Genomic DNA, 72,089 nt, shown 5'->3' with positions numbered 1-72,089 from the left:
TCTGAAGCAGAAGAACAAATCCGTGAGCTGGAAGATAAAATAGTGGAAATAACTTCTGAAGAGCAGAATAAAGTAAAAAGAATGAAAAGAACTGAGGATAGTCTCAGAGACCTCTGGGACAATATCAAACACACCAACATTTGAATTATACAGGTCCCAGAAGAAGAAGAGAAAAATAAAGGGTATGAGAAAATTTTTGAAGAGACTATAGTTGAAAATTTCCACAACATGGAAAAGGAAATGATTTCAAGTCCAACAGGCACAAAGAGTTCCATACAGGATAAACCCAAGGAGAAACATGCCAAGACACATACTAATGAAACTAACAAAGACTAAACACAAAGAAAGAATATTAATAGCATCAAGGGAGAAGCAACAAGTACCACACAAGGGAAATCCCATATGCTTAACAGCTGGTCTTCCAGCAGAAACTCTGCAGGCTAGAGGGGAATGGCAGGATATATTTAAAGTACTGAAAGGGAAAAAATATACAGCCAAGATTACAGTAACTGGCAAGGATCTCATTCAAAATTGATGGAGAAATAAAAAGTTTTTCAGACAAGCAAAAGTTAAGAGAATTCAGTACCACCAAACCAACTTTACAATAAATGTTAAAGGGACTTATATAGTCAAGAAATACAAGAGAAGAAAAAAGATCTATAAAACCAACCCCAAACAATTAAGAAAATGGCAATAGGCTTTTGGATTGCAGCCATTCTGACTGGTGTGAGATGGTACCTCATAGTGGTTTTGATTTGCATTTCTCTGATAATGAGTGATGTTGAGCATCTTTTCATGTGTTTGTTAGCCATCTGTATGTCTTCTTTGGAGAGATGTCTATTTAATTCTTTGCCCCACTTTTTGATTGGGTCATTTATTTTTCTGGAGTTGAGCTGTAGGAGTTGCTTGTATATGTTTGAGATTAGTTGTTTGTCAGTTGCTTCATTTGCTATTATTTTCTCCCATTCTGAAGGTTGTCTTTTCACCTTGCTAATAGTTTCCTTTGATGTGCAGAAGCTTTTAAGGTTTATTAGGTCCCATTTGTTTATTTTTGCTTTTATTTCCAATATTCTGGGAGGTGGGTCATAGAGGATCCTGCTGTGATGTATGTCGGAGAGTGTTTTGCCTATGTTCTCTGCTGGGGACCAGCCCCGGCTGATCCAGGGTATTCGAAGGAGAGACGGCCTAGGCGACTATTTATATGCTAATTAGAGTTAGAGAACAATAGAATGAGGATAGCTCAGTAGGAAAATTCAGTGGAGAAAAGAAGCTGAGTAGCTTGGTTTACGCGGGAGACCAATAAAACTTCAAGACAAGAAGTTTGCACCACTTACGTAGGCCGCAGGCGCCCTCTCGAATAGCGGAAGGTGCCTCACCCTAGACACCTTCTCGAGTGGGTCTTAGAAGCCCAGGCATAATTAGTAAGCGTGGTGGGTTCCACGCTCCAGATGGAGACTCAGCTGGAAGTTAAAGGGAAGAATGACATGGGGAGACCAAGCGCTGGTGAACAAGGCCCGTAGCTTTATTTTTAACAGGGGCTTTTATACCCTAAGTTACACATAGAGGATAATAGGGGATGCAAAGTCAGCAGTCTTTGATTCTTATCAAAAACCAAGGTTTCTTTCCTGCAAATTTATCGTATACAAATGGTTTAGGTGATTTACATCATCTTCTGGCCAGAAGGCCTACTAACATTTTATGACTCTTGACAAGGACTTATCAACAAAGACTTATTTTCTCTAAGAGTAATTATTTTAAGGTTTGGCACCATCTTCCAAAGATAAAATTGCATTCCTATAGGGCGGATGTGTAATGGGTTTACAACAAAGAAAAGAATTTATTACCTTAAGGGTCTAAAGTTACTAACACCAAGGCCACTACTTATTTTTTTCTATATACCAACTATTAATTAATACACATTCAAGGATACAATTCAGGGGATGTGAAAACTTGGCAACAAGCATTGACTCATCAATGAAATCCTTTAGTAGTTTATTCTGACAGTTTTTAACTCTCTGAGAGGCTCTAAGCTATTTGAATATCTTAAGCTTCCCGTGCCCCTCGAGGCTGGGAGACTGTAAACAATCGTATGCATAGCTGCAGGAGTCCGGGTAAACTTGTCAGGCGAGTTAGAGAGCCATCTGAGGGGTTTGGATTTAAACACTCCTAATTGCCCAGGAACTTTATTAATTGGAGCTGTAAGTTAACTCTTTGACAGAGAGAGAGTGAGACGGTGGTAGGGGACAGCCCTTAGTAAAGTCAGAGGTGAGAGCACAAAGCAATAAAGTAGGCAGACTCTGGTTTTTTGGGGGGAAATGCTCGAGAATATCCGGGCGGACTCCTGAGGCTCGATCCCGCCTTTGCGTATGCCGAGCCTCCTTCCTCATGACCTTTGTCATGAGCAGAATGCCTCACCGGCTCCCCGCAGTTCTCCTCTAGGAGTTTTATAGTTTCTGGTCTTACGTTTAGATCTTTAATCCATTTTGAGCTTATTTTTGTGTATGGTGTTAGAAAGTGTTCTAGTTTCATTCTTTTACAAGTGGTGGAGAGGGTGTGGAGAAAAGGGAACCCTCTTACACTGTTGGTGGGAATGCAAACTAGTACAGCCACTATGGAGAACAGTGTAGAGATTCCTTAAAAAACTGGAAATAGAACTGCCTTATGATCCAGCAATCCCACTGCTGGGCATACACACTGAGGAAACCAGAATTGAAAGAGACACGTGTACCCCAATGTTCATCGCAGCACTGTTTATAATAGCCAGGACATGGAAGCAACCTAGATGTCCATCAGCAGAGGAATGGATAAGAAAGCTGTGGTACATATACACAATGGAGTATTACTCAGCCATTAAAAAGAATACATTTGAATCAGTTCTAATGAGGTGGATGAAACTGGAGCCTATTATACAGAGTGAAGTAAGCCAGAAGGAAAAACACCAATACAGTATACTAACGCATATATATGGAATTTAGAAAGATGGTAACAATAACCCTGTGTACGAGGCAGCAAAAGAGACACTGATGTATAGAACAGTCTTATGGACTCTGTGGGAGAGGGAGAGGGTGGGAAGATTTGGGAGAATAGCACTGAAACATGTATAATATCATGTATGAAACGAGATGCCAGTCCAGGTTCGATGCACGATACTGGATGCTTGGGGCTAGTGCACTGGGACGACCCAGAGGGATGGTATGGGGAGGGAGGAGGGAGGAGGGTTCAGGATGGGGAACACATGTATACCTGTGGTGGATTCATTTTGATATTTGGCAAAACTAATACAATTATGTAAAGTTTAAAAATAAAATAAAATTAAAAAAATATAAAATAAAAAAAATGGCAATAGGAACATATATATCAATAATTACTTTAAATGTAAATGGATTAAGTGCTCCAACCAAAAGACACAGACTGGCGGAATGGATACAAAAACAAGACTCATATATATGCTGTCTACAAGAAACCCACTTTAGACCAAAAGACACATATAGACTGAAAGTGAGAGGATGGAAAAACATACTCCATGCAAATGGGAAGCAAAAGAAAGCTGCAGTAGTAATCCTCATATCAGACAAAATAGATCTTAAAATAAAGAATTTACAAGAGATAAGGAAGGACACTACATAATGATCAAGGGCTCAATCCAAGAGGAAGACATAAGAATTGTAAATATCTATGCACCCAACATAGGAGCCCCTCAATACATTAGACCAACACTAACAGACATAAAATGAGAAACTGACAGTAACACAATAATAGTAGGAGACTTTAACACCCCACTCACACCAATGGACAGATCATCAAAACAGAAAATTAAAAAGGAAACATACATCTTAAATGATACATTAGATGAGATGGATCTCATTGATATCTTCAGGACATTCCATCGAAATGCAGAAGAATATACCTTCTCAAGTGCACATGGAACATTCTTCAGGATAGACCATATCTTGGGTCACAAATCAAACTCCAGTAAATTTAAGAAAATGAAATTGTATCAAGTATCTTCTCCTACCACAATGCTATGAGACTAGGTATCAACTACAAGAAAAAAAAAAACTGTAAGAAATATTGTAAAGTAAAAAAATATATATATTAAAAAAAGAAATAAACACATGGAGATTAAACAACACGTTCCTAAATAACCAACAGGCTACTGAAGAAATCAAAAGGGAAATAAGAAAATTTCTAGAAACAAATGACAATGAAAACATGACAACTCAAAACCTATGGGATGCAGCAAGAGCAGTTCTACGAGGGAAGTTTAAAGCAATACAATCCTACTTCAAGAAACAAGAAAAACATCAAATAGACAACCTAAGTTTATACCTAAAACAACTGGAAAAAGAACAAAAAAACCCAAAATTAGTAGAAGGAGAGAAATCATAAAGATCCAAGCAGATATAAATGAAAAAGAAATGAAAGAAACAATAGTAAAGATTAATAAAACTAAAAGCTGGTTCTTTGAGAAGATAAACAAAATTGACAAACCTTTAGCCAGACTCATCAAGAAAAAAAGAGATAAGAATCAAATCAACAAAATTAGATCAAAAAGGAGACGTTACAACAGACAATGCAGAAATACAAAGGATTATTAGAGACTATTATGAACAACTATATGGCAATAAAATGGATTACCTGGAAGAAATGGACAGATTCTTAGAAAAGTTTAATCTTCCAAGACTGAAACAGGAAGAAACAGAAATTATGAACAACCTGATTACAAGCACTGAAATTGAAGCTGTGATCAAAAATCTAGCCCAAAACAAAAGCCCAGGACCAGATGGCTTCTCAGGAGAATTCTATCAAACATTTAGAGAAGCCTATGCTTCTAAAAGTCTTTCAGAAAATTGCAGAGGAAGGAACACTTCCAAACTCATTCTATGAGGCCACCATCACCCTGATACCAAAACCAAAGACAATGCAAGAAAAGAAAACTACAGGCCAATAGCACTGATGAACATAGACGCAAAAATCCTCAACACAATTTTAGCAAACAGAATTCAGCAACACATCAAAATGCTGATACACCAAGATCAAATTAGGTTTATTCCAGGAATGCAAAGATTCTTCAATATATGCAAATCAATCAATGTGATATATCATGTTAAAAATTGAAAGATAAAAACCATATGATAATCTCAATAGATTCAGAAAAATCCTTTGACAAAATTCAGCACCCATTTATGATTAAAACTTCAAAAAATGGGCATAGAAGGAACCTACCTCAACATAGTTAAGGCCATATTTGATAAGCCTATAGAAAACACTATTCTCAATGGTGAAAAAGTGAAAGCATTCCCCTTAAGATCAGGAACAAGACAAGAGTGTCCACTTTTGCCACTATTATTCAACATAGTTCTGGCAGTCCTAGCTACAGCAATCAGAGAAGAAAAAGAAATAAAAGGAATCAGATCAGAAATGAAGTAGTAAAGCACTGTTTGCAGATGACATGATACTGTACATAGAAAACCCTAAAGATAGTATCAGAAAATTACTAGAACTAATCAGTGAATTTAGCAAAGTTGCAGGATACAAAATCAATACAAAGAAATCATTTAAGTTTCTATATGCTAACAATGAAAAATCAGGAAGAGAAATTAAGGAATCAAACCCATTCACTGTTGCAACAAAAAGAATTAAATACCTAGGAATAAACTTACCTAAGGAAACAAAATAACTTACACAGAAAATTATAAGACACTAATGACATCAAAGATGAGATAAACAGATGGAGATATTCCATGTTCCTGGGTAGGAAGAATCAATATTGTGAAAATGACTATACTACCAAATGCAATCTACAGATTCAATGTGATCCCTATCAAATTACCAATGGCATTTTTCACAGAACTAGAACAAAAAATTTCCCATTTCATATGGAAACACAAAAGACCCCAAATAGCCAAAGAACTCTTGAGAAACAAAAATGGAGTGGAGGAATCAACCTTCCTGACTTTAGATAATACTACAAAGTTACAGTCATCAAGACAGTATGGTACTGGCACAAAAACAGAAATATAGACCCATGGAACAAGAGAGAAAGCCCAAAAATAAACCCATGCACCCATGCGTACCTTATTTTTGACAAAGGAGACAAGAATATACAATGGGGCAAAGATAACTTCTTCAATAAATGGTGCTGGAAAACTGGACGGCTATATGTAAAAGAATGAAATTAGAACACTTGCTAACACTATACACAAAGATAAACTCAAAATGGATTAAAGACCTAAATGTAAGACTAGAAACTATAAAACAATTAGAGGAAAACATAGGTATAACACTCGATGACACAGATCAAAGAAAAATTCTCTATGACCCACCTCCTAGAGTAATGGAAAGAAAAACAAAAGTAAACAAGTGGGACCTGATTAAACTTAAAAGCTTTTGCACAGCCAAGGAAACTATAAGCAAGGTTAAAAGACAACCCTCAGAATGGGAGAAAATAATAGCAAATGAAACGACTGACAAAGGATTTATTTCCAAAATATACAAGCAGCTCATACAACTCAATGCCAGATAAACAAACAACCCAATCAAAAGGTGGGGAAAAGACATCTCTCCAAAGAAGACATACAGATGGCTAACAAACACATGAAAAGATGCTCAGCATCGCTCATTATTAAAGAAATGCAAATCAAAACTACAGTGAGATATCACCTCACACCAGCCAGAAGGGCCATCAGTAAAGCATCTACAAACAATAACTACTGGAGAGAGGGTGTGCAGAAAAGGGAACACTCTTGCATTGTTGATGGGAATGTAAATTGATACAGCCACTATGGAAGATGGCATGGAGATTCCTTAAAAAACTAGTAATAAACCACCATATAACCCAGCATCCCAGTCTTAGGCATATACCCTGAGGAAGCCGGGGTTGAAAAAGACACATGTATCCCATTATTCTTGGCAGCACTATTTACAGTAGCTAGAACATGGAAGCAACCTAGATGTCCATTGACAGATGAATGGATAAAGAAGTAGTGGTACATATACACAATGGAATATTACTCAGCCATAAAAAGAACACATTTGAGGAAGTTCTGATGAGGTGGATGAACCTAGAACCTATTATACAGAGTGAAGTAAGTCAGAAAGAGAAAGATAAATGTCATATTCTAACACATTTATATGAAATCTAGAAAAATGGTACTGAATAATTTATTTACAGGGCAGCAATGGAGAAACAGACATAGAGAATTGACTTATGGACATGGGGAGAGGGGAGGAGAGGGTGAGATGTGTGGAAACAGTAACATGGAAACTTACATTACCATATGTAAAATAGATAGTCAATGGGAATTTGCTGTATGGTTTAGGAAACTCAAATAGGGGCTCCATATCAATCTAGAGTGGTGGGATGGGGCAGGAGATGGGAGGGAGGTTCAAAAAGGAGGGGATATATGTATACTTATGGCTGATTCATGTTGAGGTTTTACAAACAACAACAACATTTTGTAAAGAAATTATCCTTCAATAAAAAAAATTAAAAAAAAATAAAAGAAAAGGACGAGGAATCAGAAAATAAGAGCACTTGAGTAGAAATTAAAAAAAAAAAGCAGAGACATTACTTTGCTGACAAAGGTCCATCCAGTCAAAGCTGTGGTTTTCTATAGATGTGAGAATTGGATGATAAAGAAAGCTTAGTGCCAAAGAATTGATGCTTTTGAACTGTGGTGTTGGAGATGACTCTTGAGAGTCCCTTGGACTGAAAGGAGATCCAGCCAGTCAACTCTAAAGGAAATCAGTCGTGAATATTCATTAGAAAAACTGATGCTGAAGTTGAAACTCTAATACTTTGGTTACCTGATATGAAGAACTGACTGAGTAGAAAAGACCCCAACAGTGGGAAAGACTGAAGGCAGGAGGAGAAGGGGACAACAGAGGATGAGATGGTTGGATGGCATCGCTGACTCGATGGACATGAGTTTGAGCAGACTCTGGGAGTTGGTGATGGACAGGAAAGCCTGGTGTGCTGCAGCCCATGGGGTTGCACTGCATGGGGTCAGACACGGCTAAGAGACTGAACTGAACTGATCGTATGGATATTTGATTGCTACAACAGCAGAACTGATTGGTTGCAACAGAGATCTTATAATCCACAAATCCAAAACTATTTATAATCTGGCCCTTTGTAGAAAAAGTTTGCCAACACCTGCTCTAGTTGGCTAAACATAAAGTCAAGAGCACCCTTCAACATATGGAACAAAGCATGAAAACAGTATTTGTGAATTAGAATGTGTAAGTAACCACAGATCTGAAAGCTAATTGCTGCTTTTTACTCATTGCTGAAAAACTGAAATACCAAAGCAGAACAAGTGAAAAGGTAGATCTGGGATACAAACAGATAAAGAAGCATGATGTGAACAAATGTACTGATTATACAGGGCAGAATAGCTTGAAAACTGTTGTATACTCATCGTGAGAAAACAACCATATCATTATACAAAATGTCTGATTTGTGCTCTTATTTGGGAATGGAAAAGTAAGGGCTGATATAATCTTTGATTTATATAACTTTAATATTTAATATAAAAGTTCCTCTTTCTTTTCAGAGAAGTGTGTCAGTGAGAACAAAATAGACCCACCATCTGTGTGGGAAGGTCCGTTCACACTGAGTGTGAACACTCAGTGATGTATAATAATGATGGGAAGAAATTTTCACATGTTGAGGTGTAGGAAATCACTCTGGCTTATGCATGATTTAAGTGGAACTTTAGGCAAACCAAAACAGCCTGTTTGAAGCCTGTGAAACATGCATGGTACATTTGCTTGAACCATTAAAGAGAAAATCAAAACAGAGTAACTATGGATCAGGCATTCAAAATGCACATGGGTGATCATTGTGGATATAGTTTCAGGCACATTCCTGTAATACTAACAACTTGAATTTTGTGAATTGTATCAAACTCAAGGATATCAGCAGCTATTTTCCATACAATATCTTCTATGCTAATGCTAAGTCACTTTAGTTGCGTCTGACTCTGTGCAACCCCATAGATGGCAGCCCACCAGGCTCCCCCGTCCCTGGGATTCTCCAGGCAAGAACACTGGAGCGGGTTGCCATTTCCTTCTCCAATGCATGAAAGTGAAAAGTGAAAATGAAGTCGTTCAGTCGTGTCCGACTCCTAGCCACCCCATGGACTGCAGCCTACCAGGCTCCTCCGTCCATGGGATTTTCCAGGCAAGAGTACTGGAGTGGGGTGCCATTGCAGCTACCAACTGCAGCCTCATAGTCTCAAGTTGTCTCCTTGTAACTCTGCAACCATTTTGGACCCCAATCAACCCTTGCTAAGCAAGCATCTTACTTCTTGCCAGTTACAACCCTAAATTATGACAAAAATTTAGTTTATTTTGCAGTTTTTAAAAGGCTTTATAAGCCTCCCCTATTTGTAATTCATGGAACACAACTCAAGTGTTTTTTGAATTGGTTTTTTTGGAAAATGTTTTTGAATTCAAGTGTATCTTCTGGGCTATAATCTTCATTTAGGACAATTAAACTAGATTCTATTCCTGTCACAGACTGTTCACTGATTATTTTTGTCCCCAGTATTACGATGGTCCCTGTTTTGGTTCAAGATGGTGGCTTGCGGGTTTTGGACTCCCCTCCTTCTGTGGACATATTCTGTCTACAGCTACATGTGGAACAACTTCCTCCGAAAACAGCCTAAAAACTGGCTGAGGAACTCCTATGTGTCAGGCCAAGGGGAGAAAAGCCACCAGACAGCAGGTAGGAGAGGCTGGGGCACAATCTGGCCATAAATCCCCTCCCCTACCACCGGCACAGCGACGCACACTGTCAGGAGGGAACTCAAAACCCAGAACTTATGTCTAAGGAGCAAAGGGTTTGAACCTCACACCAGGCACCACTATATTTTAAGCTCTGCAGCACCTGAATGGCACACTTCCAACATGTCTAGTTTTGCAAACCACAGAGCCATTTCCATAGAACACCTGAGAATCGACCCTTAAAGAGCACCAGCATGAACTCACCTGCCCAGGTCTCAGCTCAGAAGCAGCAGATCCAGGGCCACCCAGAAGGTGCAATAGAAGCTCATTCGCGTTGTGCTTGTCCTGAAGGGTGGCCTGAGGGTCAGGCAGCTGGTCTGACAGGGGTGTGCAGGCCTGTGGGGTGTCCTCCTGGAGCAAGACTGGCGGCGTCATCTTCATCTCTGGCTGCGCTCCAGAAGCCGCGATTTCCCCGGGAGCTTTCACCGGATGCTGCTGTCTCTGCGGCTGCTGCCCAAGGGTCACCACTAGATCACCTGGGTCTAAGGGCCGAGGGCCTTGTGTTCCTGGGTTTCGCAGGATCTTTAACAACTGGAGAGACAGTTCTTGACTGGCTGGCTACCACCTTCAGGGAACTGGACAGACAGAGGACTGACAAACCCTAGTCTTTCTGTGATGATCTTGTCCTGGAGTTTCAGCCTTAGGGGAAGCTTCAGGTTTGGTTCCTGGGGGCGGCTGTGATGGACTTGCCTTCCAGAAACCTAGGCGAATGCAGGGTGTCTTTCTGGAGGTTATACACCCATCTGGAACCCCCGTTTTTGCAACTGACACCTCTAGATTGCTTGGCTCTGGTGGACAGTGGGACTTATGCTGTGGCCCTTCAGGCCTGTATCCATTTGCATACTTCACTCTCCTGGTCTTCAGACTTAACATCATTACAGGATTACTCTGGCTGCTGCACCGTAAAAACACTTCAGAGTTTCAAGGATGGAATTAGGAAGATGATTATAAGCTATTACAGTAAGCCAGACAAAAGATGATGGTGACTTAGATCAAGCTTATAAACATAGAGGTAGTGAGAGCTGCTTATAGTCTGGATATACTGACACGATGCATAGTGAAGTGTCCAGCACTGCTAATAACCCTGTCTATTTGGAGATTGTGAAATAGTGAAATTTTTATATAAAAGTAAACAAAAGACTCAATCTCCAAAATTATGAAAATTGGTGATAGAGATACATTTAGTCACCAAATTTAATAAGGACTCTTGAATAAAGAGGCACTGGAAACTTCAAGGAGGGAATCTGAGGGAGGAAAAGACATAATCCTTAAAGCTACAGAACTCAATATCACAAATAGGGATACATGCTGAAAATGTTATAAATACCCAGTAGTAATTTGTTTGACATATGATATATATCATAAGGCATATACTGGCCACTTATACTACAATAAATGGCAAATAGTGTAAGGAAATCATGCTTTTTTGGAGTTATATGCATTTATTCTGCCAAGACATCTAGAGCTATAGTAGAAACGTGTACTTAACTGAAGACCCCAGAGGTGAACAGTGTAATATTACAGTCAAGTATCAGTTGTACTTCTGTTTAAGAAATGTAAAGTTACTGATCCCTAGCCTCTCTTTATAGGTATATAGCCAGGGTGAATTAAACAGTCAGAAATATGTAGCTCTGAAAGTACAGTTATATTTTGTATAATTGTCAACACTATTCCCAAGCAACTCTGCTGCCACTGAAATCTATAAATTATCAGAAACTTCACCAAAAAGAAATTGCAAATGATTCCCAGTTCCACCCATGACCAACAGATAAAGAATTCCTATACATACTCAGAGTTTCATAGGACTGAGTGAGAAGGTCAAAGCACTTAAAACAGTATTTGGATGATTCCATGGATGTTCGAATTAAAGACACATAAAGAACCATGACATTTCATCAATACTCTCCAAAAGCTGAAAGAATATATCTAAAATATAAGAGAAAGCACACTGGAGTGTCAACAAATTAGATAATATAATCAAAGGAAATATAACAATAAGGGATCTGTACTTTGGATACACAAGCAAATTAGTGCAAATGTCATGCAGTAATAAAGACCCGCGTAGCCAAAAGTAAATAAATAATATCATTAAAGTTTCAGTGACTTTTTAACATTTGCTCTCTCTTTGAAATCATTTGTTTCAAAGATTTACATAGATTTGGTCTTCTAGAAGAGATTTTCATGCATTTGAAGGTTGTAGTTGAAGAAAATAGGATGAGTGTCCTACTAATAAACCCATAGAAATAAACCAGTAACTATATAAAGTGAATTTCTGGTCCAGCCCACATGATACATCAGTGAATATTCAAATAATCAAAGACATACTTTTGAGAATTCAACATCTCCCTAGTTTGTCTATGCCCGTGCTTTATCAATTTGACTTCTCTGCTTCCAAAGGAACTTTCTAGTTCTTTATTTTCAGCTTAGGTCCACTTGTCTGTTACTCTGTGAAAGTAAGATACAGATGTTGTCAAGGACTGTTCTATATGTATCCCTACTGTCCTTGAAGTAAGCAACAAAATTAACTTGTCCCTTCCTTTCTACTTTCCCCTTAAGATCAATTTTCATATCCCTGGGTTCCTAAATATGTTATTTTTCTCTCAACCTTATCTACATCTATTTGACAAACCGATGACCAAAATTAGGGAGAAAGAAACAAGTAAATTCCCAACATGCATAGAACATAGCAAAAGGATTAATTTCCCTTTAATACCATTAGAGCAGTTTTTCTATAATCACAGTTGAAAACAACAATAGATTAGTAATGAGACATGCAGATAGGGCCAAGTTTGTTCTCAGGAAGAGAATTTACCAGTCTGTCCTTCTCCAAATTCTGTGTGCACCATTTGGTTTTAGTCCTAAGAAATACCATAGAGAACCACTTTCTAGAGGATTTATTCCTTTTTTTTTTTTTGGTTTGCTTTGAATTTTTTTTTTCTAATTTTATTTTATTTTTAAACTTTACATAATTGTATTAGTTTTGCCAAATATCAAAATGAATCCGCCACAGGTATACATGTGTTCCCCATCCTGAACCCTCCTCCCTCCTCCCTCCCCATACCATCCCTCTGGGTCGTCCCAGTGCACCAGCCCCAAGCATCCAGTATCGTGCATCGAACCTGGACTGGCAACTCGTATCTTACATGATATTTTACATGTTTCAATGCCATTCTCCCAAATCTTCCCACCCTCTCCCTCTCCCACAGAGTCCATAAGACTGTTCTATACATCAGTGTCTCTTTTGCTGTCTCGTACACCGGGTTATTGTTACCATCTTTCTAAATTCCATATATATGCGTTAGTATACTGTATTTATGTTTTTCCTTCTGGCTTACTTCACTCTGTATAATAGGCTCCAGTTTCATCCACCTCATTAGAACTGATTCAAATGTATTCTTTTTAATGGCTGAGTAATACTCCATTGTGTATATGTACCACAGCTTTCTTATCCATTCATCTGCTGATGGACATCTAGGTTGCTTCCATGTCCTGGCTATTATAAACAGTGCTGCGATGAACATTGGGGTACACGTGTCTCTTTCCCTTCTGGTTTCCTTAGTGTGTATGCCCAGCAGTGGGATTGCTGGATCATAAATATACAAGCAACTCCTACAGCTCAACTCCAGATTTATTCCTTTTTTAACTTCCCTGTAAATACAGAAATTGAACAACATAAGTGGTCTTAACTTCTAACTTCTGTGGGTTATTAATTTCCATTTTACTCCTATCAGAAAGATTAATGAGATAAAAAGTAACTAAACTCTGTTCTAATTTATCACTTGAACCCCCAAGTGCCTTGCCTCTGCTAAAGACACTGTGTTGTGCTGACCCTGACTTTCTATTATGGCTTTGATTTTACTCTGGAAGCCCAAGACATGTCCATGACCAGATAAAAGTCAAAGTCAGTTATTTGCCTTTGTCCATAATCTATAGCCCCTTATTTATTCTCTAATACGATTTGTTCCTTCTTTCCTACATTATAGACTATTTAACCACAACCAAAAAATTATTTGATATCTGTAAATGAAGATTCTGTCACTAAGACTATTTTTCTGAAACTGAATTTAATAGATCAAGTTCAATTTTTTCTTCTTGTTATCTGGACTGGATATTTTTAGAGCATCATCTCTGGGAATTTTATCTGTCAATTCTTACTCACTCACTGGTGGTTTAAAAGGAGGTAGAAATGAGTGGAGTGTGAAGACATTTAATCAAAATCTATGGAGTGTGAAGACATTTAATAAAAATCATCTGGATTTCACCATAAATTTCAATCAATCTAAGCATCCACAATGCTGAATAAGCAAGAGAAAATACTCCAACCTCCTTCACATTAAAAAATGGCATCAGAAAGAATAATAGGTTCATATTGGGTGGTCAAAGGACTTGGGGCCTAAAGGATGGGGAAGAGTCAGCAAGGGAGACGGTGATGCATTGACAGTATTTCTTAACAGAAGAAAGTCCTAGATTCAGGCGAGAGCTGTGTCTCTTCTACTCTTCAAAACCTGCTCAAAGTTCTCCAGTTCCACAGTCCTACCAGGATTGATTCCCAGCAATGTATTGATTATTCCATGTCTTTCTGGCACCTTTAGGATCTTCATTCAAAAGAACTTAGTAAGAAAGTGTGCATAAAAATAAAATCAATGAAAGATATACCTAAAAAAGGAATGATTCCTTTGAAAATGCTCTTTTCAAAAGGGAATCTTCCAGTACATATGAAACAATGTTCAGCATAAATGTTGATATGAATTAGTGATGATATTTATTAAAATACAGGAAACAATTTTCATAATTCACTTTGAAATGTATTAAAAATGTATTGATAAATGGCTAGATGCATGGCAAAACATCTGTTTACCTGTTTTATTGAGATGCAATTGACATATAACATTGTATATATTTTTAATGTGTATACATATCACATTTGTTTAAGGTATACACCATGGCAAATAGATGGGGAAACAATGGAAACAGTGTCAGACTTTATTTTCTTGGGCTCCAGAATCACTGCAGATGGTGACTGCAGCCATGAAATTCAAAGACATTTGCTCCTTGGAAGAAAAGCTATGACCAACCTAGACAGCATATTAAAAAGCAGAGACATTACTTTGCCATCAAAGATTCATCTAGTCAAAGCTATGGTTTTTCCAGTAGTCATGTATGGATGTGAGAGTTGAACTGTAAAGAAAGCTGAGCGCCAAAGAACTGATTTTGAACTGTGGTGTTGGAGAAGACTCTTGAGAGTCCCTTGGACTCCAAGGAGATCCAACCAGTCCATCCTAAAGGAAATCAGTCCTGAATATTCATTGGGAGGACTGATGTTGAAGCTGACCTCCAATCCTTTGGCCATGTGATGTGAAGAACTGACTCACTGGAAAAGCCCCTGATGCTGGGAAAGATTGCAGGCAGGAGGAGAAGGGGATAACAAGGGATGAGATGGTTGGATTGTATCACAGACTCAATAGACATGAGTCTGAGCAAGCTTCAGGAGTTGGTGATGGACAGGAAAGCCTGGCATGCTGCATGGGGTTGCAAAGAGTTGGACACAACTGAGCGACTGAACTGAACTGAACTGATACAACATCATTTGACATATGTATATATTGCAAAATGGTTATCACATAAATTTAATTAAATCCATCACTTTCCCCATAAGCAATAGTTCCCAACTAAAATAATATTTTGTCCCTTAAACTACTGTCTGGCTTTGTTTTTTTCTTTCCTAAAAAGAGTTCTATTTTTGAAATAAATTTAGTTATTTTGGTCATTAAATGGCTGATTGAAACTGTATTAGAAGTGTTATAGCCAAAAAAAAATTAGCAGCGCAAGGTAATAAGATATATATTTGTTTTTATTTGTCAGTGGGAAAAAAGAATAAATTTGTCCTATGATAAAATGTATACTTATTCCAAAATCAGAAAGAGGACAGATTTGTCTGAAAAGACAAAACAGAATGGAGATTGAAAGTTGTAAAAAGTTCAAGAAATCAATTCTTTTTGCCTTGATTTTTAAAAAATATATATGAATATGAATAAATTCATATGTCAGTTCAGTTCAGTTGCTTAGTTGTGTTCGATTCTTTGAGATCCCATGGACTGCAGCACCCCAGGCCTCCCCTGTCCATCACCAATTCCCGGAGTTTTTTCAAACTCATGTCCATTGAGTTAGTGATGCCATCCAACCATCTCATCCTCTGTCGTCCCCTCCTCCTCCTGCCTTCAATCTTTCCCAGCATCAGGGTCTTGTCAAATGAGTCAGCTCTTCACATCAGGTGGCCAAAGGATTGGAATTCAGCTTCAGTGTCAGTCCTTCCAAAGAATATTCAGGACTGAAATCCTTTAGGATGGACTGGTTGGATCTCCTTTCAGCCCAAGGGATTCTCAAGCATCTTCTCCAACACCACAGTTCAAAAGCATCAATTCTTCGGCGCTCAGCTTTCTTTATAGTCCAGCTCTCACATCCATACATGACTACTGGAAAAACCATAGCTTTGACTAGATGGACCTTTGTTGGCAAAGTAATGTCTCTGCTTTTTAATATGCTGTCAGGTTGCTCATAACTTTTCTTCCAAGGAGTAAGTGTCTTTTAATTTCATGGATGCAGTCACCATCTGCAGTCATTTTGGAGTCCAAAAAAAAAATAAAAGTCTGTCACTGTTTCCCCATCTATTTGCTATGAAGTCATTGGACCAGATGCCATGATCTTAGTTTTCTGAATGTTGAGATTTAAGCCAACTATGAATAAATACAAATATGTGAATATAAATACATATAAATGATATAGTAAATATTTTGGCAAAGTTTATATAGCTCAGATTTGATGGGTTTATATTTTAAAATTTAGTAATGCTTTGCCACCACATACTATATTGAAGGAAGACAAAAATTTGGTTTTCCCTGTTAGGATGACATAACAAATTTATTTTTGTGTATTTGTGTTGTTCTTGACTAAAAGCAGTAAATGTTGTCCTTTATGTAGGCGTAATATTCCTAGTTGGCATAGATGCTTTAGCTCATATGAATAACTTTTTGTGGCTTATGCTGACTCTATATGTTCCATTACTTAAAAATATAGTTAATTGCCTATGAAAGAGCTAAAGTTCCTTCTTTTATTTATTTTAAATCTGGTTTCACACTTATTAAGAGGTAACCTACAGTCATTCTTGTTTTCAGATACCTACACTACCTGCACTACTGATGTGGATTGACTTTTGTCCACCAGACATCTTGAAATCTTAAGCCTCAATATCTGTGGATGTGATCATACTTGGAAATAGGTATTTTAGATGTAGTGAAGTTCAAGTTCAGTCATCTTAAACTAGGGGGACTGGGAAAAACTTCTCCCTGTTCTGAAGGCCTTAAAGAAACCTTCCCTGGTAGGTATTTCTAAGAATTACTTCATATTCTTATTCCTTAGGAATTTAGACTCAAGATTATTATAATCTTTGGCTTACAAATACCTTATCTGTAGCTATCAAAAGTGATTTTTTCTCCCTCCTAATCAAAATAAGTTGATGACAGAGGATGAGATATGGCTGGATGACATCACTGACTTGATGGGCACGAGACTGAGTGAACTCCAGGAGTTGGTGATGGACAGGGAGGCCTGGCATGCTGTGTTTCATGGGGTTGCAAAGAGTCGGACATGACTGAGTGACTGAACTGAACTGAATCAAAAGACAAAGTGAATTCAATATAAGTATATAATCAAGTCAAGGTAGGACAAACAATAGCTTTTCTCTGAGTTTGACCATCAACAGTGATCATCAGTAATCACTAAGGGCTCTTATAATACATTCATCACTCAAGAGATCTCTTGTTATTTACTAGCTGTTGGCATACTCTCCTCATTGCCATCTTCATTTCTTGATTTCTGAATGTGTAAATAACAGGATTCAGGAAAGGAGTAAGAACTGCATCAAAGAATGCCAGAAACTTATCCAGATGTGTGGAGGGAAATGGCCATACATAGAAAAATATCAAAGGACCAAAGAACAAGACTACTACAGTGATGTGAGCTGAAAGTGTGGACAGAGCCTTGGATGAACCACCTGAAGAGTGTTTCTGAACAGTGAGAATGATGACAATATAGGAAATGATCAGAATGAAGAAGGAGCCAACAGAGATGAATCCACTGTTGGCTGTGACCATGAATTCTAGCTGGTATGTGTCTATACAGGCAAGTTTGATGAACCGAGGAAGGTCACAGTAAAAGCTGTCCAACACATTAGGGCCACAGAAGGGTAAGTTTACAACAAAAGCCAGTTGAACCATGGAGTGCATAAGGACAATCATCCAGGCAGACACTAAAAAGAAAACACACATTCTTGGGCTCATGATAGTCAGATAGTGGAGAGGCTTACATATGGCAATGTATCTGTCAAAAGCCATGGCAATGAGCAGCACCATCTCCACACCACCAATGACATGGATGAAGAAGATTTGAGCAATGCAGCCACTAAAGGAGATGACTTTATGTTTTCTGAAAAAATCATAAATCATCTTGGGGGAACTGACAGAAGAAACTCATGTCAATGAAGGAGAGGTTGGCCAATAGAAAGTACATGGGGGAGTGAAAGTGAGGGTCAGAAGTCACAGTGAGGATAATGAGGGAATTTCCCATTATGCTTGCCATGAAAAATATGGAGGAGAACACAAAGAGAAGAAGCTGTATTTCCCAGGAGTTGGTGATTCCCAGGAACACAAACTCTAACACCACAGAGTGATTTGCTCCATACATTTGCTTTGTACACTTTGCTACCTGAAGGAAGTTAAGAAATGAAAATTTAAAATATAATAATTATTTTAATGAATTAGAAGAGAGGTTAAAGTTATGAATGGCTATTTCTACTTTAGCATTAAAATGACCTTCCAGCCTTTGCAGTGTGATCACACACAAAAATTGGTGGCTCTCATGTGCTGTTGTTTTTCTATCATCAAGTTTTCTCTGCATTTAACATCCTCTACTTCCATTCAGGGTGGATGGCATTATATTATGCATGAGGTACAAAATGGTTAGCAAGAGTAACAGGAATTCAAGCCCAAACCTTTTGAGTTTAAAACCAATATGATCTAGTCACATATAACTGGAGTTCTGGCTCCAGTCACATAGAACTGATCAGTATTGTGATCCCTTCCAAGCCTATGAACTTTCCTCTGGCCACACCTGTGGGAATATATTCATCTTCAGTATTAAATGTTTACCACATCTACAATGTTTTGCTTTATTATTACTAGCATTTATTTTATTATAGTTTTATTATAGTGGGTTGATTGCTATTCTAAATCACCAAGTAGACTCTAAGATTTTTGAATGCAGAGATTTGACTCATTCCTATTTGGACTCCCTGAAGCAAATAAAAAGTAATCCACACAGAGAAGTGTAGATCCATGAACTGTCTGTTACCGGTTTGTATATTAGGTACAGGGTTTGTGAGTGAGTACTTAAAAACTTTTCTAGCAGTTTGATGTACAGTGATCCCAAGTTGCTGATTTTGTTTTTCACAAAAGTAATAGCCCATGAAAGACTAGAAATTAAAGGAAAAATCTTATCCTAAAACACAGATACTTTGAGAAACACTGCTTTAGGTTACTTAGCACATGATCTGAAAATCTCAAAACTATGAAATGCATAATGCAGTGGAAATGATTGTATACAAATCTGCATATAAGGATTAATCATATTATCCTGTAATTATTTACTCTGATTTAAGGCCTCCTAGGTGGTTCTAAAGAACCCGCCTGCCAATGCAGGAGACATAAAGAGATGTGGGTTCGATCCCTGGGTCAGAAGATCCCCTAGAGGAAGGCATGGCAACCCACTCCAGTGTTCTTGCCTGGCGAATCCCTTGGAGAGAGGAGCCTGGCAGGCTACAGTCCATGGAGTCACAAAGAGTCAGACATGACTGAAGTGACTTAGCACGCAGGCATGCATGTCTTAGCAAGAGGAATGTGAGTGTTGGATTTAGGTTACAAGATTTATACTAATGTCCAACCACTGACAACTTGATGTTAGACAAGTTGCTTAAACTCTTTGAGCCTCAGTTTATCTATGAAATTGTAAATGGTAAAATAACTGATACATCTTAATCATATGGCTATATTAAGTATTCAGTAAACATCATGTTTCCTTCTCTATATTTCACTTGCCCATCAGTCTAATTCTCTATTTCAGTTGCCCTTAAAGCTCTCAACATGTGAGAAATAATAAATAAATATGGAAATAAAATACTGTTGACCAGCAGGGAGTATCAGACTTTCATATCAGAAAATATATTTCAGTAAAGAACTGTGATGAATACAATATCACATTTTCTCAGTGGTAGATTTAAACTATCTTGTGTACACTTAATTGATTTGCTCTCAAAGTGCAAGAAAGTGAAAGTGTTAGTTGCTCAGTGGTGTCTGACTCTTTGTGACCCCATGAACTATAGCCCATCAGGATCCTCTATCTATGGGATTTCCCAGACAAGAATACTGGAGCGGGTTGCTATTTCCTTCTTCAGGAGATCTTCCTGACCCAGGGATCAAAATCCAGGTCTCTTGCATTGCAGGCAGATTCTTTACCATCCACAAGTATAATTTGTCATTTGTTCAATTTCTCCTTACCAACGAGGCTGCAAGCTCCGTAGAGTTAAGGATCACATCTGTCTTCTTCAATCCAATGTAGCAAAAATTTAGATCACAAATAAATATGTGCTGAAAGAGTGAATAAAATGTATTTGCTTGTATTAGAGACTGACCATGTGAAGGAAAAAGGAAAGGTCAAGAGTGTGTGGAATTCAAAAAACTGAAAAATTTTAAAGAAAACCAAAAGTAGGAATAGGACTAAAAGGAATCTTCAGTATAGTCAGAAGTACTGAAATCAATGAGGTCAGCTTTGGGACCTACAGATAAAATCAATATCCATAATTTAGAAATTTTGAAGTCATTATAAATTAATAAATACATATCCAAATATGTTAAATAACCTGACCCAAACCATAAATTTACTTAGAGTTTATATTAAAATCCCAATCAACTGACTCCAAGATCTTGTCTGTGTCCAATTCCCTATTTTCTTTTCATTGCTCATGACTATCTGAATAAAAACATGTGATAGGGTAATGGTAGAAACTGTTGGGGAAAATAAGCCCCTCTCATGGCTGATGACTGCCATTTACTAACATACTGGTAGCTGCTACCTTGGTGATCATGATTATTCATCCGTGACAATGAACTGTTATCTAATTTATGTACCTCAGTGTCTTGGAAAACGTGGCAGCTTGCTGAAACATTTGTTTGTACTGTATTTGTTCAAGCAAATGCTTTATTTGGAACAGAAGTCTTTTTGGATGGACTGACAATATAAAATTCCAGTTTAATCAGTTCTACTCAATCTTTCTTTCTTCGTAGGTTTGTAAAACCCCTGAACGGGGTCTAAGATGAGCTGACTACTTAAAAGACTCCATAAAGTTGCCTGTATCCCAGTTCTACCTCCTTTATGAAATCACTCTTGATTCCTCCAGTTCAGTTCAGTTCAGTCGCTCAGTCGTGTCCGACTCTTTGCGACCCCATGAATCGCAGCACGCCAGGCCTCCCTGTCCATCACCAACCCCCGGAGTTCACCCAGACTCACGTCCATCAAGTCAGTGATGCCATCCAGCCATCTCATCCTCTGCCGTCCCCTTCTCCTCCTGCCCCAACCCCTCCCAGAATCAGAGTCTTTTCCAATGAGTCAACTCTTCGCATGAGGTGGCCAAAGTACTGGAGTTTCAGCTTCAACATCAGTCCTTCCAAAGAAATCCCAGGGCCGATCTCCTTCAGAATGGACTGGTTGGATCTCCTTGCAGTCCAAGGGACTCTCAACCTGAGTAGTTTTCTGATTCCAGTCTTTCATTTAACCTCTCTGAATGGAGTATAAGACAATTTTACCTTTCATATTTCTTTATAAGCTTGGAAGAGTGCTAGAGAACGTAACAGGTCATCAGTAAAAAGCTTGAGTGCCCGATTCAAGTCAAAGTACATTGAGGTCAATCACCAACCTCAGCGTCGATGCAGGGAATCTAGATTTCTTCTAGGACTTATTAAAAATAGGCTGTGTGTATGACTACATCATTCAAATCTGTCTCTACTTAAGCTTTTACAAAATCTTACAGCAGTTATTCCTATTACTGTTAAAAGCTTCATAGGATAATGAAATGAATATAGGCTTCAGTATCTGAAAAACCACATTTCACATTCTGTCACTTAATTACCTGTTGAATATGGTAACATTGGAGAAGGCAATGGCAACCCACTCCAGTGTTCTTGCCTGGAGAATCCCAGGGACCGGGAAGCCTGGTGGGCTGCCGTCTATGGGGTCGCACAGAGTTGGACACGACTGAAGCGACTTAGCAGCAGCAGCATGGTAACATACCTTTTACCTCTGGGCCCTTTTCACATCTGTAAAATGGAGAAAATGAATATTTTACTGAACTGAGAGTAAGAGATAATATTTGTCACCCAATCCAGTTAATTCTTCCTCTTTAATGTTCCTGCTGCTGCTGCTGCTAAGTCGCTTCAGTCCTGTCCAACTCTGTGCGACCCCCTAGACGGCAGCCCACCAGGCTCCCCCGCCCCTGGGATTCTCCAGGCAAGAACACTGGAGTGGGTTGCCATTGCCTTCTCCAATGCATGAAAGTGAAAAGTGAAAGCTAAGTCGCTCAGTTGTGTCTGACTCTTAGCGACCCCATGGACTGCAGCCCACCAGGCTCCTCTGCCCATGGGACTTTCCAGGCAAGAGTACTGGAGTGGGGTGCTGGAAGTCAAATACAAGTAACTTACTATGTATTAATACAATGTAATAAATTATTTAGGAAGGAAACAGAATGAACTAGATTTTTTGTCATGAAAAAAATCTCAAAAATATATGTTGACTGAGAAACATCAAATTATAAAAGAATGTATATAAAGTAACAATATTTATAAATGTCAAAAACACTTGGTGATTTAAATAATATTAAATATAAATATTTAAATAAGTAGCAAAAAATATTTAGGTTTGCACAAAGACTATCCAAACACTTCAGAATTGTTATTCAATTTGGGGAAGGAAAGATAGGAATCTGATAGGTGAATGGTTTCAATTTTATTTGTAATGGATTTATTACCAAAAAGTCTGATAAACATGACAAATGTTCATTATTAAATATTGACGTTAAATATACAGTACTGTTCATACAGTTTTGAGTACCTTTTAAATGGATAAACTATGTCATAGTTATTTTCTAACTGAAAGCATCTGCCATATATCTGCTCCTTTCCCTTCTCAATGCCCCTACTTTCATCAGTTCATACTACACCTACTGAGAGAGTTTATTAGGACCCTTTCCTTCAAGTGTTTTTGCTATTTCAACAAAAATCCAACAATTCTCAAAACATAACTAGTCATAGTTCAATAGTTTAATATGTCTCTTTTTGTTTGTTTCCAGATGACTTTCAAAGTTCCACTAGAGCATTCAAACCTTTTGGAATCTTGTTTTTATAATCTCATTTTCTATTTCTTTTTCTTACTTCCTTTCTTGCACCTCACAATCTGACATCACCTGTTTATTATCTGACAATGCTACAGACTACATGCCTTTAAATATACTGGTTCTTCTTCCCCAGTGCCCCTTTCACCATTCCACCATCTCCACCCACTACTCTTCTCTCTGTTTATACCTCAGCATAAACACATGCTATAACGTTTAGACTTCCTTTCCTACCATCTCTTCACAGTCTGAGCAGATTTATACCTTCTTTGTCCATGTTCCTATTCACTTTATTCATGCCCGAAAGCATCATTTACCATGTTACATTATAGGTAGTTATATACATAAGTGGATTGAGGGGAGGAGTTGCGTTTATCCTTTTTTGTAACCTCAAGTTCTAACAGATGCTTAGAATAAAAAAGGAAGAAGACACTAGAAACATTGCCCCATCAAATATAAGCTAAAAGTTTCAGTAATATAGAAATTAATACCTAAATATAAAGAAGGAAACATGGGAAAATCAGATTGCAACTAATATAGTAACAGATATAGTAAATTATGTATTTGTGATATAACAATTCAACAAATAGGGGAATCAACAGGGTGACTGAAAAACAGAAAAGGGGAACCAACAGGTGATTGAAAAACAGGAAAGTATGGATGATTATGTAAGAAGATGAATAAAAAGACTTGAGAGGAGCTCTGAAGAAGCAAAAAAACCTCAAACCCCGCCCCGCCCTGAAAACCTATCCCAGAAAATAGAGATTATACAAGTGAAGAAGAATTAAGGAAAAAGAAATAAACTACGTCAAAAATGAAGAGAAACTAAGAAAAGTATGTGTAAAATGATAAAGAACAGAAAGAAGTTTCACTTTAAGTAAGAGGTTGTTTATGGATTCTTATTTTCATTACATTCTGGGTACACTTTTCAGAAACTCTATAATCATTAACAACTTTGAGTATGTTCTAAAGCACTGTGTCTTGAAAGATTTTTTCCATAAGCTTTTATCAGTTATACACTCCTAGATGTGAATTTATTTGCTTTTTTGCTCTCCAACATCCTTCAGCTACCTGAGAATGAAGAATTTGAAAGAATGAGCTCAAAGGGGAGGAGCTACAATATGAAACCTAATAGAATAATACTGATTGCTCTTAGTTACACTGAAATGAGTACTGGAAAAAGAAAGTTAGAGATGTCAAAAATAAATTTTCCCTAGATATACTAACAAGAAAAGAAATATAAAACCAAATATTAGAAAATATAGAAACCCACAGTCTGATGTGTGAAATTCACATATCAAAGTTTTAAATCCGCCTGAGGCATAGTCAGGATTCTATTTATGTCCCAAGAGGTAGTCATAGATAGGATTCTAGATGGAGATACCAGGGTATGATGTTTATTTACCTGAAAGTCATTGAATGTCTATAATCAAACTTCTGGTTGATTAGGTTCTGAAACCACCATTGTTGTGCTCAGAAAAGAGGTTTTAAAATTGTTTTTCTCAGACGCATTAATTATAATTATCTAATTAAATATACATATTATCAAATAAAAGGTCCAGATGTTTTCCTTTTATTGTGATTAATCCTTTTTCTTCACCCATATAGAATTGATTATCTTCCGGAAACAGATTCCTAAACATTTTATCTTCTATAGATAAAGGAAATATTGGTATTTAGGATTCCAAATAATAGAATTATCAAAATGAAAGGGACCTACATACATCTCATAGTTTTGAAACTCTAAACCATCCTCAATCTCAAAATATTGAGAGGCTAGAACCTGCCTCAGCTAAACTGGACTGCATTTTGTCCTTCAAATTGTCATAAAATCCTTCTTCACATGTAAGTAAAAGTTTGCTTCCCCTATTTTAAGACCTCCCCTTTTTTACTTTTTATAACTGTATGCAATATAAATAATTTTCAGTGTCTGTTTTATTAACTTTTTATGTACATAAACTCAACAACCTAAGTCACCCTTTAGCTTTCTGTTTTCAAGATTCAAAAACTAAACCCCTTTTATATTCCTTTTAGGAGGAAATATATCTTTCACTTCTGGAAAAAAATATCACATTTGTCAACTTTATCTAAACTCTTCTGCACTCTAGTTATTGTTTATAGGTAAAATTAATAAAAAACACTGTAAAATTGTACAGCCTATAAGAATTCAGGAGAATCAATTGATCTGGTAGTTTTCATTTTTTGGGGTAAGTTTTGCACATCATATTTTAAGTTAGAATTTACACTGGAAACAATTTACTCGGATTTGAGTTTTCAGGTGTGTCTTCTTTTCAAGCATCTATAAGACTTCCTTCTTGAAAATTTTACAAGTATCTAGTAAATTTCCTTTCATTACCACTGAGAATCAGTTTATACTTTATCTCTTTTCAGAAACTAATGAGATTATAAGAACCCATGTTTTCTCAGATTTATGTCATCAGTTTTTCTTACCTGTTTATCAAATTGCAGAAGATGAGGATCTTTCATATAATCATCACTGGCAACAGAATGCTGACTCCCAAAATTATAAAGCCAGTTGACTTTTCCTAATATCTTTCACATTACTCTAACACTGTGTGAATCTGGTTAAACTAAAGGTCTATTTACCTTTTCCAAATGCCAATAAACTTTTCACAGTTATTCTCCGCTACTAGTCGGTTTGTTACTCCGGATGTTACCTTGCTTTAGGATAACACTCATTCAGTCCTCTCCATAGCAGTTTCAACAATAGAATCATGTCTGACACTAGAGTCACTCTGCTTATTGTTAAATTTATCCATATTCTTCTATTTCACCTGTATAAGAGAAAAACATTTTCATGAAGTCTTAGATTTTCCTGTGTTTTCTAACAAAAAGTGCCATAAATCTTGCCATTGTGGAAATAAAGGTAATTAACAGCTCTAGAGGACAGTGATCATGGAGAAGGCAATGGCACCCCACTCCAGTACTCTTGTCTGGAAAATCCCATGAACGGAGGAGCCTGGTGGGCTACAGTCCTTGGGGTCGCTAGGAGTTGGACACGACTGAGTGACTTCACTTTCACTTTTCACTTTCATGCATTGGAGAAGGAAGTGGCAACCCACTCCAGTGTTCTTGCCTGGAGAATCCCAGGGACGGCAGAGCCTGGTGGGCTGCCTTCTATGGGGTTGCACAGAGTCGAACACAAATGAAGCGACTTAGCAGCAGCAGCAGCAGCAGAGGACAGTGATCAAGTGATTGCCTAGATAGGAATTTAGAAGGACTTCATGAATCAAGGGACTTTACCTCTAGGGACCTATTTGGTTTGACCAGAACAAAGGTCCAAAAGACTCATAATACTCATAATAAGATACTAGACAAGAAGAAACAACATATTTGTGAACATAGAAGGATAGCACACATTGTACTCATGATTTGTTACCTTGATGTATAACTTTTAAATATTTCAGTACATGGTTAATGGACTTCCATTTTCACACTTGATCTTGTTTCCACAATTGTCAGAGGAAAGAAATTTTCTATTGGCTGGTTTGGTGACGTAAAGAGCTTCAAACTGTCAGAGGCTAGTTGTAGTTGTGTTCCCTTTGGAACATTCTTTTCTGGGGGCACCAGGACCTCTGAATCTATTAAACCAAAGTTCACAAGAATAGAAAGCATAAATATTGATAGTAAATTGTTTGGTTCATGGTGGCTCAGAGGTTAAAGTGTCTGCCTCCAATGCGGGAGACCCGGGTTCAATCCCTGGGTAGGGAAGATCCCCTGGAGAAGGAAATGGTAAACCACCCACTTCAGTATTCTTGCCTGGAGAATCCCATGGACGGAGGAGCCTGGTAGGCCACAGTCCATGGGGTCGCAAAGAGTCGGACACAACTGAGCAAGTTCACTTTCACTTTCATTGTTAAAGAGGCTTTTTCTCCCTTGGGTACATACATTCTGGCTAAAGGACAGATGGTAATATATGGTGGCCATTGGCTTTAAGATATATACTGCATCAGATAGACAGCTTTCTAAACTTGCAAGGTGTTCATTCCCCAGCTGATATAAAATTGAGCATTCACCAGGCCATTCCATCACTCTATGAGTGATTTTTTTTTTCTGGAATATGAAACATAGTAAGTGTAGTAAATTCTACAGGTGTGAGACTGTTGTCACACTTCATTTTCTATAAACATGTGTCCAGATCCAAAATTGCATGGGACACCATAGGAATAGATAAGGTAGAAAAAACACTGTATAAATCCATAAAGCGTAGTGTGCTAACAGAAGTACTATGGTTGGGAAAATAAGTACCCAGAAAAAAATTATATCATTATGAAGACAAGTCTTAAATCCTTCCAGAAAATATAGACACTGAGTCTACTGAGAGTTTAGTGAGCTGTGGCACCATGGAGTGTACAGAGGCTTTACTTTTGCATTGGCAACTTGGGCAGTTGGCCATAATGATAGCCAGGTTACCCATTGTGAGAGGAAATTAATGTTGTTAAGTCTATGCAGATACTTCAGTTAGATAGCAACATAATAATAGTAGGGGAATTAAATGCCCCAATCACATCAATGGGTGTTTTGATATCTTGGTAAATCTAATTATACTTTTGACCTATAGGTGAGGTTGTAAAACTGAATCTAAGAGCTTTATGTGTAGCCATGTTTCTCTATTTAAGACATTCTTTACTCTCACTGTGTGAATGTGAAGTATTTTCCTACATCAATGAGATATTGACAACTTTTGTACATTTTTTAAAAGTAAAAAGGCTCTATAAGAGTTGGTTTATAGAGATTACTAAGTGCTTATGTAATCTAATGAGACTCATGTTCCAAAGTCTTTTAACTGACTTCTACTGCTTTAAATGTGCTAGCTTTTACAGAAAAAAAGTTCTCATACAAATTATTAGCTCAAAAGCTTTTTACATTATCCAAATTCATATAATCAAAACAAATTCTTGAATAATTCAGACTTATTTAATACTTTTTTTAAAGTAAAAATTGATGTTCTCCTTGATCTTACTGGTAGAGAGCAAACATAAGCATTTAAAATTAGAAAAAGGATAAAATTATGTGTTCAATCAATTTGAGTTATACTTCTAAGACTACAGTGTGTCCACTTAAACTTAACATTTAATGTCCTTAGGAATTTTAAGACCTTATCTTACTGTCAAATATAGTAATTAGTGGATAGTCTGTATGGCAAAACCAATACAATATTGTAAAGTAATTAGTCTCTAATTAAAATAAATACATTTAAATTTAAAAAATAAATAAAAATAATTTTGAATATCAAAACATTGGTCATTGTGTGTGTACGTATGTGTGTATGTTTGGGTATGTGACTTATTTATTTATAGAGCATCTATATCTTTTTTTTAATCAAATAGCAAATATGTTCATTTTTGCTACTTTAAGAATAACATTTACTGCCTGTAAAAAGTGTGAGTAGAATGTGTGTGGCTGTTTAGGGTTATATATTAAATATAAACTTTTCTGGTTTACTAAAATGACTCAATATGATAGACTGCTATCAGTTATTCACCTTCAGCAACACTCAGTGGAATAGAAACTAGTTATGTTGGTTAATATGGGTGACTGTGACTCTACTAGAATTTAACATGGCCCCAAAATACTACTGACTAAGCAAGTAATGTCAGGTCCATGAATCAAGGCAAATTGGAAGTGGTCAAACAAGAGATGGCAAGAGTGAATGTCGACATTCTAGGAACCAGTGAACTGAAATGGACTGGAATGGGTGAATTTAGCTCAGATGACCATTATATCTACTACTGCAGGCAGGAATCCCTCAGAAGAAATGCAGTAGCCATCATGGTCAACAAAAGAGTCCGAAATGCAGTACTTGGATGCAATCTCAAAAACGACAGAATGATCTCTGTTCGTTTCCAAGGCAAACCCTTCAATATCACAGAAACCCAAGTCTATGTCCCAACCAGTAATGCTGAAGAAGCTGGAGTTGAATGGTTCTATGAAGACCTACAAGACCTTTTAGAACTAACACCCAAAAAAGATGTCCTTTTCATGATAGGGGACTGGAATGCAAAAGTAGGAAGTCAAGAAACACCTGGAGTAACAGGCAAATTTGGCCTTGGAATACAGAATGAAGCAGGGCCAAGACTAATAGAGTTTTGCCAAGAAAATGCACTGGTCATAACAAACACCCTCTTCCAACAACACAAGAGAAGACTCTACACATGGACATCAGCAGGTGGTCAACACCGAAATCAGATTGATTATATTCTTTGCAGCCAAAGGTAGAGAGCTCTATACAGTCAACAAAAACAAGACCAGGAGCTGACCGTGGCTCAGATCATGAACTCCTTATTGCCATATTCAGACTTAAATTGAAGAAAGTATGGAAAACCACGAGACCATTCAGGTATGACCTAAATCAAATCCCTTATGATTATACACAGTGGAAGTGAGAAATAGACTTAAGGGCCTAGATCTGATAGATAGAGTGCCTGATGTACTATGGAATGAGGTTCGTGACATTGTACAGGAGACAGGGATCAAGACCATCCCCATGGAAAAGAAATGCGAAAAAGCAAAATGACTGTCTGGGGAGGCCTTACAAATAGCTGTGAAAAGAAGAGAAGCGAAAAGCAAAGGAGAAAAGGAAAGATATAAGCATCTGAATGCAAAGTTCAAAAGAATAGCAAGAAGAGATAAGAAAGCCTTCCTCAGTGATCAATGTAAAGAAATAGAGGAAAACAACAGAATGGGAAAGACTAGAGATCTCTTCAAGAAAATTAGAGATACCAAGGGAACACTTCATGCAAAGATGGGCTTGATAAAGGACAGAAATGGTATGGACCTAACAGAAGCAGAAGATATTAAGAAGAGGTGACAAGAATACACAGAAGAATTGTACAAAAAAGATCTTCATGACCCAGATAATCATGATGGTGTGATCACTGACCTGGAGCCAGACATCCTGGAATGGGAAGTCAAGTGGGCCTTAGAAAGCACCACTACGAACAAAGCTAGTGGAGGTGATGGAATTCCAGTTGAGCTATTCCAAATCCTGAAAGATGATGCTGTGAAAGTGCTGCACTCAATATACCAGCAAATTTGGAAAACTCAGCAGTGGCCACAAGACTGGAAAATGTCAGTTTTCATTCCAATCCCAAAGAAAGGCAATGCCAAAGAATGCTCAAACTACCACACAATTGCACTCATCTCACACGCTAGTAAAGTAATGCTCAAAATTCTCCAAGCCAGGCTTCAGCAATACGTGAACTGTGAACTTCCAGATGCTCAAGCTGGTTTTAGAAAAGGCAGAGGAACCAGAGATCAAATTGCCAACATTTGCTGGATCATGGAAAAAGCAAGAGAGCTCCAGGAAAACATCTATTTCTGCTTTATTAACTATGCCAAAGCCTTTGACTGTGTGGATCACAAGAAACTGTGGAAAATTCTGAAAGACATGGGGATACCAGACCACCTGACCTGCCTCTTGAGAAATCTGTATGCAGGTCAGGAAGCAACAGTTAGAACTGGACATGGAACAACAGACTGGTTCCAAATAGGAAAAGGAATATGTCAAGGCTGTATATTATTACCCTGCTTATTTAACTTATATGCAGAGTACATCATGAGAAACGCTTGACTGGAAGAAACGCAAGCTGGAATCAAGATTGCTGGCAGAAATATCAATAACCTCAGATATGCAGATGACACCACCCTTATGGCAGAAAGTGAAGAGGAACTAAAAAGCCTCTTGATGAAAGTGAAAGTGGAGAGTGAAAAAGTTGGCTTAAAGCTCAACATTCAGAAAACAAAGATCATGGCATCCGGTCCCATCACTTCATGGGAAATAGATGGGGAAACAGTGGAAACCTTGTCAGACTTTATTTTTCTGGGCTCCAAAATCACTGCAGATGGTGACTGCAGCCATGAAATTAAAAGACGCTTACTCCTTGGAAGGAAAGTTATGACCAACCTAGATAGCATACTCAAAAGCAGAGACATTACTTTGCCAACAAAGGTCTGTCTAGTCAAGGCTATGGTTTTTCTTGTGGTCATGTATGGATGTCAGAGTTGGACTGTGAAGAAGGCTGAGTGCCAAAGAATTGATGCTTTTGAACTGTGGTGTTGGAGAAGACTCTTGAGAGTCCCTTGGACTGCAAGGAGATCCAACCAGTCCATTCTGAAGGAGGTCAGCCCTGGGTTTTCTTTGGAGGGAATGATGCTGAAGCTGAAACTCCAGTACTTTGGCCACCTCCTGGGAAGAGTTGACTCATTGGAAAAGACTCTGATGCTGGGAGGGATTGGGGGCGGGAGGAGAAGGGGACGACAGAGGATGAGATGGCTGGATGGCATCACTGACTCGGTGGATGTGAGTCTGGGTGAACTCCGGGAGTTGGTGATGGACAGGGAGGACTGGCATGCTGCGATTCATGGAGTCACAAAGAGTCGGACTCAACTGAGTGACTGAACTGAAATGAACTGAACTGAAGCAAGTAATAGAATGTGGACTTGCTTACCAAGGGGTTAAAGAAAGGACATTATTCTTAAAATATTACTCTTTAAAAAAATCACTGAAGTATAGTTAATTTACAGTGTTTCTGGTGTACGGCAAAGTGGTTCAGTTCTATCTACATATCATCTATCTATCTATTCTTTTTCAGATTCTTTTCCACTATAGGCTATTATAGGATATCGAATATAGTTACAGTTCTACTCTGCAGGTTCTTGTTGGTTATCTATTTTATTTTTAGTAGTGTGTATCTGTTAGTCCAAAATATTGCTAAGGAAGGAATGCTCACAAATCCATTCAATGAGGCCAAGGTCACCCTGACACCAAAACCAGACAAAAATAACACACACACACACACAAAAGAAAATTAAAGCCAATGTCACTGTTGAGTGTAGATGTCTAATTTATCCCCCAACCCCCAGTTACATCTTTCTCAAGACTGTTTTGGCTATTCAGGGTCATTTTTGTTTCTATACAAATTTAAAATGTTTTTTTTCCAGTTCTGTGAAAAATGCCATTTGTAACTTGATAAGATTACATTGACTCTGTAGATTGCGTTGGGTAGTATGGTCATTTTAACACTGCCAATTCCAGTGTAAGAGCACTGTATATATTTCCATCTGTTTGTGTCATCTTTGATTTCTTTCATCAGTTTCTTTCTTTTTTTTTTAAATTTTATTTTATTTTTAAACTTTACATAATTGTATTAGTTTTGCCAAATATCAAAATGAATCCGCCACAGGTATACATGTGTTCCCCATCCTGAACCCTCCTCCCTCCTCCCTCCCCATACCATCCCTCTGGGTCGTCCCAGTGCACTAGCCCCAAGCATCCAGTATCGTGCATTGAACCTGGACTGGCAACTCGTTTCATACATGATATTTTACATGTTTCAATGTCATTCTCCCAAATCTTCCCACCCTCTCCCTCTCCCACAGAGTCCATAAGACTGTTCTATACATCAGTGTCTCTTTTGCTGTCTCGTACACTGGGTTATTGTTACCATCTTTCTAAATTCCATATATATGCATTAGTATACTGTATTTATGTTTTTCCTTCTGGCTTACTTCACTCTGTATAATAGGCTCCAGTTTCATCCACCTCATTAGAACTGATTCAAATGTATTCTTTTTAATGGCTGAGTAATAATCCATTGTGTATATGTACCACTGCTTTCTTATCCATTCATCTGCTGATGGACATCTAGGTTGCTTCCACGTCCTGGCTATTATAAACAGTGCTGCGATGAACATTGGGGTACACGTGTCTCTTTCCCTTCTGGTTTCCTTAGTGTGAATGCCCAGCAGTGGGATTGCTGGATCATAAGGCAGTTCTATTTCCAGTTTTTTAAGGAATCTCCACACTGTTCTCCATAGTGGCTGTACTAGTTTGCATTCCCACCAACAGTGTAAGAGGGTTCCCTTTTCTCCACACCCTCTCCAGCATTTATTATTTGTAGACTTTTGGATCGCAGCCATTCTGACTGGTGTGAAATGGTACCTCATAGTGGTTTCGATTTGCATTTCTTGTTTTTGTTTTTTTTTTTTAACTTCAGAGTCCTCGTCTCCTCAGTGAAGGCTGCATGCCTAATCAGTCTCTTCAGTCTTGTCCAACTCTTTGCAACCGCATGGACCCTAGCCCACCAGACTCCTCTGTCCATGGGATTCTCCAGGCAAGAATCCTGGGGTGGGTTGCCATGTCCTCCTCCAAGGGATCTTTCCAACCCAGGGGTCGAACCCATGACTCCTGTGTCTCTGGCATTGACAGGCAGATTCTCTACCGCTGAGCCATGGGGGAAGCCCCTAGTGAAGGTTGCTGCTGCTGCTGCTAAGTCGCTTCAATCACGTCCGACTCGGTGCGACCCCATAGACGGCAGTCCACCAGGCTCCCCAGTCCCTGAGATTCTCCAGGCAAGAACACTGGAGTGGGTTGCCGTTTCCTTCTCCCTTTCATCAGTTTATAGTTTCTGGAGAACAGGTCTTTTGTCTTCTTGGGTAGGTTTATCCTAGGTATTTTATTCCCTCTGATGTGATAGTAAGTGGAATTGTTTCCTTAATTTTGTTTTCTGGTAGTTCAGTTTTAGTGCATAGAAATGTAACAGATTTCTGTATATTAATTTTGTATCTTGAAACTTTATCAAGATTTATCAAACTTCATTGATGAGCTCCTGTAGTTTTCTGGTGATATCTTTGGGATTTTCTATGTATGGTATCATGTCATCTGCAAACAATGACTATTTTACTTCTTCTTTTCTGATTTTTATTCCTTTTATCTCTTTTTCTTCGATTGCTGTGGCTAGGACTTCCAAAACTATGTTGCATAACAGTGGCAAGAGTGGGCATCCTTGACTTGCTCCTGTTCTTAGGAAGAATGCTTTCAGTTGACTATGATGTTAACTGTGGATTTGTCAATATACGGCCTTTATTATATTGAGGCACACTTTCTGGAGAGGTTTTTTTTTTTTTTTTTTAATCTTAGATGTTGACTTTGATCAAAATTTTTTCCTGAATCTATTGAGATGATTGTATGGTTTTTATTCATTAATTTGTTAATACGGTATATCACACTGATTTTCAAATATTGAACCATCCTTCCATCCCTCGGATAAATTTCACCTGGTTATGGCATGTGATACTTATAATGTACTATTGGATTGGGTTTGCTAGTATTTTGTTGAGGACTTTTTGCATCTACACTCAACAGTGACATTGGCTTTAATTTTCTTTTTTTTGTGTGTGTGTTATTTTTGTCTGGTTTTGGTGTCAAGGTGACCTTGGCCTCATTGAATGGATTTGTGAGCATTCCTTCCTTAGCAATATTTTGAAGTAGTTTGGAAAGAGTAAGTGTTAACTCTTTGCTAAATGTTTGGTAGAATTCACCTGTGAACCCATTTGGTCCTGAACTTTTTTTGTTCGGATTTTTAAAAATACTGATTCAGTTTCCTATTTTCTCTTCCTGATCCAGCCTTGAGAGATTGTACCACTCTAAGAATTTGTCTATTTCTTCTAGGTTGTCCATTTTATTGGCAAATAGTAATCTCTTATGATCCTTCATATTTTGGTGGTGTTAGTTATAACTTCTTGTTCATTTCTGATTTTACTGATTTTGGCCCTTTCCTTTTTTTTTTCTTGATAAATCTGGCTAAAAGTTTATCACTTGTTTATCATTTCAAAGAATGAACTTTTAGTTTCATTGATCTTTCTAGTAGTTTTTTTTTAGTTTCTATTTATTTCTGATCTTTATGATTTCTATCTTTCTACTAACTTGGATTTTGTTTGTTACTCTAATATTAAACTTATTTTTTGAGGTAGGCTTGTATGGCCATGAAATTTCCTTTGAGAACTAGTTTTGCTCATCAACATTTGATGATAGCCACTCTGACAGGTGTTGTTAGGTGATATCTCATTGTAGTTTTAACTTTCATTTCTCTGACAATTAAAGATGTTGAGCATCTTTTCATGTGCTCTTTGGCCATCTGTATGTCTTCTTTGCAAAAATGTCTGTTCAGGTTTTATACCCATTTTTAAGTCAGATTGTTTGTTTTTATTGATGTCTTGAATGAGATATTATATATATATATATATATATATATATATAGTATTAACCTCTTATTGGTCATATCATTTGCAAATATTTTCTCCCCTACAGTAGATTGTCTTCTTGTTTTATTGATGGTTTCCTTTTTTTTTTTTTTTTTTTAAAGCTTTTAAGATTAATTAGGTCCCATTTTTTTATTTTTGCTTTAATTTCCTTTTCCTTAGGGGTCAGATTCAAGACAGTATTGCTATGACTTATGGCAAATAGTGTTGCACACTTTTTTCCAGCACTTTAAATATATCCCTCCACTCCTGGTCGTGTAAAGCTTCTGCTGAGCTTATATTCTTATGGGGCTTCCTTTTATGTGATTAGTTGTTCCTCTCTTGCTCCCTTTAAAATTCTCTTTATTTTTAATTTTGTCATTTTAATTATAATATGTCATGATGTGGTTCTCTTTGGGTTTGTCTTGTTTGGGACCCTCTCTGCTTCCCGCATCTTGATGTCTATTTCTTTTCCCAGAGTAGGAAAGTTTTTATTCATTATCTTTTCAGAGAAATTCTCTGTCTCCTCTCTCTTCTCCTTCTCAGATCCCTATACTATGAATATTACTCACTTGATGTTGTCCCAGAGTTCCTTTAAACTCTTATTAAAAAATTGTTCTGATTGGGTGCCTTTCACTCTTCCATCTCACAGATTGCTTATCTGTTCTGTACTATCTGGTGTCCTGTTGATTCCCTCTCATTACGTTTTGTTTCAGTTACTGAATTCCTCAGTTGTGATTAGTTTTCTTATGAAAACTAATGATGAAATTCTAATGATGACATCCTAATGATGACATCTAACTACTGATGAGAATGATGACATTCTCACTGAGTTCTTCCTTTGTTTTTTTGAGATTGATAAACATGCTTATAACTATTTTTAAAAAACTCTTTTTTTTCAGATGAGTTACTTACCTCCATTTCATTAGGGGTTTTTATATTCTTTCATTTCATTCTTTTGTTTGGAACATATCCCCCTGGTCTTCTCATTTGGTTTCACCAATGATTCTTGCTTCTGTGATAGGTGAAATAGCTACCTCTCCCTGGTGGCTAAGATAGTAAAGAATTTGCCTGCAGTGCAGGAGACACGGGTTTGATTCCTGGGTTGGGAAGATCCCCTGGAGAAGGAAAGGCAACCCACTCTGGTATTCTTGCCTGGAGAATCCCATGGACAGAGAGACCTGGTGGGCTATGGTATATGGGGTTGCAAAAAGTCAGACACAACTGAGTGACTAACACTAACACTAAGCCTGGTCTTTAGAGTGACCTTTTGTAGGAGGATACTTTGAGTTGACAGTGTGTGTCTTGGGGCTTTGGCCATTAGGCTGGAGTGTGAGCCTTATACTGGGAATAGTCTTATGGACTCTGTGGGAGAGGGAGAGGGTGGGAAGATTTGGGAGAATGGCATTGAAACATGTAAAATATCATGTATGAAACGAGATGCCAGTCCAGGTTCAATGCACGATACTGGATGCTTGGGGCTGGTGCACTGGGATGACCCGGAGGGATGGTATGGGGAGGGAGGAGGGAGGAGGGTTCAGGAGGGGGAGCACATGTATACCTGTGATGGATTCATTTTGATGTTTGGCAAAACTAATACAATTACTTAAAGTTTAAAAATAAAATAAAAAAAAAAAAAAAAAGAATTTATTCAGAAAAAAAAAAAAAGTGTGGCCAAAGAAACATAGTTGAAGTCTCTACATAGACACAACAACACGAGTTTCCCCTTACTACGGGTGATCTGGCTACCATCATGACTGACTGTGCAAGTTTGTAATGCAGAAGTAAAGCCTGAGCACAATGGATGGTGCCACACCTCACCATGTTCTCAGTATACTCGCCATCCACCTGTTCTGGAAGGATTAAGGACTTGTCTACATAGGGATATAAATTTGCTCTAGGTACTGATTTTTCTTCTCCAACCATAGTGCTTCTGCTAGTACTACCATTATGGGCTAACAGAGCATTTTTGGCCTTATCTATTCCTATGCAACTTTGGCTCTGGAGACGTTTTTATAAAAAGTGAAGTGTCACAACAGGCTTATGCCCCTAGAATTCATTAGACTTACTCGCACTCAATAACCAAGAAACATCTCATGGATATAGTGGAGGAATGGCATGATGGATGGTCAGATTTTTTGTCAACTGGGAGGTGAACAACTTGAAAGTTTACAAGGCTGCCTATTTGATGCAGAAAATAACTTAAACCAGTGGCTGCTATATTGTCCTCTGCCTGATAGGTAGTGTATATGAATCCCAGAGGTAAAAAGTCACTTTAACAATAGGACCGAACTATTTATTATGGGAATTTATGTTTTTTATTGGAGAAGGAAATGGCAACCCACTCTAGTATTCTTGCCTGGGAAATCCCATGGACAGAGGAGCCTGGTAGACTAAGTCCATGGGGTCGCAAAGAGTCAGACACAACTGAGCAACCGAAGATGAAGATGCTTTTTATTATTGTGAACTTTGGTTTGGTAGGTTCAGAGGTAGGTTCAGTGCCCCAGGGAAGAATATTCCAAAGGGAACATAGCTAAGACTGGCCTCTGACAACTTTGAGCTCTTCATATCGCTGAATCAGCAAATGGAAAAGGGCTTGCCTCTGACAGTTGTGGGAACTAGGGAAACACTGAAAATGAAAGCTCATAAGCTATTTATTGTAACATTTGAAGATTACAAATCAAAGAAACACAATCTTGAGTGCAGTGTGTTCTATCCTTCAGCATCGATAAACGTAAATATGTTGTTTCCTCTTTGTCTCTAGTGTCTTTTTTTGGCTGCACTGCATGGCTTGTGGGATCTTAGTTCCCTGACCAGGGACTGAACCTGTGGCCACAGCAATGAAAATGCCGACATGACTGAGTGACTGAACTAAACTGAACTGAACTGAATGCCAATTCCCTGGACCACCAGGGAATTTCCTCTAGTGTCTTATTATGAGTCTTTAAGGACCTTTGTTCTGGTCCAACCAAATAGGTCCCTTAGGGGTAAAGTCCCTTGATCCATGAACTCCTTCTAAATTCTGACCTTTGCAGTATCACTTGGTTATTGTCCGCTAGAGCTGTTAATAGCCTTCGTTTACCACATGTGGCAAGATTGTATGGAATTTTTTGTTAGCACAAGAAAATCTAAGACTCTATGAGGACTCTCTTTTCTTTGTACAGGTAAAATAGAAGACTGAGAATAAATTTAACATTAAGGCAAGTAGCTATAATGTTATACATGATATTGTTTTGGAACTGCTATGGACATGAGCCACATCTTTAGGTTCATGAGTGGTATCATAAAGCAGGATAGCTAGTGTCTGGGGGTAACAAATTGACCATTCAGTTCAGTTGAGTTGCTCCATCATGTCCGATTCTCTGCGACCCCATGAAGCATGCCAGGCTTTCCTGTCCATCACCAAGCCCCGGAGCTGGCTCAAACTCTTATCTATCAAGTCGGTGATGCCATCCAACCATCTCATCCTCAGTCATCCCCTTCTCCTTCTGCCTTCAATCTTTCCCAGCTGCTGCGGCTAAGTCGCTTCAGTCATGTCCGACTCTTAGCGACCCCGTGGACTGCAGCCTACCAGGCTCCTCCATCCATGGGATTTTCTAGGCAAGAGTACTGGAGTGGGGTGCCATTGCCTTCTCTGAGTCTTTCTCAGCATCAGGGTCTTTTCCAGTGAATCAGTTCTTTGCATCAGGTGGCCAAAGTATTGGAGCTTCAGCTTTAGCATCAGTCCTAATTTACCATTAGTGAAGCATAATTGTGAAAAGGGTATTGGCATATTGAATAAGGTAAACTGACCTTGAATTATCACACAGTGCTAGAGTACAGTGAAAGACATTAGGAAAAGTGAAATGACTTTATAATGTTGGGGGTCAGGATTCTGTTGTTAGTGATAATTACATGATTGATTCTCAACCTCTGCAATTTGATAAACAGGTAAGGAAAACTGGTGACACATGAAACTAAGAAACCAAGGGTTCTTACTATCTCCATTCATTTTTCAAAAGAGATAAAGTATAAACTGATTCTCTTCTGTGAAAAGAGGAACAAATTCATTTAGTACATGCAAAATTTTCAAGCTGGAAAAGAGTATAACTGATACATGAATATAAGAGAAACCCAAAGCCCCAAAGCTGAATACACTATTTCCAACTATGTCACTTTAAGTTATGGTGTGGAAAATATACAAGTGATATGAAAACTACCAAGAGAGCAAATTGGTTCTCCTGCTCTCGTATGTGCTTTAATATTTTATAATTTTTTAGTGTTGTCTCTAAACTATAGATAGAAAGCAGAAAATTTTAGAGAAAGCTGACTAGAGTGATTTTTTGGGGGGAAGTGAAAGATAGGGGGTAAAGTGATCCTAAGAGGAAATATAAAAGGGATTGAGTTTTTGAGTCTTAGAAATATAAGTGGTGATATAGTTTGCTGGATTTATGTATGGAGAAAGTTAATTCAAAAGGATACAAAAATTATTTATATGGCATGTAATCATAAAAAGTAAAAGAAGTCTTAAATTAGGGAAGGTAGATTTTTATTTGGATGTGGAGAATTTATGGCAGTTTGAAAGATAAATTTCTGGACATTTTAGCTGATGGAAGTTACAATGTCTCAATATTTTTAGATTGAGAAGGAAGTTTATAGAGATGACAGTTTAGATTTTCAAAACCAAGATATGTCTATAGGCCTCATTCAGATGAATAATTCTATTGCTTGGAACCCCAGATACCAATATTTTTCTCATCTATAAAGTTAAATGTCTGGGAATCTGTTTCTGGAAGATTAATCAGTTCTATATGGGCCAAGACAATGAATTAATTACCATAAAAGGCAAAGAGCTAGACCTCTTCTTTCATATCATGAACACTTAATTAACAAATGATTATAATTAAGTGTTGAGAAAAAATAGCCTAACAGCTTATTCTTTTGCATGAAACCAACTTGTAAGAGAATGTGGTTTCAGAATCAATCAGAAGATTGATTGTAGGTATTTGATGACTTCTAGGTGAATAGACATCATATCCTGGTGTCTCCATCTAGAATCCCTGAGCTCAAGGCTGGGTTGGGAAGATTCCCCTGGAGAAGGGAAAGGCCACCCACTCCAGCATTCTGGCCTGGAGAATTCCAGGGGAATCTTCCCAACCCAGCGGTCAAACCCAGGTCTCCCACATTGCAGGCAGATTCTTTACCAACTGAGCCATGAGAGAAGCCCGTACACCTAATATAGATTATGGAGAAAGTCTTCCAAGAGACTGAGTGGTTAAAAGATACCTGAAGACATAGTATTATTTATAAGTTGTTTGTGATTATAAAATTTCTAAAGAGTGGATCCAGAAAGTAATGAAAATCACATCCCATAAATTACCTCTCACTTAATTTAAAGTAGGCCTTGTTTTTCTTCTCTTTTTCATTATACACATACTTTCCTTAGCTCCTCTTCCTTATTAGTTTTCATTTTGACACAGTTTACTTGTTTTTCCTTAATTATTTTTCATTTTTATAATATCTATTTAATGGGCTTTTTTGGTTTTTTTGGTCTCTTTAGAACTTTTCTCAGTCTTTTATTTTTTTTAATCCATCTTCTTAGTTATATTATCATCCATATTTTCTTGTTTTTCAATCACTCAGTTAGATCCTTTTATATCTTTGTTGAATTGTTAAATTATAAATATATAATTTGCTGAATCTATTACTATATGAATTGCAATCTGATTTTCCCATGTTGAAGGTTACCTTTGTTATATTTAGATCATAATTTCTACCTCACTGAAACCTTTAGCCTGTATTTCATGGAGGCAATGTTTTTAGTGTCTTCCAACTTCCTTTCTATTCTAAGCATGTGTTAACAGTTAAGATTACAAAAAAGGATAAGCACAATTTCTCCCCTAATCCACGTATGTTTATAAGTATTAATATAATGTATTAATAACATGGTAAGTGATACTTTGGGGCATGGATAAAGTGCTATGAATAGGAACAAAAAAGGCATGAATCTGCTTAGACTGTGAAGAGGAGATGGAAATAGGATAGTATGTGTCCTTGTCAGATAAACAAGTGATGTTGGATCATGAGGTTCAAGAAAGGATGTAAGAAAAGTGAGATACGAAATAGGGTTGAAAAGTACCAGATTCAAGCAGGCTTTGCTTGATCTGTTGGGAGTTTGGGGTTCATCTGGAAGCAAAAAAGGACTCATTAAACCATTAACACTATGATTCAGTCTGTTTTGAAAGTTGCTGGATTTCTGTTGGAATTGCAAAAACAGTTGAAGGAGAGGATCCTGATGAGGTTTCACAGTACTAGTGAGAACTGATGAAAGGTAGGGGCAGAGGGAAGAGAAAGGCACAGATTTATGTCAGATGCATTCAATTAAGAAGGAAATTGTGACATATTTCACTCATTTAATAAGTGCTAAAAACTGTATGTTTGGCATTATTCAATGCAGAATTAATAAGGGACATTTGTTATTTCACTATCAGACTTTTTTGATAGTGAATTATTACAAATAAAATTGAATTCACTCATCCTGTAAAATTCCTATTTTTCCATCCCCAGAAAAAACATTATTCTGAAGTTGTTGGATAGGCTTTTTGTTCAAGCTTTTACACTTCTAATATAAATATATATACATACATAAAAATATTTCTTGTATATATTTAATATTTTAATAATTACTGAGTGTTTTTGAAGTCACAAAATTATATAATTTGAATGTATTATTTTATAATTTGATGTTTTTAATACTTTTGAGATAAAAAATGATAACAATTATAAATCTGATTAATTCAGTTTCCTTTCCAAATAACTCATTTCTTGTATTAATTTATAATAATTTACTTATATGTGACTTCATTGTGGACCTCATTATTTCCATTACCAGGGGCATTAAAGAGAAGGACTTAACTGGATTTGATGACAAATATTCTCTCACAGTAGTTTTGTTGTTGTTGTTGTTGTTAGTCACTCAGTTGTGTTCGACTCTTTGTGACCCCATGGACGGTAGCCTGGCAGGTTCCTCTGTCCATGGGATTCTTCAGGCAAGAATACTGGAGTGGGTTGCCATTTCCTTCTCCAGGCTCTCACAGTATAACATCTCTTAAACACTAGTTTTCTACATTCCACAGATGGGAAAAGTTTTCAGAGATAAAATGTATATTATCCAAGATCATCAAGTTATTAGGTAACAATACAAAATATATATTTTTTCAGATACTGAAGCCTATACTTACTTTATTATCCCATGCAGCTTCTTAAAAAATAATAGAAAATAATTGCTATGATGTATTCTAAGAACTAAAATAGAGACAAATTCAAAGAATGATGCAACTATGCACAGTGGCTATCTTTAATATTGTGTCAGATGGAGTCTAAAGTCCACGTATAACATGATATTGATGAGCAACCTTAATACACTTTGACCTGAATTGGGAGCTCAAGGTTTTTACTGAAGACCTGTTATGTCCTCTATCACTCTTTAGGGCACTGTGGAGTTTATAAAGAAGTATGATGGATAGAATTGTCTTATAATCCAGTTAGAGATTACAGTGAAACACTTGAAATCAGAAAATGACTCAGGTTGAAGGAATCAAGAATGATTTCATGAAGAAGGTAGAACTTGAATACAGGAAAGGGATCCTCAGGAAATCATGAATAAAGGAAAAAATAAAGCAGAAAATTGGGGAGGAGACGGGTTTTAGTAGATTTGGGTTTTAGTACAAGATCTAACACTAAGTAGACTTGGTCAAGTCATTTAACATATTTGGGTATTTATTTCCTGCTCTATAATAACAAGTGATTTTTCTAAATAGAGATTGAATTTAACAATAGATCCCAAAGTTGACCTCATTGATTTCAATCTCTTTGACTAGATTGAAGATTTCTTTTTAGTCTTGTTCCTACCTTTATTTCCCACCAGGCAAACTTTTCACTTTCCTGAATTCCCCAGACCCTTGATCTTTCCTTCTTTACTCACACGATCAATGTCGAACACAAGCAAATGAATTTGATCTTTTAAAAAACTTGGCGGTAGGGCTACCAACATCCTGGACAGTGGAAAATATATGTATAATTTTTATTTCCCCCTGAACTTAAGTACTAATAGCCTATTATTCACTGGAAGGCTTACCAAAAATATAAACAATGGATGAACACATACTATATTCTTACAATAAAGTAAGCTCTAAGAAAGAAAATATTTTAAAGAAAATCATAAGGAAAAGAAAGTATGTCTACAGTGCTATAACTTTGTGTCATCTGTTTATAAGATAAATCATCTGTCAGCGACTACATCTGCATGTCTTCAGATCAGATCAGATCAGTCGCTCAGTCGTGTCCGACTCTTTGAGACCCCATGAATCGCAGCACGCCAGGCCTCCCTGTCCATCACCAACTCCTGAAGTTCACTCAGACTCACATCCATAGAGTCAGTTATGCCATCCAGCCATCTCATCCTCTGTCGTCCCCTTCTCCTCTTGCCCCCAATCCCTCCCAGCATCAGAGTCTTTTCCAATGAGTCAACTCTTCGCATGAGGTGCCCAAAGTACTGGAGTTTCAGCTTTAGCATCATTCCCTCCAAAGAAATCCCAGGGCTGATCTCCTTCAGAATGGACTGGTTGGATCTCCTTGCAGTCCAAGGGACTCTCAAGAGTCTTCTCCAACACCACAGTTCAAAAGCATCAATTCTTCGGCGCTCAGCCTTCTTCACAGTCCAACTCTCACATCCATACATGACCACAGGAAAAACCATAGCCTCGACTAGATGAACCTTTGTTGGCAAAGTAATGTCTCTGCTTTTGAATATGCTATCTAGGTTGGTCATAATTTTCCTTCCAAGGAGCAAGCGTCTTTTAATTTCATGGCTGCAGTCACCATCTGCAGTGATTTTTGAGCCCCCCAAAATAAAGTCTGACACTGTTTCCACTGTTTCCCCATCTATTTCCCATAAAGTGATGGGACGGGATGCCATGATCTTCGTTTTCTGAATGTTGAGCTTTAAGCCAACTTTTTCACTCTCCACTTTCACTTTCATCAAAAGGCTTTTTAGTTCCTCTTCACTTTCTGCCATAAGGGTGGTGTCATCTGCATATCTGAGGTTATTGATATTTCTCCTGGCAATCTTGATTCCAGCTTGTGTTTCTTTCAGTCCAGCGTTTCTCATGATGTACTCTGCATATAAGTTAAATAAGCAGGGTGACAATATACAGCCTTGACGTACTCCTTTTCCTATTTGGAACCAGTCTGTTGTTCCATGTCCAGTTCTAATTGTTGCTTCCTGACCTGCATACAGATTTCTCAAGTGACAGATCAGGTGGTTTGGTATTCCCATCTCTTGAAGAATTTTCCACAGTTTATTGTGATCCACACAGTCAAAGGCTTTGGCATAGTCAATAAAGCAGAAATAGATGTTTTCCTGGAGCTCTCTTGCTTTTTCCATGATCCAGCAGATGTTGGCAATTTGATCTCTGGTTCCTCTGCCTTTTCTAAAACCAGCTTGAACCTCAGGAAGTTCATGGTTCACATATTGCTGAAGCCTGGCTTGGAGAATTTTAAGCATTACTTTACTAGTGTGTGAGATGAGTGCAATTGTGCAGTGGTTTAAGCATTCTTTGGCATTGCTTTCCTTGGGATTGGAATGAAATCTGACCTTTTCCAGTCCTGTGGCCATTGCTGGGTTTTCCAAATTTGCTGGCATATTGAGTGCAGCACTTTCACAGCATCATCTTTCAGGATTTGGAATAGCTCTACTGGAATCCCATCACCTCCACTAGCTTTGTTTGTAGTGATGCTTTCTAAGGTGCACTTGACTTCACATCCAGGATATCTGGCTCTAGGTGAGTGATCACACCATCGTGATTATCTGGGTCGTGAAGATCTTTTTTTGTACAGTTCTTCTGTGTATTCTTGCCATCTCTTCTTAACATCTTCTGCTTCTGTTAGGTCCATACCATTTCTGTCCTTTATGGAGTCCATCTTTGCATGAAATGTTCCTTTGGTATCTCTGATTTTCTTGAAGAGATCCCTAGTCTTTCCCATTCTGTTGTTTTCCTCTATTTCTTTGCATTGATCGCTGAAGAAGGCTTTCTTATCTCTTCTTGCTATTCTTTGGAACTCTGCATTCAGATGTTTATATCTCTCCTTTTCTCCTTTGCTTTTCGCTTCTCTTCACAGCTATTTGTAAGGCCTCCCCAGACAGCCATTTTGCTTTTTTGCATTTCTTTTCCATGGGGATGGTCTTAATCCCTGTCTCCTGTACAATGTCACGAACCTCATTCCATAGTACATCAGGCACTCTATGTATCAGATCTAGGCCCTTAAGTCTATTTCTCACTTCCACTGTATAATCATAAGGGATTTGATTTAGGTCATACCCGAATTGTCTAGTGGTTTTTCCTACTTTCTTCAATTTAATTCTGAATTTGGCATACCATATATTGTAAATTTTATATATATTACTAATTCTAGACATCAAAAATGAAAAGATAATGGGAAAAGAAATTCATATTTAATTACAGTCATAACAATTTATGTACTGTTAACAAAGAAGCAGCAATATAATTGCTTTATGGTAGCTTTGGGTAGTTGATGCAATTTCTTCATGGCACCCCTGCCTATATGATAGTGAATAAATCATTATAAAATTTTCATGGCATATAGTATTGCAGTCATATTCATAACAGTGTTGGAAACATTGCTGTATTTTTAAAAAGCCCACTTACCAGTGACTATAGGCAGTTTGCAGTTTCTCCAGTTGAGAGAGATAGAGAGGGATACTGTATGGTAAAGTAATTTTTTGGAAGCACTTATAAAAGAGTAATAAAACTAACAAATGATTAATTTTATATTAAATATTACTCACATAATATCTATATAAAGATAAGTTATCCACTTCAAGACAAGCCATTCTATTAATACGTGTTCTACATGTAAATTTTTGCATCTTCCTATATCTATGCAAAAATCACATCTATGGAGACTTTAACTGTTCAAAAACAGGTTGTATGAATGTCAACTGTATATATTATTTACCCTTTCAACAAAAATTTTTTGTGATTTTAATTTTTAATACATTGGGTTGAGGGAGAAGTTTTGGTACTTAACTTTATGGGGCTTGCAATCCAGATGGAATGGAGACATTGAGTAAATAACAAATTAGGAAAGGAGAAATTGTATAGATAATAAATTCCATTTGTGACCCAAAAGACTGTAATGTACCAGGCTCCTCTGTCCATGGGATTTGCCAGGCAAGAACAGTGGAGTGGGTGCCATTTTCATCTCCAGGGAATCTTACCAACCCAGGGATCAAACCTGCTTCTCCTGCTTGGCAGGTGGATTCTTTACCATCGTGGCTTCAAAAAGCCTGTGGCTCAGTGGTAAGGAATCCACATGCAATGCAGAAGCTGCAGAAGATGGGAGTTCAATCCCTGGTTTGGAAAGATCCCGTGGAGGAGAGCATGACTACCCACTCCAGTATTCTTGCCTGTAGAATGCCATGGACAGAGGAGCCCAGCAGCTACAGTCCATAGAGTCACAAAGCGTTGGACATGACTGAAGTGACTTCACACCAGGGAAGACCTTTCATCATGTTATGAATTTCATAATTTTAAGCTTTTCAAATCATGCATAAGTACTTTAAAGCAGTGTTTCTCAAATTACTTGTGCCAAAGGATAGGTTTATTTTGATAAACTATAAAAACAGAAACTTTAGTGCCACTGTGATGTCAAGCTGCTAGAGAAGTTTCTAAATATTCAGTCACAGACTCTCAACCAAATATGGCACAAACTGATAATGGACACTTCACAGACTTGCACCTCTCTGTGTGGGCCACTTTTTCATTGCTTAAAGGAGTTCCGATATGAATGGTCATAATCTCTGCCTTCAAGAAGTTTACAGTCCCCTTGGTGAGTTAGAACTGTACTTATTCAATATAATACACAGGGTAGTAAAATAAATGGCTAGTAATAATAAAACGAGAATTTGTAGATGTGGTAAGCATCTGAGTAATATTGAAGATGAAATATTCCCACAGGAAGGGCCAGAGGAAGGTAACTTCCTGAAAGATTGCAATAGTGATTAGTTCTATATGACTGAGGTAGGCCATATTAATTTAAAATCCAAAGTCAAAAGGTTTGGGGTTGAATTCCTGTTACTCTTGTTGACCATCATGTATTTCAGGAGTAATATCAAAACACTCACTCGGAAAGGAAAAAGAAGGTATTAAATGGAAAGCCAACTTGGGGGTGGAGAATAGCTCCACATGACAGCAACTAATTTTTCTGTGTGATCATGCTGCAAAGGCTGTGAGGTAATTTTCATGCAAAAGTAGAAATAGGTTTGCATGACTTTGGTTTATCTTCTACTTTATTAACATAATCATTGTAATTTACATTTTTCTGTTGTCCTTCAGGTAGCAAAACCTACAAAGCCAATGTATGGAGCAAATCAGTCTATGGTGTCAGAGTTTGTGTTCCTGGGACTCACCAGTTCCTGGGAGATTCAACTTCTCCTCTTTGTGTTCTTCTCTAGTTTTTACATAGCAAGCACAATGGGAAACTTGCTCATTCTGCTCACTGTTATCTCTGACCCTCACTTACACTCCTCCATGTACTTTCTGTTGGCCAACCTCTCCTTCATTGACCTGGGATTTTCTACCATCTTTTCTCCCAAGATGATTTATGACCTTTTCAGAAAGCATAAAGTCATCTCTTTTAGTGGCTGCATCACTCAGATCTTCTTCATCCACATCATTGGTGGTGTGGAGGTGGTGCTGCTCATAGCCATGGCCTTTGACAGATATGTTGCCATATGTAAGCCTCTCCACTATCTGACCATCATGAGTCCAAGGATGTGTGTTTTCTTTATAGTGGCTGCCTGGATTATTGGCCTTATCCACTCCATGGTTCAACTAGCTTGTGTGGTAAACTTACCCTTCTGTGGCCCAAATGTGTTGGACAGCTTTTACTGTGACCTTCCTCAGTTGATCAAACTTGCCTGCATAGACACATACCAACTAGAGTTCATGGTCACAGCCAACAGTGGATTCATCTCTGTTGGCTCCTTCTTCATTCTGATCATTTCCTACATTATCATCATTCTCACTGTTCAGAAACAGTCTTCATTGAGTTCATCCAAGGCTCTGTCCACACTTTCAGCTCACATCACTGTAGTAGTCTTGTTCTTTGGTCCTTTGATGTTTTTTTATATATGGCCATTTTCCTCCACACACCTGGGGAAGTTTCTGGCTATATTTGATGCAGTTCTCACTCCTTTCCTGAATCCTGTTATTTACACATTCAGGAATCATGAAATGAGGGTTGCAATGAGGAGAGTATGCAAACAACTAGTGAATTACAGGAGATCTCTAAAGTGATGAGGGATTTCTTCACTGTATTGTGAAGAGCTCTTGTTGATTACTCATGTTTAGTGTTGATGGTCACACTCAGAAAGAATCTTCTGTTTGTCCTTGATTTGATTACACAAAGATATTGAGTCCATTTTGTCTTTCACTTAGGAAGCAGAGACATTCGCCTTTGAAAAGAGACTTACATATAGAGTATTTAAAATCAAAGTATACAGAAACCTTGAACCTAAATTCTTAAGGAATAATGTATATAAGAAGTAATTTTTAGAAATACCTTGGAGGGAAGATTTCTTTAAGGCCTTCAGAACAGGGAGAAATATCTCCTAATCTACCCTAATTTGGGATAACTTCTATTTACCTGGAATATATCTGCAAACACCCTATTTCCAAGTATGGCCATATTCATAGATATTGGGGTTTAAAATTTCGACATGTCTATTTGGTGGACCCAAATCAAGCCACAACAGTAGTATAAGTAGTATAGATATCTGAAAACAGAAACAATTGTAGGATAACTACCTGTTAATGAGTGCAAATATATTAATTTTGAAAATAAATAATAGAACAAACATTCAGTTCAGTTCAGTTCAGTCGCTCAGTCATTTCGGACTCTTTGCAACCCCATGAATTGCAGCACGCCAGGCCTCCCTGTCCATCACCAACTCCCGGAGTTCGCTCAGACTTGCGTCCATCGAGTCAGTGATGCCATCCAGCCATCTCATCCTCCGTTGTCCCCTTCTCCTCCTGCCCCCAATCCCTCCCAGCATCAGAGTCTTTTCCAATGAGTCAACTCTTCGCATGAGGTGGCCAAAGTACTGGAGTTTCAGCTTCAGCATCATTCCCTCCAAAGAAATCCCAGGGCTGATCTCCTTCAGAATGGACTGGTTGGATCTCCTTGCAGTCCAAGGGACTCTCAAGAGTCTTCTCCAACACCACAGTTCAAAAGCATCAATTCTCTGGTGCTCAGCTTTCTACACAGTCCAACTCTCACATCCATACATGACCACAGGAAAAACCATAGCCTTGACTAGATGGACCTTTGTTGGCAAAGTAATGTCTCTGCTTTTGAATATGCTATCTAGGTTGGTCATAACTTTTCTTCCAAGGAGCAAGCGTCTTTTAATTTCATGGCTGCAGTCACCATCTGCAGTGATTTTGGAGCCCCCAAAACTAAAGTCTGACACTGTTTCCACTGTTTCCCCATCTATTTTCCATGAAGTGATGGGACCAGATGCCATGATCTTTGTTTTCTGAATGTTGAGCTTTAAGCCAACTTTTTCACTCTCCACTTTCACTTTCATCAAGAGGCTTTTTAGTTCCTCTTCACTTTCTGCCATAAGGGTGGTGTCATCTGCATATCTGAGGTTATTGATATTTCTCCCAGCAATCTTGATTCCAGCTTGTGCTTCTTCCAGTCCAGCGTTTCTCATGATGTACTCTGCATATAAGTTAAATAAGCAGGGTGACAATATACAGCCTTGACGTACTCCTTTTCCTATTTGGAACACACACTAACTTTTCATAAGTAATTAGCTATACCTTTAATGGAGTATTTAAAGTCAGCATAAGGTGCAAAAAATTACTTTTGTAAGCTAAAGAATCTCTAAGTAGGAAAATTACACATAAAAATAACATTTCATTCTTTTAGTCAGGAGCAGAACAAATACATCAATATAAATTTGTCATGTCATTCTAACAGGGAAATCCAAATTCTAGGAAGGAAAGTTATGACCAACCTAGATAGCATATTCAAAAGCAGAGACATTACTTTGCCAACAAAGGTCCGTCTAGTCAAGGCTATGGTTTTTCCAGTGGTCATGTGTGGATGTGAGAGTTGGACTGTGAAGAAAGCTGAGCACTAAAGAATTGATGCTTTTGAACTGTGGTGTTGGAGGAGACTCTTGAGAGTCCCTTGGACTGCAAGGAGATCCAACTGGTCCATTCTAAAGGGAGGTGGGAGGGGGGCTTCAGAATTGGGAACACGTGGAGAATTCATGTTGACGTATGGCAAAACCAATACAATATTGTAAAGTAATCAGCCTCTGATTAAAATAAATAAATTAAAAAAAAAATAAATAAAGGAGATCAGTCCTGGGTGTTCTTTGGAAGGACTGATACTAAAGCTGAAACTCCAATACTTTGGCCACCTGATGTGAAGAGTTGACTCATTGGAAAAGACTCTGATGCTGGGAGGGATTGGGGGCAGGAGGAGAAGGGGACAACGGAGTATGAGATGGCTGGATGGCATCACTGACTCGATGGACATGAGTTTGAGTGAACTCCGGGAGTTGATGATGGACAGGGAGGCCTGGCGTGCTGTGATTCACGGGGTTGCAAAGAGTCGGACATGACTGAGCGACTGAACTGAACTGAACCGAGTCTTTATTCAATACAGTATTTGGCGGTAAAACATTCCTAAGTTAAGAAAAATAAACCTATCAAAACTGAACTATGCAAACTTTGCCAAAATATTAATATGTTTCATTTTTTTCTTTTCAGTATCATTATTTAAATATTATATAGTTTAATTTATATTTATATTCATATGTATGAATATATGACCAAGGCGAACAATTTACTTCTTGAAACTTCATTCCGCATTGTATTTTTTCTTTTAATATTCTCTTTCAGACTTTGGAATAAGCAGACATTTTATTGTAGGATAAATTTGTCCTTTTATTTTCCTTGATGAACAAAACCAGATCCTATTATGTTGCATTGCTACTCATATTTTGAAGGACTATTCTAATACAGTTTCATAACCCATTTTATGACTTTAGCTAAAGTAATTAACATTTATTTTACCGACAGGACTGTTAAAAAAAAAGAATGACAATAATTTAAGTGGCAAAAACTGATATTTTTTAATTAAAAAGAACTTAAAAAATTAAAGTATAGTTGTTTTACAATGTTATGTTAGTTTCAGGTATACAGCAAAGTGACTTCAGTGTGTGTGTATGTGTGTGTGTGTGTGTGTGTGTATGTATGTATATGCATTCTTTTTCAGGTTCTTTTCCATTACAAGTTATTACAAGATATTGAATACAGTTCCCTGTGCTATACAGTAAGTAGGTCCTTGTTGTTTATCTATTTTATATATATACGAGTGTGTATGTGCGTATGTGCATGCTCAGTCATGTCTGACTCTTCGTGACCCCATTGACTGCAGCCTGCCAGGCACCACATGTATATGTCAATCTCAAACTCCTAATTTCTCCCTCCCCAACTCTTTCCCCTTTGATAGCCACGTTTGCTTTCTATGTCTGTGAGAAAGAAATAAGTTTTGTAAATAATTTCATTTATATCATGTTTTAAGATTTCATAAGTGATAGCATATGATATTTGTCTTTCTCTAACTTACTTCACTTAGTATGAAAATCTCCAGGTCCATCCATGTTGCTGCAAATGGAATTATTTCATTCATTTTAATGGCTGAATAATACTTCATTGTATAAATATATATATATATAGATATATATATATAAACACCATATCTTCTTTATCCATTCATCCATTGATGGGCATTTAGGATGTTTCCATGTCTTGGCTATTGTACACAGTATTTCTGTGAACATTGAGGTAAGTGTAACTTTTAAAACTAAAATTTTCATCTTTTTTTAGCTATATGCCCAGGAGTGGGACTGTTGGATCATATGGTAATTCTATTTTTAGTTTGGCAAAAACTAATTTTATTCAGAAACTACTGCAATATGGAAAAAGAGATCTCAGTATGGAAGTGTGGTCAATTCCCAGGCTTCCTTGGTGGCTCAGTGGTGAAAAATCTACCTGCCAATGGTCTGGTCTGGGAATATCCCACATGCTGCAAAGCAACTAAACCCATGCACCACAGCTATTGAATCTGTGCTCTAGAGCCCAAGAGCTGCAACTGCTAAGCCCTTGCGCCACAACTACTGAAGCCCGAATGCCATAGAACCCATGATCTGCAACAAGAGAAGCCACTGCAGTGAGAAGCCCATGTGCCACAGCTAGACAGTAGCTCCCACTTGCTGAACCTGAAACAACCTGTGCAGTACAGAAGCCCCAGCACAGCCAAGCATAAATGAATGAAATTATATACACAGAAATGAGGTCAATTTCCAATACAATTAAAACAAGTGGGAATTTACTGCCAAAGAGCAGCAGTTGGGGGAAGGGAGCATGACAGTGAATGGAAATACCTAAAGATATGAAGAATTCCTGCTAAACTGACTTTACAGGTGCTTACTAAGGGCAGGAAAGGATGATCAGATATCAAGAATAGAGGTTTAGAAATTTTATTAGGTATCAAGGCTGGGGAATTTCTTCTATAATAATTTAGCAGGATTCTCGCTACAACTGGGCTATGCAAGCCCATCAGGGGGGTGCCCCAGATTGAGGTCTAGTGGAGACGAGGGCTCAGAGGAGTCTGAATAAAGTTTGGTCAAGAACAGTGTCTTTGCCAACTTAAAGGTGGAAAACTGAGAATCTTCTGTCATATATAATTATTTATTAACTAACAAAGCCCAGGAACACTGTAAATATAACCCCTAAGGGCCACAAACATTCTATTTACTTACACCTTTTTTAAAGGTAGCAAACATTATTTTTAAGTAGCAAAAGTGAACACATTTGCTAACATGAACCAAAGAAATGAATGCTCTAGAAAGGTATGTCACACACACACACATACACACCTTCACCATGACCAATGCTTCAGTACTTAATCTTATTTTAAAAATTACCCAGAAAAGATCCACTAATTACTTTATTAAAAGTAAACCAAAATTTTAAACAAGTAACAATCATAGAGGTTATATTCCAGTGGACTCATTATAAAACTGTCAGAATTATAATTCTAATTGATTAATAAATTATTTTACATTTTCCAGAATTTTAAATCCTTGTGTTATATACCATTTTGATAAGATCAGGGAGAGGATGCATACCTATTTTATAAAAAACATTATCAAACCTACCTGTGTTGTATAAGAATTTATTTTGATTATTTGAATTTGAATTCTCATATAAAAATGCTCTGAGTCATAATTTCTTTGAGAATTTTTTTTTGAAAAAGATGGCATATATAAAACAGTAAAAATTCAGTTTTCCTTGTTAGGGGGAAATTTGGGGAATATTAGATTCAAGATAGTACTTAATCTCCATAAAGCAATACTAACAGAATTCCTTTAAGAGGCTTTATTTTATTTACTAACAAATCCTTGAAGTAGGAAAATACTTCATACTTATACAGTGAAGGATAAAAACTCCTCAATTCTTTAAGCATCAGTTCAGTTGCTCAGTCGTGTCCGACTCTTTGAGACCCCATGAATCGCAGCATGCCAGGCCTCCCTGTCCCTCACCAACTCCCGTAGTTCACCCAGACTCACGTCCATTGAGTCAGTGATGCCATCCAGCCATCTCATCCTCTGTCGTACCCTTCTCCTCCTGCCCCCAATCCCTCTCAGCATCAGAGTCTTTTCCAATGAGTCAACTCTTCGCATGAGGTGCCCAAAGTACTGGAGTTTCAGCTTTAACTACATTCCTTCCAAAGAAATCCCAGGGCTGATCTCCTTCAGAATGGACTGGGTGGATCTCCTTGCAGTCCAAGGGACTCACAAGAGTCTTCTCCAACACCACAGTTCAAAAGCATCAATTCTTCGGCGCTCAACCTTCTTCACAGTCCAACTCTCACATCCATACATGACCACAGGAAAAACCAAAGCCTTGACTAGACGGACCTTTGTTGGCAAAGTAATGTCTCTGCTTTTGAATATGCTACTAGGTTGGTCATAACTTTCCTTCCAAGGAGTAAGCGTCTTTTAATTTCATGGCTGCAGTCACCATCTGCAGTGATTTTGGAGCCCAGAAAAATAAAGTCTGACACTGTTTCCACTGTTTCCCCATCTATTTTCCATGAAGTGATGGGACCGGATGCCATGATCTTTGTTTTCTGAATGTTGAGCTTTAAGCCAACTTTTTCACTCTCCACTTTCACTTTCAAGAGGCTTTTTAGTTCCTCTTCACTTTCTGCCATAAGGGTGGTGTCATCTGCATATCTGAGATTATTTCTCCTGGCAATCTTGATTCCAGCTTGTGTTTCTTCCAGTCCAGCGTTTCTCATGATGTACTCTGCATATAAGTTAAATAAACAGGGTGACAATATACAGCCTTGACATACTCCTTTTCCTATTTGGAACCATCTGTTGTTCCATATCCAGTTCTAACTGTTGATTCCTGACCTGCATACAATTTCTCAAGAGGCAGATCAGGTGGTCTGGTATTCCCGTCTCTTTCAGAATTTTCCACAGTTTATTGTGATCCACACAGTCAAAGGCTTTGGCATAGTCAATAAAGCAGAAATAGATGCTTTTCTGGAACTCTCTTGCTTTTTTCATGATCCAGTGGATGTTGGCAATTTGATCTCTGGTTCCTCTGCCTTTTCTAAAACCAGCTTGAACCTCAAGAAGTTCATGGTTCACATATTGCTGAAGCCTGGCTTGGAGAATTTTGAGCATTACTTTACTAGTGTGTGAGATGAGTGCAATTGTGTGGTAGTTTGAGCATTCTTTGGCATTGCCTTTCTTTCACACATAAAACTACTAGGCTCAGTTCTGGAATTTCAGCTACAGATCAAGACTTAGATATACAAAAAAATTAAAAGTATAGATGGATACACAAAATCTCAGATTGAATCTCTAATCAAATTTCTATTCTACTTCCAATGGAAATAAGACAAATAGATAAAAAAGGAAACAGACAAATAGGTTGAAAAATAAAGGTCAACTAACAAACCAAATTCTCTATTAGCTCTCATCTGATAGCAAATACATCCTCATTATCCTAAGAGAACTACCAAATGTTTTAGGTGTTACTGAGGTATTCCTGGGTTTTTAAGGGATATAAGCCCTAGAATGATGACATCCAGTGCCCCTCTAATCTGGTAGTTAGAGTCCTTACTGGTTGTGAGTCCATTATTAACACAGCAGAAAAGAAAGCATCAATAAGCTATGTCCATTTGGTAATGTAATTCACCCTTTGTCCTAATTGGGAAGTATCTCATATGACTAAATAACTGAATATATTCCTTCTGTTGATCAATTGAATTGTTATAGTCACGGGAATTCCATGTAGTCATGAGAATTCCATGTGGTCATGATACTATTTAATAGTATATGTGAAAAAGGAAACTGTACAGACAGTATTTCCTAGAAATGCCACATCTCATTTTGTAGACTCTGGAAGCACTTGCACATTTGTGTACCACATGTAAAAATATTTGTTAGTACCTTGTGAAGCAGATTTTGGACAAACTCAAATATCCATTAATAAGACAATGTTAAACTGTTTTGATGGTAATTTTTAAATTACCTTCTCATATATAATTTTCACTGTGTCCACTATGCTCTGTAAAACTGAACTTTGTGGATGGGTCAACCAAAGGCTCTTGCCGTCTGGTTTCTGCTTACGTAAAGCTATTGGACGGAGAAGGCAATGGCACCCCACTCCAGTACTCTTGCCTGGAAAATCCCATGGACGGAGGAGCCTGGTGGGCTGCAGTCCATGGGGTCGCTAAGAGTCGGACACGACTGAGCGACTTCACTTTCACTTTTCACTTTCATGCATTGGAGAAGGAAATGGCAACCCACTCCAGTGTTCTTGCCTGGAGAATCCCAGGGACGGGGAAGCCTGGTGGGCTGCCGTCTATGGGGTCGCACAGAGTCGGACACGACTGAAGTGACTGAGCAGCAGCAGCAGCAAAGCTATTGGAAGCTATTGCAGGAAGGTGGAGGAGAAGAAAGTGATATGATAATAAGTCCCTTATCTTCCTTCCTTCTGAGTTTTGTTTTGGCAATTACTGCATTTCTCCACCAAAGCTCTATCATTGGTGGCCTTCTCCTGTTGCTCTGGCTCTTTCTCTGAGTTATGGTCCTATACCTCCCATTGTCCCTCAGCTTTAGGTGCAGTAATGCCTCTCTGTTGTTGCTAGTCCTGGTAATCCTGGCTAGTCATCTAAATGGACTAGATAGCCATTTGGTGAATTTCAGTCAGCTCCTGCCCCTAGCCATTCCAAGACTTAATCAGTTGCACATGTGCAAAGCAGCCATGGTAACAGGGATGGAAGCTATGCAAGTGCTGAATACCATAGACTTCCCCTTAACAAAGCTGATCTGTGTACGCTCATAACAGAATCCCAACTTGCCAATGGAGGAAACCAATTAACATCATTTCCTGGGGAAAATAGCTAGATACTTGGTGATACATTGATTACACTGGACCTCTTTTATCATGGAAGAGGCAATGATTTATCCTAGGAAGAATAGATACATATTTCACAATGAATTTGCATTAGTAGTCTGCTATCATGGCTTCATACTGTATCAATTCAGCTAAACCAGAACTGTGTTTCCAGAATTTCCTTCCATGTATGTTCCCACATTAGGGTTCACCACAAGGAAAGTTTGTTTGGGATTTGGAAGAAGAAAGTGAAATAGTAGCCATTTTTGTTCTGAAGGCCATGACAGGTAAAGTACTGTTACAGATCATGCATGGTGCTGGCTCACCTTGCTGGTGTGGGACAACAACTTGGGCCTGCAGCTCCTCTAGTTCTTACTGGATTTCCACCTCAGTTCTTCTAAGTCCTGGCCAGGAGCATGTTTATGATGAAGATCATCAGCCTACTCAGCAGGTCACCTGCATCATCAAAATTGGAAGCAATGAGAGACCGAGATGGTTCTAGTTTATCTTGATCTTCATTTCCTGTCCCCTTCCCTTCCAGAGGTTCTTCAGGCTTCAGGATCAGCATGAGGTTAAACGGCCATAAACTTATACTGCTTAATGGTCTCCACCATTGCATGAAGTCTAATGCCTTTAAGAACTCCCTATTCTAGTCACTCATGTGATTCTACTCTGATCAAACTCTGAATGGTACACCTTCAACATGTTTATCAGCCTAGTCTTTTAAAGATTTACAGAATGCCTTATCCTTTCCATGATATCTGCCTAACATCGAATCTTACTAGGGGAAGATAGAAAATCAAGTATAATAAGGAGCCCATATACATATGGAACTCATTCCATTTATATGTACTATCAGTTAAAAGCAACTAACTTGATTTGTGGAATGGCCTGCAGAGGTAGAGTTACCATGATAGTTGGAGCACCACTCTGATAATGACATGCTGTACTCTAGGATGGTCTATAAGCCTGTGATAAGCTACAGAAGCAATTTATTATTTTTCTCCTTCTGTTTAACATTTAAAGAAGAGTTAGTACCTATCCTCCTGAAACTATCCAAAAAACTGCAGCATAAGGAACATTTCCAAACTAATTCTGTGAAGCCACAAACACCATGATACCAAAACCAGATGAAGATAATACAAAAAAAGAAAATTACAGGTCAATATCACTGATGAATATAGACACAAAAATCGTGAGCAAAATGGTAGCAAACCGAATCCAGTAACACATTAGAAGATCATACACCATGGTCAAGAGGGATTTATTTTAGGGATGCAACCATTCTTCAATATCTGCAAATCAATCAGTGTGATACACTACATTAACAAATTGAAGAATAAAAACTATATGATCAAGAGATACAGGAAAAGCCTTTGATAAAATTCAACACTCTTTTAAGATAAAAACTCTCCAGAAAGTGGGTAGGAGAGAACTCACCTCAACATAATAAAGGCCATGGGCTTCTCTGGTAGATCTGCAATGCAGGAGACCCCAGTTTGATTCCTGGGTTGGGAAGATCCCCTGGAGAAGGGATAGGCTACCCACTCCAGTATTCTTGCCTGGAGAATCCCCATGGGCAGAGGAACCTGGTGGGCTACAGTCCATGGGGTTGCAAAGAGTCAGACATGACTGAGTGACTAAGCACAGCATAGCACAGCACAGCACGTTACAAATCTACAGCTAACATCCTACTCAACAGTGAAAAGCTGAAAACATTTCCTCTAAGATCAAGAACAACACAAGAATTTCCACTCTTACCACTTTTATTCAACATAGTTTTGGTAATCCTAGCCACAGCAATTAGGGAAGAAAAAGGAAAACAAGGAATCAAAATTGGAAAAGAAGTATAATTGTCACTGCTTGCAAATGACAAGATATTATATATAGAAAATCCAAAAGATGCTACCAGAGAAGTACTACAGATCATCAATGAATTTGGTAAAGTTGCAGGATACAAAATTAATATACAGAAATCTGTTGTATTTCTATACACTAATAATGGAAGATCAGAAAGAGAAATTAAGGAAACAATCCTATTTACTATCACACTGAAAAGAAAAATATTACATAGAAATAAACCTACCTAAGAAGGAAAAGGGAGAAGGCAATGGCACCCCACTCCAGTACTGTTGCCTGGAAAATCCCATGGATGGAGGAGCCTGGTAGGCTGCAGTCCATGGGGTTGCTAAGAGTCAGACACGACTGAGCGACTTCACTTTCACTTTCCACTTTCCACTTTCATGCATTGGAGAAGGAAATGGCAACCCACTCCAGTGTTCTTGCCTGGAGAATCCCATGGATGGAGAAGCCTGGTAGGCTGCAGTCCATGGGGTTGCACAGAGTCGGACACGACTGAAGCGACTTAGCAGCAGCAGCAAGGAGGCAAAAGATCTGTACTCTGAAAACTGTAAGATACTGATGAAAGAAATCAGAGATTACATAAACAGATGGAGAGATATACTATGTTCTAACATTGGAAGAGTCAATGTTGTCAAAATGACAATACTACCCAAGGCAATCTACAGAATTAATGAAATTTCTATCAAAGTACCAATAGCATTTTTCATAGAATTAGAACAAAAAATTTTATATGGAAATAATTTTTTTGTGTTTCCTTGTATGGAAACACAAAAGACCCCAAATAACCAAGCAATCCTGAGAAAGCAAAGCAGAGCTGGAAGAATCAGACTCCTTCATTTCTGACTATACTAGAAAGCTACAGTAATCAAAACAGTGTGGTAGTGGCACAAAATCAGAAATAAAGATCAATGGAATAGGATAGAGAGTCCAGAAATAAACCTACACACCAATGGTTAATTAATCTACAACAAAAGATGCAAGACTATACAATGGAGGAAAAACAATCTCTTCAATAGGTGGTGCTGGGGAAACTGGACAGCTACATGGAAGAGGATGAAATCAGAACATTCTCTAACATCATTCACAAACATAAATTAAAAGTGGATTAAAGACCTAAATGTAAGATCAGATGCTATAAAACTCCTAAAGGAAAACAGAGCACTTTGACATAAATTGAAGAAATATCCTTTTGAATTTGTCTCCTAGAGTAATGGAAATAAAAGCAAAAATAACAAATGGGACATAGTAAAACTTAAAAGCTTCTGCATAGCAAAGGGGACCATAAAAACAACAACAACAAAAACCAAACAACCTATAGAATGAGTGAACAATTTGTAAACAATGAAAATGATAAGGAATTAATCTTCAAAATATAGAAACAATGTATAGAACTCAATATCAACAATTCAAAAAAAAAAAAAGGAGCCGATCTCAAAAGACATTTCTCCAAAGAAGATATACAGATGACCAAAAGGCATATGAAAAGATATTCACAAAGCTAATTATTAGAGAAGTGCAAATCAAAACTACAATGAGATATTACCTCACACTGGTCAGAATGGCCAACATCAAAAAATCTACAAACAATAAATGCTGAAGAGAGTGTGGAGAAAAAGAACCCTCCTATAGTGTTGATGGGACTGTAAATGGGAACAGCCACTATGGAGAACAGTAAGGAGATTCTTTGAGAAACTAAAAATAGAGTTATCATATGATCCTCCAGTCCCACTTCTAGACATATATCTGGAGAAAAACATAATTCAAAAGGATACATGCACCCTAAAGTTTATATCATCAGTATTTACAGTAGATAAGACATGAAAGCAACCTAAGTGTCCATCAACAGATGAATGGGTAAAGATGTGGTGGGTATATATATATATATATACACACCTGGGAGAATCAGTTCAGTTCAGTTCAGTCACTAAGTTGTCTCCAGCTCTTGGGGACCCCATGGACTGCAGCATACCAGGCTTCTCTGTCCATCACCAACTCCTGGAGCTTGCTCAAACTCATGTGCATAGAATCGGTGATGCCATCCAGCCATCTCATCTTCTGTCATCTCCTTCTCCTCCTGCCTTCAATCTTTCCCAGCATCATGGTCTTTTCCAATGAGTTAGTTCTTTGCATCAGGTGGCCAAAGTATTGGAGCTTCAGCTTCAGCATCAGTCCTTCCAATGAACATTCAGAGCTAATTTCCTTTAGCATTGACTGATTTGATCTCTTTTAAGTTCAAGGGACTCTCAAGAGTCTTCTCCAACACCACAGTTCAAAAGCATCAATTCTTAAGCACTCAGCTTTCTTTATGGTCCAACTCTCACATCTATACATGATTACTGGAAAAACAATACCTTTGACTAGATGGACCTTTGTTGGCAAAGTAATGCCTCTGCTTTTTAATATGCTGTCTAGGTTTGTCATAGTGTGTCTTTCAAAGAGCAAGTGTCCTGGGAGAATAGAATAGTATGAAACACTCAGACTTTTCCCTAAAGAAACAGAATTTTATGAAGAATTTAATTTAGAATTTATATTTTCTCAAATTTGGCATATACAGGGCTGAATAAGTCTTTGTTCTGGGGAATGGGCTATACTGTTATCCTGTGCATTGTAGGATGTTTAGCAGCATTTGTGGCCTCTACTCATTCAGTTCAGTTCAGTTCAGTCACTCAGTCATGTCCGATTCTTTGTGACCCCATGAACCGCAGCATGCCAGGCCTCCCTGTCCATCACCAACTCCCGGAGTTTACCCAAACTCATGTCCATTGAGTCAGTGATGCCATCCAGCCATCTCATCCTCTGTCATCCCCTTCTCCTCTCGCTTTCAATCTTTCCCAATGTCAGGGTCTTTCAAAACAGTCAGCTCTTTGCATCAGGTGGCCAAAGTATTGGAGTTTCAGCTTCAGCATCAGTCCTTCCTTTGCTTACATCATTTCATTTACTGAAAGCTCAGTGCGCTTTCTCTTATATTTTAGTTTAGAGCATATTTTCTTCTAGTTTTTTGAAAGTGTTCATGAAATGTCATGGTTCTTTATGTAATTTTAATTCTATCTTTCATGGAGTCCTTTTAATACTATTTCAAATGCTTTCTCTCTCCTCACTCAGTCCTATGAAGCTTTGAATATGTATAGGAATTCTTTACCTATTGGCCTTGGTGGAAGTGGGAAGAATGTTTGCAATTTCCTTTTGCCTAGGTTTCAGATAATTATCAGATTTCAGTTACAGAAAAATTGTTCGAGTATAGCAGTGACAGTTACTAGCTCTTTACTTTCAGAGGTAAATATTCTTCAGTGTTTAATTCACCCTGGTTCTATACCTATAAATAGAGGCTAACTCCTTAGAGATGCAGAGTAAACTTAAGAGGTACAATTGACACTTGGCTATAATATTTCAATGTTTACTTCTGGGGTCTTCAGTTAAATATACACAATTTTACCATAGCTCTAGATGTCTCCATGGAACAAATGCATAAAACACAGAAAGAGAATGACTTCCTTGTACCATTTGCCATTTATCGTAGTAAAAATGAAAGTTGCTCAGTCGTGTCTGACTCTTTGCAACCTCATGTTCTTCTATACAGTCCATGGAATTCTCCAGGCCAGAATACTGGAGTGGGTAGCCTTTCCCTTCTCCAGGGGATCTTCCCAACCCAGGGATCAAACCCAGGTCTCCTGCATTCTTTACCAGCTGAGCCACCAGGGAAGCCGTTTATAGTAGTATATGTGGCTAATATGTTTTTAATGATATATATCATATACCAAAAATTTGAGCTGGGCCTTGACAATAAATTAACCCTGTGTCACTGTCTGTGCTATTGAGCTATTGTGTAAGGGATCACTTCACTTTATTTCCCTCAGACTCCTTTTTAAAGCTTCAAATGCCTCTTTATTCTAGAGTCCTTTTTAAAGTTAGTGACTAAGTGTGTATTTACCCTATTAGTACCTTTCATAATTTTATAGATTTAGGGTTTTGTTTATTTTTATATGAAAATTCTGCAATGAGGTGCACTATTTCACAGTTTCCAAATGGTCAAGGATATCTATAGTGCTGGACATTTCATTACATATCATGTCAGTCTATCGAGACTGTACCATGTCTCACTACCTCTACCTTTATCACTCTGATCTAAGTCAGTATCATCTCTTGCTAGAATTATTGCAATGACTTCTAATAATTTCCTTGACTGTATCCTTGAAACTCTGAAGGATAAAGCAGCCAGAGTGATCCATTTTCAGCTTACACTGAAAATGTAAGCCTGTTGTCCCCTAGTTCAAAATCCAGTTGCTTATCTCATTTTGTATAATAACCAAAGTCTTTATGAGGAGATATATATATATATGTGTATATATATATATATAATTTCAAGTAATGAGTCGGAAGCAAAATAATCATGTGTTAAAATTCTGACAAAGTTTGCACAGCTCAGCTTTGATGGGCTTATTAAAAAAAAACTTAGAAATGCTGTACTACCAAATATTACGTTAAACCAAGACTAGAGTTTTACATTCACTATCATAATAACATAACAAATTTATCTTAGAGTATTCATTCCACTTTGAACTAGAAGTGGTAAATATTACTATCCATCTATTGTTTAATTTTCTTAGCATAGATTCTGTTGTTCAAAAAATTGACTGTAAACAGAAGTTGAAGAAAAGATGAAAGAGAAGAAAAAACTATTTTTCAAAAAATAAATACAATTATGTAAAACTTTAAGTTCTTTTAAGTTCCTTATGGAGCTGGGGTGTGGTATGTATTACAGCATATACAGTGTTCCTTACTGTGGGTCACAGTTGAAAATATGAAAGAAACTTCTGTAAGTGACTCCTACCTTTGCCATTTAGTTATTCTCCCTTCACTCACATTCCAGGGCTCAGCTCCCAGGACCAAAACAATCAGTCTTTCAAAACATGAAACTTATAATAATTACAAGAGGGAAATTTTAAAGGGGCAACATTAAGGAAAGTTAAAAGGGAAAAGAGAAGCAAATTCTGGGAAGTGGGGAAAGGAGGAGGAATAATGGGATGGGAAGGAAAAGAAAGAGGAGAGGGAAAGGGGGAATAGGTTTTCCTCCTCCAGAGACCATAAGTGGCTGGAGAAAATTAAAGAGGAAGACATAGGAAGAAAAGAGGTATGAAAATGTAATGGGATTTGAGCAGCATAATACTAATCACAGAAAAACTCCTCGTGTTTCTCAGCTCTTTGTATTTCAAGAACGGTTCCTTTGGTTTCTACTGAGAGATACGTGACCTCATACATGTTTGTTCTCAAAGATACTGGGTGTTTGCTCTTGAAGATTCTGCCATCTTTGCACAGCCCTGCAGAGAGCCAAAGGAAGGGGAGAATGTGGGCAAGCTGCAGCATGCAATAGGAAGGCTCAGTTCAGTCCTCACTTAGCACCCTATTGGGTGCTGATAAGAATTCCTGACCATGAGGCATGCTTTGTTAAAAGGAGCCAGACAGGTTCTCCCTGTTCTTAAGGCCTTAAAAAAGTGTTCCATGTTTTGTATTTCTAATAGTTACTTCACATAAACATTATTCCTTAGGATTTGAGGCTTAGATTACTATAATATTTGAATATAAATGCTTCATATATAATTCCTTTTCTCTTTTCAAAAGTGAATTTCGCTACCTCCTAAGTGAAAGACAAAGTGGACTTGCTATCAGTGTGCATAATAAAATCAAAGTAGCATAAAGAAAAGTTTTTCTCTGAGTTTGATCATCAGCACTGAACATCAATAATTAAAAAGGGCATTACAATACAGGCATCACTAAAGAGATCTTTCTATAACTCACTAACTGTCTGCATACTCTCCTCATTGCCACTTTCATTTCTTGATTCCTGAATGTGTAAATGACTGGATTCAGGAAAGGAGTGAGAACTGCATAAAAGATGTCCAAAAACTTATCCAGGTGTGTGGAAGGAAATGGCCATGTATAGATAAAAATCAAAGGACCAAAGAACAGAGCTACTGCAGTGATGTGAGCTGAAAGTGTGGACAGAGACTTAGATGAACTACCTGAAGAGTGTTTCTGAACAGTGAGAATGATGACAATGTAGGAAATGATCAGAATGAAGATGGAGCCAATAGAGATGAATCCACTGTTGGCCATGACCATGAACTCTAGTTGGTATGTGTCTATGCAGCAAGTTTGATCAACCGAGGAAGGTCACAGTAAAAGCTGTCCAACACATTTGGGCCACAGAAGGGTAAGTTTACTACAAAAGGCAGCTGAACCATGGAGTGGAGAAAGCCTATTATCCAGGCAGCCACTAAAAAGGAGATGCACATTCTAGGGTTCATGATGGTCAGATAGTGGAGAGGCTTACATATTGCAACATATCTATCAAAGGCCATGGCTATGAGCAGCATCATCTCCACACCACCAACGATGTGGATGAAGAAGATTTGAGCGATGCAGCCTCTAAAGGAGATGACTCTATGCTTTCTGAAAAGGTCATAAATCATCTTGGGAGAAGTGACAGAAGAAACTCCCAGGTCAATGAAGGAGAGGTTGGCCAACAGAAAGTACATGGGAGAGTGTAAGTGAGGGTCACAAGTCACAGTGAGAATAATGAGAGAGTTTCCCATCATGCTTGCCACATAAAATGTGGATGAGAACACAAACAGAAGTAGCTGGATCTTCCAGGAGTTGGTAAGTCCCAGGAACACAAACTCTGACACCACAGACTGATTTGCTCCATCCATTAGCTTTGTTAGCATTACTACCTGAAGGAGGACAATAGAAAAAATGTAAATCATGATAATTATGTTAATAATAAATTAGAAGAAAAGGGATTACAGTTATGAAAGCCTATTTCTACATTAGCATTAGAACTGACCTAATATGCTCGTGACCTTAAAATGTCTTTACACAGGAAAACTGATGGCTATCATATGGGGCTATTCTTAGCACCTTATTTTTTCTGCATTTAATACCCTCTGCTTCCTCCCAGGATTGATGCCCTGTATTACTCATGAGATACAAGATGTTCAGCATTAGTATAAGGAATTCAACCTCAACCCTTTGAATTTGGGTTCAAAACCAACATGATCCAATCCTAGTTACAATGAACTAATCACTACTGCCATCTCTTTCAAGTCTACAAACTTTCGCCTGGCCCCACCCATGGGAACACATTCACCTTCAATATTATTTAAAGGTTTACCATATTTACCCAGTTTTGGCTTACTATTACTAGCATTTATTTTATTGTCCCTGTATTATAGTGAACTGATAACAACTCTAACTTACCAAGTAGACTCTAAGCTTCTTGAAGGCAGGGATTTTGGCTTATTCATATTTGTACTCCCTAAAAAGTGGTCCAGAGAGGTGTAGGTCCATGAACTGTTACCAATTTGTATCATACCAGGTAGAGAGTTTGTGAGTCAGTATTTAAAAACTTCTCTAGCAATTTGATATACAGTGATGCCAAGTTTTGTACTTCAAAAAAGTAATAGTCCATGAAGAATTAGAAATAAAGGGAAAAATCTTATCCTTTAGCACAGGTAATTTGAGAAACATTGTCTTAGGGTTCTTAGCATACGATCTGAAAATCCTAAAACTATGAAATGCACAATGTAGTGGAAGCCATTTTGTACAAATCTCTATATAAGGACTTATTCCAGTATCACGTGATTATTAATTCTAGAGATACAACTTAGCGAAGGGAATATGGGTTTTGGATTTAGATTTCAAGATTTATACTATAGTTCATTCATTGATAGCTTTATCTTGGAAAAGTTGCTTAAATTCTTTGAGCTTCCGTTTATTTACCTATGCAATTGCAATTAGTAGAATAACTAATGCATCTAGACATAAGGTGATAGTAAGTAACTGAGTAAGTGTTAGTTGCTCAGTCGTGCCCGACTTTGCAACCCCATGGACTGCAGCCCACCAGGCTCTTCTGTCCATGAGATTTTTCAGGCAAGGATACTGGAGTGGGTTGCCATGTCCTTCTCCAGGGGATCTTCCTGACCTAGGGATCAAAACCAGGTCTCCCGAATTGCAGACAGGTTCTTTACTGACTGAGCTACAAGGGAAGTAAGGTGATAGTAAGTATTCAGTAAATATTATGTTTAGTTAAGTATTCAGTAAATATTATGTTTACATTATTTCACTTGCCCTCATAGCACTCAGTACATGAGACATAGTGAGTGAATAAGAAAACAAAACACTATTGACATACAGGGAGTAGCAGACTTTTATATCAAAAAATATATTTCATAAATAATTAATAAAAATATTAATATTTAATTTTCTTAAAAATTATCTTGTATAAGTTTGATTTGCTCTCAAAGCACACTGTATTCTAGCAGTACTTAACAGATATGTAATTATTTGTTCAATTTCTCCTTCCCATCTAGGCTGCAAGTTCTACAAAGTTAAGAACTGCATCTGCCTTCTTCAATCCCATTCACTGAAAATTTACAATCACAAATAATTGTTTGCTAAAACTCTGAATAACAAGTACAGTTGTCCCTTGAGCAATATGAATTTGAACTTTGTGAGTCCATTTACATGTGGATTTTTTAATAAATATACAAAAATATACCTGTAGAAAATTGTGCAAAACTTATATTGAAGTGGATAGCCTGTTCTTATATAGACATAAGGTGATTAATATTTAATGTAAAATTAACAATGTGCTAGTTTCCTTAATCTTTCATAACTTGGCTTTATAAAATTACTTTACTGTATAGTAATTGGAGACACTACCTATCAGTCTGTGATCACAAGTAAGTATGTTTTAAAAACTCGAACAATGTTTCCAATGCTAAGTTATAAATATTATTGTGAAGCTATATACCATAAAGGGCTTCCCTGATAGGTCAGTTGGTAAAGAATCTTCCTGCAATGCAGGAAACTCTGGTTTGATTCCTGGGTCAGGAAGATCCGCTGGAGAAGGGACAGGCTACCCACTCCTGTATATATTCTAGCCTTGGAGTACAAAATAAAGCAGGGCAAAGGCTAACAGAATTTTGCCAAAAGAATGCACTGCTCATAGCAAACACTCTCCTCCAAAAACACAAGAGATGACTTTACACATGAACATCACCAGATGGTCAATACCAAAATCAGACTGACATATTCTTTGCAGCCGAAGATGGACAAGCTCTATACAGTCAACAAAATCAAAACCAGGAGCTGATGTGGCTCAGATCATGAACTCCTTATTGCCAAATTCAGATTTAAATTGAAGAAAGTAGGGAAAACCAACAGGCCATTCAGGTATGACCTAAATCAAATCACTTATGATTATACAATGAAAGTGATAAATAAATTAAAGGGACTAGATCTGATAGACAGAGTGCCTGAAGAATTATTGATGGAGGTTCATGACATTGTTCAGGAGGCAGTGATCAAGACCATCCTCAAGAAAAAGAAATGCAAAAAGGCAAAATGGTTGTCTGAGGAGGGCTTACAAATATCTGAGAAAAGAAGAGAAGCTAAAGGCAAAGGAGAAAAGAAAAGATATACCCATTTGAATGCAGAGTTCCAAAGAATAGGAAGGAGAGATAAGAAAGCCTTCTTCAGTGATCAATGCAAAGAAATAGAGGAAAACAGTAGAATGGGAAAGACTAGATATTTGTTCAAGAAAACTGGAAATACCAAGGGAACATTTCATTCAAAGCTGGGCACAATAAATGAGAGAAATGGTTTGGACCTAATAGAAGCAGAAGATGTTAAGAGATGGCAAGAATACACAGAAGAACTATACAAAAAAGATCTTCATGACCGAGATAACCATGATGGTGTGATCACACACTTAGAGCCAGACATCCTGGAGTCTGAAGTCAAGCGGGCCTTAGGAAGCATCACTATGAATAAAGCCAGTGACGGTGATGGAATTCCAGTTGAACTATTTCAAATCTGTAAAGATGATTCTGTTAAAATGCTGCACTCTATATGCCAGCAAATTTGGAAAACTCAGCAGTAGCCACAGGACTGGAAAAGGTTAGTTTTCATTCCAATCTCAAAGAAAGGTAATGCCAGAGAATATTCAAACTACTGCATAATTGCACTCATCACACATGCTAGCAAAGTAATGCTCACAATTCTCCAAGCCAGACTTCAACAATACGTGAACTGTGAACTGCCAGATGTTCAAGCTGGATTTAGAAAAGGCAGAGGAACCAGAGATCAAACTGCCAACATTCATTCAGTTCAGTTCAGTTCAATCGCTCAGTCGTGTCCGACTCTTTGTGACCCCATGAATCGCAGCATGCCAGACCTCCCTGTCCATCACCATCTCCTGGAGTTCACTCAAACTCACGTCCATTGAGTCGCTGATGCCATCCAGCCATCTCATCCACTGTCGTACCTTTTCCTCCTGCCCCCAATCCCTCCCAGCATCAGGGTCTTTTCCAATGAGTCAACTCTCACATGAGGTGTCCAAAGTACTGGAGTTTCAGCTTTAGCATCATTCTTACCAAGAACACCCAGGGCTGATCTCCTTTAGAATGGAGTGGGTGGATCTCCTTGCAGTCCAAGGGACTCTCAAGAGTCTTCTACAACACCACAGTTCAAAAGCATCAATTCTTTGGTGCTCAGCTTTCTTTATAGTCCAACTCTCACATCCATACATGACCACTGGAAAAACCATAGCCTTGACTAGATGGACCTTTGTTGGCAAAGTAATGTCTCTACTTTTCAATATGCTATCTAGGTTGGTCATAACTTTTCTATCAAGAAGTGTCTTTTAATTTCATGGCTGCAATCACCATCTGCAGAGATTTTCGAGCCAAAAAAAAAAAAAAGTCTGACCCTGTTTCCACTGTTTCCCCATCTATTTCCCATGAAGTGATGGGACCAGATGCCATGATCTTCGTTTTCTGAATGTTAAGCCAACTTTTTCACTCTCCACTTTCACTTTCATCAAGAGGCTTTTTAGTTCCTCTTCCCTTTCTGCCATAAGTGTGGTGTCATCTGCATATCTGAGGTTATTGATATTTATCCCAGCAATCTTGATTCCAGCTTGTGCTTCTTCCAGCCCAGCATTTCTCAAGAGGTACTCTGCATAGAAGTTAAATAAGCAGGGTGGCAATATACAACCTTGACATACTCCTTTTCCTATTTGGAACCAGTCTGTTGTTCCATATCCTGTTCTAACTGTTGCTTTCTGACCTGCATATAGGTTTCTCAAGAGGAAGGTCAGGTAGTCTGGTATTCCCATCTTTTTCAGAAAGTTCCACAGTTTATTGTGATCCACACAGTCAAAGGCTTTGGCATAGTCAATAAAGCAGAAATAGATGTTTTCCTGGAACTCTCTTGCTTTTTCCATAATCCAGCGGATGTTGGCAAACTGATCTCTAGTTCCTCTGCCTTTTCTGAAACCAGTTTAAACATCTGGAAGTTCACGGTTCACATATTGCTGAAGCCTGGCTTGGAGAATTTTGAGCATTACTTTACTAGCGTGTGAGATGAGTGCAATTGTGTGGTAGTTTGAGCATTCTTTGGCATTGCCTTTCTTTGGGATTGGAATGAAAACTGACCTTTTCCAGTCCTGTGGCCACGGCTGAGTTGTCCAAATTTGCTGGCATATTGAGTGCAGCACTTTCACAGCATCATCTTCCAGGATTTGAAATAGCTTTATTCGAATTCCATCACCTCCACTAGCTTTGTTTGTAGTGATGCTTTCTAAGGCCCACTTGACTTCACATTCCAGGATTCTGGCTCTAGGTGAGCGATCATACCATCGTGATTATCTTGGTCATGAAGATATTTTTTGTATAATTCTTCTGTGTATTCTTGCCACCTTTTCTTAATATCTTCTGCTTCTGTTAGGTCCATACCATTTCTGTCCTTTATCGAGCCCATCTTTGCATGAAATGTTCCCTTGGTATCTCTAATTTTCTTGAAGAGATCTCTAGTCTTTCTCATTCTATTGCTTTCCTCTATTTCTTTGCATTGATCACTGAGGAAGGCTTTCTTATCTCTTCTTGCTATTCTTTGGAACTCTGCATTCAGATGCTTATATCTCTCCTTTTCTCCTTTGCTTTTTGCTCCTCTTCTTTTCACAGCTATTTGTAAGGCCTCCCCAGACAGCCATTTTGCTTTTTTGCATTTCTTTTCCATGGGGATGGCCCTGATCCCTGTCTCCTGTACAATGTCATGAACCTCCATCCATAGTTCACCAGGCACTCTATCAGATCTAGTCCCTTAAATCTCTTTCTCACTTCCACTGTAAAATCATAAGGGATTTGCTTTAGGTCATACCTGAATGGTCTGGTGATTTCCCCTACTTTCTTCAATTTAACTTTGAATTTGGCAATAAGGAGCTCATGATTTGAGCCACAGTCAGTTCCCGGTCTTGTTTTTGCTGACTGTGTAGAACTTCTCCATCTTGGGCTGCAAAGAATATAATCAATCTTAGATCAGTGTTGACCATCTAGTGATGTCCATGTGTAGAGTCTTCTCTCATGTTGTTGGAAGAGGGTGTTTTCTATGACCAGTGCGTTCTCTTGGCAAAACTCTATTAGTCTTTGCCCTGCTTCATTCCGTATTCCAAGGCCAAATTTGCCTGTTACTCCAGGTGTTTCTTGACTTCCTACTTTTGCATTCCAGTCCCCTATCATGAAAAGGACATCTTTTTTGGGTGTTAGTTCTAAAAGGTCTTGTAGGTCTTCATAGAACCATTCAACTTCAGCTACTTCAGCATTACTGGTTAGGGCATAGCCTTGGATTACTGTGATATTGAATGGTTTGCCTTGGAAACGAACAGAGATCATTCTGTCGTTTTTGAGATTGCATCCAAGTACTTCATTTCAGACTCTTGTTGACCATGATGACTACTCCATTTCTTCTAAGGGATTCCGGTCCGTAGTAGTAGATATAATGGTTATCTGAGTTAAATTCACCCATTCCAGTCCATTTTAATTCTCGGAATCCTAGAATGTCGATATTCACTTTTGCCAACCTGTTTGACCACTTCCAATTTGCCTTGATTCATGGACCTGACATTTCAGGTTCCTATGCAATATTGCTCTTTACAGCATCAGACCTTGCTTCTATCACCAGTCACATCCACAACTGGGTATTGTTTTTGCTTTGGCTCCATCCCTTCATTCTTTCTGTAGTTACTTCTCCACTGATGTCCAGTAGCATATTGGGTACCTACTGACCTGGGGAGTTCCTCTTTCAGTATCCTATCATTTTTCCTTTTCATACTGTTCCTGGGGTTCTCAAGGCAAGAATACTGAAGTGGTTTGCCATTCCCTTCTCCAGTGGACCACATTTTGTCAGACCTCTCCACAATGACCTACCTGTCTTGGGTGGCCCCACAGGGCATGGCTTAGTTTCATTGAGTTAGACAAGGTTGTGGTCCTAGTGTGATT

At 38.0% G+C, this 72,089-nt stretch overlaps 1 protein-coding gene and 2 pseudogenes across 1 annotated transcript; 1 reads left to right on the top strand and 2 right to left on the bottom strand.

Moving 5' to 3' along the window:
* Window positions 1-17,591: 17,591 nt before the first annotated feature.
* LOC113899619 lies at window positions 17,592-18,531 on the bottom strand (annotated as a pseudogene).
* A 29,211-nt stretch (window positions 18,532-47,742) lies between these two features.
* On the top strand, window positions 47,743-48,684 carry LOC113899618 (olfactory receptor 4F3/4F16/4F29-like). The gene has a single exon (XM_027552872.1). The coding sequence runs from the start codon at window positions 47,743-47,745 to the stop codon at window positions 48,682-48,684; it is 942 nt and encodes a 313-aa protein (XP_027408673.1).
* Window positions 48,685-64,503: 15,819 nt separating this feature from the next.
* On the bottom strand, window positions 64,504-65,459 carry LOC113899617 (annotated as a pseudogene).
* Window positions 65,460-72,089: the final 6,630 nt, after the last annotated feature.

This window comes from Bos indicus x Bos taurus, chromosome 10 (genome assembly GCF_003369695.1).
Source record: "Bos indicus x Bos taurus breed Angus x Brahman F1 hybrid chromosome 10, Bos_hybrid_MaternalHap_v2.0, whole genome shotgun sequence".
Classification (NCBI taxonomy): Eukaryota; Metazoa; Chordata; class Mammalia; order Artiodactyla; family Bovidae; genus Bos; species Bos indicus x Bos taurus.
This window is presented reverse-complemented; position numbering and strand designations above follow the sequence as displayed.

Coding starts and splice junctions, on each gene's coding strand:
- LOC113899618 (XM_027552872.1), top strand. CDS start 47,743: ATGTATGGAGCAAATCAGTCTATGGTGTCAGAGTTTGTGTTCCTGGGA.